The sequence below is a fragment of the Lathyrus oleraceus genome, chromosome 5 (assembly GCF_024323335.1).
Source record: "Lathyrus oleraceus cultivar Zhongwan6 chromosome 5, CAAS_Psat_ZW6_1.0, whole genome shotgun sequence".
Taxonomy (NCBI): domain Eukaryota; kingdom Viridiplantae; phylum Streptophyta; class Magnoliopsida; order Fabales; family Fabaceae; genus Lathyrus; species Lathyrus oleraceus.
The window spans coordinates 95,820,447-95,892,535 of NC_066583.1; the positions used below are offsets into that span (position 1 = coordinate 95,820,447).

General features: G+C 38.7%; 5 protein-coding genes across 7 annotated transcripts; 4 read left to right on the top strand and 1 right to left on the bottom strand.

The window, feature by feature from the left end:
• The first annotated feature begins 30,017 nt into the window (after positions 1 to 30,017).
• Positions 30,018 to 32,226, top strand: LOC127087866 (ylmG homolog protein 2, chloroplastic). The gene is made up of 3 exons (XM_051028786.1): positions 30,018 to 30,452; positions 30,546 to 30,748; positions 31,790 to 32,226. The coding sequence occupies exons 1-3, from the start codon at positions 30,210 to 30,212 to the stop codon at positions 32,052 to 32,054; spliced, it is 711 nt and encodes a 236-aa protein (XP_050884743.1). The 5' UTR covers positions 30,018 to 30,209; the 3' UTR covers positions 32,055 to 32,226.
• A 203-nt stretch (positions 32,227 to 32,429) lies between these two features.
• LOC127087868 (uncharacterized) lies at positions 32,430 to 34,004 on the top strand. Of its 2 annotated transcripts, none has more exons than XM_051028788.1 (2): positions 32,430 to 33,062; positions 33,312 to 34,004. In XM_051028788.1, the coding sequence occupies exons 1-2, from the start codon at positions 32,783 to 32,785 to the stop codon at positions 33,443 to 33,445; spliced, it is 414 nt and encodes a 137-aa protein (XP_050884745.1). In that variant the 5' UTR covers positions 32,430 to 32,782; the 3' UTR covers positions 33,446 to 34,004. The 2 variants fall into 2 exon arrangements, with proteins under 2 accessions (XP_050884745.1, XP_050884746.1); XM_051028789.1 differs by having other exon boundaries at positions 32,430 to 33,167; positions 33,312 to 33,432.
• On the bottom strand, positions 33,358 to 35,157 carry LOC127087867 (uncharacterized). The gene is made up of 2 exons (XM_051028787.1): positions 34,843 to 35,157; positions 33,358 to 34,192 (listed from the first exon to the last, which is right to left on the bottom strand). The coding sequence occupies exons 1-2, from the start codon at positions 34,928 to 34,930 to the stop codon at positions 33,588 to 33,590; spliced, it is 693 nt and encodes a 230-aa protein (XP_050884744.1). The 5' UTR covers positions 34,931 to 35,157; the 3' UTR covers positions 33,358 to 33,587.
• Positions 35,158 to 36,256: 1,099 nt separating this feature from the next.
• LOC127078950 (uncharacterized) lies at positions 36,257 to 37,313 on the top strand. Its single transcript, XM_051019360.1, has 2 exons — positions 36,257 to 36,491; positions 37,117 to 37,313. The coding sequence occupies exons 1-2, from the start codon at positions 36,257 to 36,259 to the stop codon at positions 37,311 to 37,313; spliced, it is 432 nt and encodes a 143-aa protein (XP_050875317.1).
• Positions 37,314 to 65,749: 28,436 nt separating this feature from the next.
• LOC127087870 (uncharacterized) lies at positions 65,750 to 67,758 on the top strand. Of its 2 annotated transcripts, none has more exons than XM_051028792.1 (7): positions 65,750 to 65,971; positions 66,055 to 66,097; positions 66,403 to 66,473; positions 66,829 to 66,923; positions 67,024 to 67,091; positions 67,240 to 67,350; positions 67,505 to 67,758. In XM_051028792.1, exons 1-7 carry the CDS (start codon positions 65,803 to 65,805, stop codon positions 67,521 to 67,523), a joined length of 576 nt encoding a protein of 191 aa, XP_050884749.1. In that variant the 5' UTR covers positions 65,750 to 65,802; the 3' UTR covers positions 67,524 to 67,758. The 2 variants fall into 2 exon arrangements, with proteins under 2 accessions (XP_050884749.1, XP_050884748.1); XM_051028791.1 differs by having other exon boundaries at positions 65,751 to 65,971; positions 67,541 to 67,758.
• The last annotated feature ends 4,331 nt before the right edge of the window (positions 67,759 to 72,089 follow it).

A 72,089-nucleotide genomic window follows, 5' to 3' on the forward strand; every position in this document is an offset into this window, starting at 1 on the left:
GAGATGACTAAGATCTTTTTGAAGACTTTAAGTTCTTTTTATTATGAGCGGATGATTGCTAGCGCTCCTTCTGACTTCACCGAGATGGTAAATATGGGGATGCGTCTAGAAGAAGGGGTCCGTGAAGGACGGTTAACCAGAGAAGAAGGCTCTTCTGCCAAACGTTATGGGGCGTTTGCTAAGAAGAAAGATGGAGAGGCACATGTTGTGATCTCCCATGAGAAACCAAGAAGACCCTCTGGGAGGAGGAAGACTGTACGTCCCGCCAGTAACCAGCACCAGGTGGCTCATATAGCACCTGTTTTCAGAGACAATCAACAGTATCAGCAACATAGTAACAATCAGCAACCACATCCGCAATATCAGCAACAACAACACCGACCGTAGCAGCAGGCCTACCAGCCTCGAAACAGTAATCAAACCAGCACGAGTTACGAGAGGAAAAAGGTCACCTTCGATCCTATTCCTATGACGTACGTAGAGTTATATCCCTCTTTGATAGAAAGGAAGTTGATTACTCCGAGAGACCCACCGGCTATACCTGCTAACCCCCAGTGGTGGTATAAGCCTGAGTTACATTGTGTTTACCATTCTGGTGCTCCCGGCCACGACGTGGAGAATTGTTACCCTTTGAAGACCAAGGTTCAAGACCTTGTGAGGTGTGGTATTTTATGTTTTGAGGACGTAGGCCCTAATGTGAAGAAGAACCCATTGCCCGAACATGGGAAAGCTGTCAACATGGTCCAGGGTTGCCCTGGAAAATACAAGGTCAAATATGTCAGTCATATTCAACAATCTCTGGTCCAGATGCATCGTTTGTTGTGTGACTACATTCATTATGAGCATGACCATGATAGATGCCGAGTCTGCTTTGTTAACCGATTGGATTGTTGCCAGGTGCGCAAGGATGTTCAGGAAATGTTGGACGAAGGAGTCATTGAGATCCTTCAAAACAAGAATGTTAATGAAAATGAGCCTGAGGTTAATGTGATCTCCCCAGTGTTCCGGATACCCGAGCCTGTTATCATCAAGTACAATGGTAGCAAGCAGAAGGCTTCTCCCGCTCTGATCATTAAGCCTGTTGATCCTGTGCCTTACTCCTTTAAAAAGGCAGTTCCCTATCGCTACAATGCCGTAGCAGTAGAGAATGGGAAAGAGGTGTCCTTGCCCTCTTCTTCTGTTGTGAATATTGTCGATGTTAGCGGTTTGACCCGTAGTGGCCGTGTATTTTCAGCACCGCCGAAGCCTCAAATTAATGCTGATTTTGTTGAACGCCCGATTGGGAACGTTGTGAATTCTCCGAATTTGGCACTTGCTGTTAAGCCCTCCTTCGTACTGAAAACTCCTACTTCTGTTGGCCCGAGTGGCAATGTGAAAGAAGACTGTGATGAGATGTTGAGACTCATCAAAAGGAGAGAGTACAATGTTGTAGACCAACTTCTACAAACGCCATCCAAAATATCTATGTTATCCTTACTCTTAAATTCAGAACCACACCGAGAGGCTCTGCAGAAGGTGTTGGATGTGGCATATATGGATCGCGATGTCACTTTGGAGCAATTTGATAGCATTGTTGCAAACATTACTGCTTGCAACAACCTGAGCTTTTGTGACTCTGATCTCCCTGAGGAGGGAAGAGACCACAACTAGGCTTTACACATATCTATGAATTGCAAAGACGACGCCATGTCCAATGTGCTGGTGGAAACCGGGTCATCATTGAACGTATTGCCAAAGTCCACTCTCTCAAAGGCCTCCCATGAGGCAGAGTGGAGTAGTTGTGAAGGCTTTCGATGGGTCTCGCAAAACTGTGATTGGGGAAGTTGATCTCCCAATCAAGATCGGACCAAGTAATTTCCAGATTACCTTCCAGGTTATGGACATTCACCCATCGTATGTTGTCTCTTGGGCAGACCATGGATTCACGAGGCAGGCGCCGTGACGTTTACCTTACATCAGAAATTGAAATTCGTGAAAAACAAGAAGCTGGTGGTGGTAGGGGGAGAAAGGGCTCTCCTGGTTAGCCATTTGTCTTCCTTCTCTTATATAGATGCTGAGGTTGAAATTGGAACTCCTTTCCAAGCTTTATCTATAGCTGAGCCTATTGAGAAGAGAACTTCTTCATTTGCATCCTACAATGATGCTAAGTTGGCCATTGAGCATGGCACAACTACCGGTTTAGGACAAATGATCAAGCTGGAAGACAATAAATCCCGGGCTGGCATAGGTTTTTCTTCTGGTACTTTCAACAAGCAAGGATTATTCAAGAGTGGAGGTTTCATCCACACTGGTCTAGATGAGGAGGCTGCTGCTGTCTTAGAAGATGATGCAGAGGATTCTGGCAATTTCATCATCCCTGGAGGGGTCTGCAACAATTGGGTCGCTGTGGATATTCCAACAATTGTCCATAAGTCAACGTAATGATCACTTTGTTTAAAAACCCTTCCCCCATGCCAAAAGGAGGAGTTATGACATTGTTGGCGCATAAATACAATGATATTTTCATTCAATAAATTCATGTTAAATGTTTGTTTTTCCAATTATTTTCCCTTTTCGTTTTTGCATGAAATTGGTGATCACATAAAACCCTAAAAATAGAATAAAATCAATCTTTTCATCTGCATAATGATTTGCCTTGTTTGATTTCTAAAAGCTTTTCATATCCAAAATCATTATGCAGGTTGATTTCTAAACCCATTGAACATAATGACCCAACACCATCTCCCAATTTTGAATTCCCTGTATTTGAGGCAGAGGAAGATGATGTTGAAGAGATTCCTGATGAGATCACCCGGCTACTTGAGCATGAAGAGAAGATCATTCAGCCGCATCTTGAGAATCTGGAAACAGTCAACTTGGGGTCTGAAGATTGTGTGCGAGAGGTAAAGATTGGGACACTTCTGGAAAAATCTGTTAAGAAGGGGTTGATTGAGTTGCTACGAGAATATATTAACGTCTTTGTCTGGTCATATGAAGACATGCATGGCCTAGATACTGATATTGTGCAACATTTCCTACCTCTAAAGCCTGAGTGCATGCCTGTAAAGCAGAAGCTCAGAAGAACTCATCCCGATATGGCAGTGAAGATCAAAGAGGAAGTTCAGAAGCAAATTGATGCGGGGTTCCTGGTGACTTCTACATATCCTCAATGGGTGGCCAATATTGTGCCCGTGCCTAAGAAAGATGGAAAAATCCGGATGTGTGTGGACTATAGAGACTTGAATAAAGCTAGTCCGAAAGATGATTTCCCTCTACCACATATTGATATGTTGGTAGACAATACAACTAAATTCAAGGTCTTCTCGTTTATGGATGGATTTTCCGGATATAATCAGATTAAAATGGCACCCGAGGATATGGAGAAGACAACATTCATCACACCTTGGGGAACATTCTGTTACCGAGTGATGCCCTTCGGTTTGAAGAACGCCGGAGCCACGTATCAACGAGCTATGACTACCTTATTTCATGATATAATGCATAAGGAGATTGAGGTGTACGTTGACGATATGATCGTTAAGTCAAGATCGGAGGCTGTACTCCCTGTAGAGGTGGAGATCCCATCAATGAGAGTCTTGATGGAAGCCAAGTTAACTGATGCTGAATGGGTTCAGAGTCGTTATGACCAGCTGAATTTGATTGAAGAGAAGAGATTGACTGCCATGTGCCACGGTCAGTTATATCAGCAAAGGATGAAGAAAGCTTTTAATAAGAAGGTCAAGCCTCGTGTGTTCCGAGAAGGTGACCTTGTGCTCAAGAAAGTTTTGTCTTTCGCGCCCGATTCCAGGGGCAAGTGGACTCCAAACTATGAGGGTCTGTATGTTGTTAAGAGAGCCTTTTCAGGCGGTGCTTTGATACTTACAACTATGGATGGGGAGGATTTCACTCGTCCTGTGAATTCAGATGCAGTCAAGAAATACTTCGCCTAAAAAAATAAAAACTGAATAGCTCGCTAAGTTAAAAACCCGAAAGGGCGGCTTAGGCAAAAAAGAGCGTATCGGTGGATTGAAAACCCGAAAGGGCGATCCAGGCAAAAGTTAGAGACACAAAAAATATATAATAATGATATATGTATCCCGCTAGATTGAGTACCTCATCCTGGGGCAATCTAGGCAAAAATTAGGGACTTGGCAAGTAACTGCATCCTGACAAGACTCTGTTCTACAACTGTCGTCCGTCAGAGATCCTTGCTCATTATTAGCCAAAACTTCAAATACATCGGATTCAGAGTTGGGGGAGAAATGGTCATTATGTTCAATGTAGCCCCTTTTCCAATATATATCACCAATTTCAAATTTGTAAAGATCTATGGAGTCTTGCCATTCGCAGACTACCATGTTATCAAATAAATTTGAGCCTTTTATCCAATTATTGGCACTCTTATCTATTTCTATTCAACAAATGTTTTGCATGTTTTGATTAAGAAAATATCATTGTTTTAAACGATCAAATTTTTATAATTTGTTTTTAAACAAAGTGAACATTCACAATGACGAAAGGATACTTAGGAGATCCTCAGTGCTCTCCCAAGGGTGGTACGATCCCCAACAGGGTAAGATTTTTGTCCATATTCCTAGCATGACTGTATCTCCTCCCTCTGGAACCCCTTGTGGTTTATCCTACCAAGTGGATTGCTTGTTGAGAGTCACCTCTCTTCAGCAGAGTAGCAATCTTTCTTCCTCAGCAGCTTGGATCTCTTTGGGCAAGAGCGGTATTTGGTGGTTGATCCCGATAAATCCTTTATCTCCTCGGATATATTCCCCAGTAAAGTTGTTGGTGTGGTGGACGTTGTCTGTGATAACTCTCGTCCCCAGCTGGAATGATTGATGATTCATCCCTTGCAGAGTTCTTTGCTTCCTGGTATCTCTGATCCCCAACAGATTGGATACTCCCCGGTGAACTTGGCTTTCTCTCTTGAGATGTAGTACCGGGTGGTTGATTCCTGGACCTGGTTGTGTTAAATATGTCTGTTTGTCAACATACATCATACATAAACCACGCGCATACATGCATAATTATAACATTCAGATATTCATGTTGCATTCTTTGTCATATATCGTTGTTTGTTGTCTCCTGCTATTTGGTGATATATTTCCCCAAGCAGATGTGTGTCTGATCTCTCCATATAGAGTCAGCTCCATAAGCAGAAAGCGTCTATCCTTTCTTCCATATTCCCCAACGGGTTATATCCTTGTAGATGTCGATTGTTTTTGTTCCTTCCCAACACATATATTGGGATGGTTTTCCCCATTGAGTTATATCCTCACTAGGACAAGTCTTGATTTGGTGTGCCTATCTAGTTTGATCCTAGATCGGTCTCTTGAGACTCTTTTCATGTTTCCCCGTGGTAAATGAATAATTGCTCAATAATTAGTAATTATTATCCCCGGCGGAGTCTTTTTTTCTCTACCCTCATACCGGTAGTTGTAAACCCTATTTCTTCCCTTTTTGCAGAGTAACTATTTTTGCTCATCTTTAATTGGTGATAGTTATCTTCATCCAATATTCGGTGATGATATCCCCTCATCTGCTTGGATAATTGCCCTGATTACGCAATTTATCCCCAGCGGGTCATCTCTCGTCTACCTTGTTGTTGTTGGTAACGATTGTTTCTCCCCTGAATTGGTCATCATTATATACCTAGTTTCGGTATCCCGATGCCTTTTCTTTTCGGTCGATTTATCCTTTATTAACCCAGTAACCGGTTGTGGATAATCGTCCATGCGAGTATATTATCTACGTTCTGACGGTAATAGATAGTATATCTCATGCACTCTCGGGTCTGAAGCCTTTTGTTCTTCCCTAGTTGAGTAAGATTCGTATCCCCTTTGTGGAGTCGAATATCCATCCTGTAATCGAGTTTGCTTTTTAGCCCTCTTGTGGATGATGAGTGTCTTGGGAATATTCCCCAATTCACGCTTTGGTTGGTCACCTATTATATGCCCAGTAACCGGTATCCCTGGTGTTCCTTCCTCTCTGCTCCCTATTATGACTTTTTGTCCCCTGTGGAGTCAGAATCCCTGAGTTGAAGTATACCTTTTAGGTTTTCCTCAGACGTTTTGAAGTTTTGATATCTCTCACCCTTATGCCGGTCTTGAATATTCATCTCTTCCTGAGCATGTTGTATCTCTCACCCTCATACCTGGCGTTCAGATCACATGTCTCCTTGAGCTTATTACCCAGTAATCGGTAATACCTCGTCCCGCTGCTTCCCCAGGAGTGTCCTTATGGACATCCCCAGCGAAGTCCCTTAGTGGATTGTTTTCATCCGGATTTTATCCGAAGTATCCGCTGTGGATAGTTTTTTGTTGTATTGGCATATTCCCCAATACATGCATCTTCGAGTCAGCTCGAGTCTTTCCATTGGATCTTTTCCCATTGGAATTCTGTTCCCCACGCTTTGAGTCGTGACCTGCTCGTGCATTTTTATCCCTTTTCTATCCCCAGGAGAGTCCCCAGGGTCTTGGTCCCATGGAGTGAATTGCTCATATGGATTATCAGTGGCTTCTGATTTCTTTGCTTTTGTGGACACATATCTCCACAGAGTGCTACTATTTTTCATACCTACATTTGCATCATGAGGTCTCTCAGGGACCAAAATTCGTCTCTTTGTTATTATTTAAGCCCATTCTACCCCGTCGAGACGAAGATTTTAACCTTCACTTCTCCGGCTAGAATGACCTTAAATAGGGGCATCTGTAAGACCCCAATTTTGACCCTAAGATCCTTCATGGCATCATAACATTGCATTTGCATTGCCTCAAGGATCTTTAGCATCTTGGTTCCCTTTGCCTTTGGGTGGGACTCCTTGTGATTGGTTTGAGATCACCAAGCATGCTTGAATTATACATCATTGTTTCTCTTACTTTTGTTTACTAACCAAAAGCACAAAAATGTGTCACTAACATCTTTTGTTTGAAGCTTGAGTATCATCCAAGACACTTTGTGGGTTCTATTTAGATGATCAGTCAACACAAGGGAATGACTTGAGATACTTCCAACAGGTTCAAATGGGGTCTATTCGTCAGTCAAAACGTTAATCTTGAAGGAGCAAAAGTTTGTTCATGAGTTGTCATGCTCGCTAGGCGAGCAGAATGGATCGCCTAGCAAGTCCCAAGAAAAGCCACCAGAATCACCTACGCTCAGAGAAATTTCTTGAACTGTCATGCTCGCTAGGAGAAGCCCACGTGTTTTAAAAAAAAAGAACGAAAAACGAAAAAAAAACGAAAAACAAAAAAAACCGAAAAACGAAATAAATAAATAAATAAATATAACAGAAAATTTTTGGACCTGAGCCTCTCTCATTTGAGCCCACAGGTCCACAAAAATCAGGTTATAAATTCAGAGTTTCAGTGAAACAAAAGAATTCTATTCCTATTACCCTGGCAGGGAAAAAGATAGTGAGAGAAGAGCTAACAGAGTTCAAAGCAACCTCTAGAGACTGAAGGGAACTCATCTGCAAAGAGCCAATTCAATCTCATATAAACCCTCAGATTGCTTTGCAAACCCAACCGGGCAATTCAATTTCATTCGATCTCTCCAATCAGGTTTGCCTTATTCCCATTACTTTATGCTTTTAATTTGAATGCTCTGAATGTATGAGGTATTATGGGTGAATTTGATACCCTTTTGATGCATGTGTTTGACAAGAGGTTTAGGCCTCCTACCCTTGGTTACTTTTTGTGAGCTTTTTGTGAATTTTAATGGCATGATTCATGTGGTTACATTTTGATTTGGGGGCAACTCTTGATTACCCTATCTTGTTTCTCTAACCTGTTTGTTGAGTTTTGTTTTGTGAGGGCTCACATACTCTTGCAGGGATAACTTGCTTGGTGTTCCACTTTATTTGTGGGGTGCCACCTGGAGGTCTATTCCGATTACCTGTACTTACCCACTTTCTTTGATGGTGTTTAGCTTGGGAATCTCTGGGTTTCTTATTTATCTAATTGCTGTTACTTCGGATCTTTATCCGTATGGTAGACCTCTCGATCCCTTTACTTTTCCCGCATGTTACCAATTTCTTAGGTTTCGTATAGCCTCTCGTGGCATGTCATTTAAGGTTGCGCGGTTCCTTCATCTAGGACTGTCTTTTTGCATAAGCATCCCTAAACACCCCAACTCATTGATTTTTCTTCTCCTAAGAACATGTTATCTCCTTCTACTACAGACGAGTAAGTCTCCAAAGGTCGAGCATCTGGTAGATTGCGTAGTAATGTCGTTCACCCCAAAACACAACCCTTACCCCATAGGTGGTCGAACTACATTTTGCTCTGATTTTCATCCCGGATGAGATACGTAGGCATAAGACGCGATGTCTTAGCGAGCACACTCCTCTTTAACCCATAGGTAGTCGAGCTACGAAGACTCTGATTCTCAGATTCAGGTGAGATACGTATGCAATGGATGCGACGTCTGTGCGAGTCATTTTCTTTTGACCCTTCTTTTAGTAAGTAGTACATTAGATAAACATACACGCTTTTCTCATCCCTTCAATCATGTTTGCACAAATAAATTTTCACAAAAAAAACTACAGCCTTTGTAACAAATGTGAAAAGGGATCCCTAGGAGTACCTAGGATGCTTTGGGTGCCTAATACCTTCCCATTGCATAACCAACCCCCTTACCCAGATCTCTGACATTTTTACTAGTTTTTGATTCGATAAAACTTTTAGGTTTTTGTTCGCTTTCTAACCATTCCTTTAGATAAATAGAAGTGCGGTGGCGACTCGACTTGTATGATTTACCTTGGATTTAGTCAATATCTCTAATGGTAACGAATACCCCGCTACACCTACTCTGATACCAATTGAAATTCTGGCGTAGTCAGAGTTCAGATGTTCTACTCCAAGTCATGACATCTGATCCAACATTGTTACTAATACAGCAAGACAGTTATACAAATTAAAACCCAGTACTAATCTGCACACATTCACCGATGTCACGACATTTGCTACTATATCACCATAGAATGGAAGAACACCCAGTTCTGTCCATCTGGTACAAAGACACAGCAGAGATCAAACATAGCACTTACTTCTGTTGAGCCTGCACAGTTCTCAGCATGATGTCTCAACATTGATTTGAACATCACATGTTACAGCATTACAGTTAGATGTACTGTAAAAGATCAACCAGGCTATACTTCAGTATCAGCTGACAGAGATAACTGTCATAACATCCAATTAGACATTTAGACAATGGGCCATATGTCAGGTCTGTTATCCTCCTGAAAAACAAACCAAAATAAATACTGAACTTTTACATTGCAGCACTTAGGCCTTGTACTTGTATTTCCTAAAATTAAGGTTAAGCAAGTTAACCTAATTTCCACATATTAGGGTGCTAACAAATAGGCTATTTGTTAGGTTCATTAATTGTAGCTCAGTTGTTAGTTTCCTGGATTTAAGCTTAGCTGTTGGATTCCTGAAGAATAGCCTGAGAAAAATGCTGAAACAGAAAAACTAACCATCCTACAATTTAGCATATGTTGTCACAACATTCAGTTTGACGTCCAGATCATAGACCATATGCTAAGTCTATTATTCTCCTGTAAACAGACTGTACTAAATGTTGTATTGTACAAGACCAACCAATCTATTATTCAGTATATGCTGTCAATGATGAATGTCATAACTTTCTGTTTGACATTCAGACAGTAGGCTATATATCATGTTTGTTATTCTCTTGATACATAAACTGAATTACATACTGAGTTATAACAGACAGGATTATAACGTGCAGAAGGTAAAAACACAAGTAATTGTTAACCCAGTTCGGTACAACATTACCTACTCTGGGGGCATACCAAGCCAGGAAGAAGATCCACTATCAGCAGTATTAATTCAGAGTTAAACTCTCCCGTTTACAACTCTTCACTTAATCCCTACCCAATGCAATCTATACCTAGGAACTCCTAGATAGAAACCACCAATTTCCATTCCTATCACTACAATTGCAATGTAATGCTAAACAACTTGAACTTGCTTCACAGCTTCGTTCAAGACCATAACAACTCTTACCTACAGGCTTTGAGTTACAAATAATCTCATGCTTTGAGCACTGAGAAACACATGGTAACCTTCCCACAGGTTAGGAGGTTTATCGCACATACACCCCTAATTTTACATGGTTTGAGGCTTATGAAACCTATGTTACAATCTGCTATTTATAACCTAAACACCCAACTGGATTTGGGCCTTCAGAAATCGCAGCAAACTTCTCCTTTGCTGTTACAAAGCCAGCAGAAAACTTCTGCTATAATCAAGGTCTTCAACCTTTTAGTTCCTAAAATATCTCCATATTTAGAAACTGTATATTCACCGAATATTCTGATTGAGTCTTCAAGACCTCCACAAATAACGCCACATAGGATTCTAACTAATCCCAGAATATTGAATCAGTTAACACATAACAGAATTAACTAATTCAGTTTTATACACAGGCGCGATGTCACAGTCACGATGTTATGACATCCTACATGACATGTTGGTCCAGATGTTGAACTTCTTCAACCCAACATATTAAAACAACAGAGGTGATTACATTATTTATTTTACAAAATTAATGCCAATCCTAAGGTACTAACAAATACGTTACCTCACACTTTGTTAGGGAAGAAGCTGTTTTCACCTCAGCGTATGTGATCAACAGGTGTCAACCAAGAAGCTGAAGGAAATTGTTCCTTTAGAGAAGTGGACTTAAGATAATTAAAGTGTGAGCCACCTAAAGGTCTTTGGTTATGATTGCTACAAACATGTTCCAGATGCTAAGAGAAGAAAGTTGGATGATAAAAGCAGAGTTATGTTGCTTGTAGGATACCACAGTACATGTTCTTATAATATTTATTGTCCTATCACTAGCAAGGTTGAATTAAACAGAGATGTCATTGTGAAGGAATTAGAAGCGTGGGATTGGAGTAAATCTCAATCCAACTCTAGTGTAGAGTTAACCTCTGAAGACACTTCAGAATCTGAAGGTTCTGAAGGTGAGTCAGAATCAGAAGTTGATTCTGAAAGTGACTCTGAAGGTGAGTCTGATTCTGAAAGTGACTCTGAAGGTGAGTCTGATTCTGAAGGTGAATCTAGTTTTGATCCAGATTCTGATGGTGATTCAGACTCTGGTGAAGATCCAGACTCTGGGAATATTCCAGATTCTGGAGGTTTCCATGCCTCTAAAGTTGGTACTTTTGGGGTCCTAACATCTGATACCGTTCCAATATTCGAAGGATATTTTGAACATGCTCATATGCCACAAAGAATTAGAAACAATAAGGTTTGTAGAGTTTGACATGTTGCAAGATACTGAAGTAGACTCTGAAGGAGAAGTCATGCAGTGTGCCATGTTAGTAGACTCTCAACCATTTAGTGTTGAAGAAGCGCTCAAGAAGAAAGTGTGATTGAAAGCCATGAAATAGAAACTTGAGGCTATAAAAAGAAACAATACTTGGGAGTTGAGTGAGCTTCTAAAGGACAAGAAAGCCATCAACATCATATGGGTTTTTAAGGAGAAACTGAAGCCAGGTGGATCAATTGGAAAACACAAAGCAAGCATAAGATTTTCTACAGAAACCTGGGTTTGACTACTTCTAGGTGTTTACTCCTGTGGTAAGACAGGAGACGATTGGACTGTGATTGCGATAACTGCTAACAGGAATTAGCTCTGATGCATCTGGATGTGAAATCTACATTTCTTAAGGTCTATTGCAAGAAGAGGTATACGTGTCACAACCTCCTGAATTTTTTAAAAAGAATAAGGAAGGGATGGTTTACAAGTTATATAAATCGTTGTATGGACTGAAATAAGCTCATAGAGCTTGGAATTTGAGAATTTACTCATTTTTCAAGCTCCAAGGAAAAAGTGTGAGATGGAGTATGAAGTTTATGTTCATCATACTTCTAAAGGAAATATGATTCTGGTGTGTCTGTATGTTAATGACATATTGCTAACAGGGAGTTATGAACATGAGATAACTAAGTTCAAGAAGGTGTTGATGAATGAGTTTGAGATAACTGATCTAGGAAAGATGACATATTTCTTAGGGATGAAGTTTATGTACTCTGAGAAGGTATCATTTTGCATCAGCTGAAATATGAACTTGAGCTTTTGAAGAGATCCGAGTTGCTGAATTGTAAGGTCGCGATCACACCGTCAAAAATAAATCACAAATTGGATTCTAGTTTTGAAGGTGATGATGTAGATGCCACAACTTTCAAGTAGTTGATCAGATCTTTGAGGTATTTGGGTAATGTCATACCCCAAAATTTGCCCGTTGGCATTACCAAACATTTTCCAAGACCCTCTGACTTGTTCTGCAAGGCACTAATATCAAATGGACAAAAGCCCACTCACAACAGGCCCAATCCACAGGCGGCCCAAAATAGCTTGCTCGCTAGGCGAGCAGTCCCTTCGCCTAGCGAACATTTCATCATGTCACTCGCCCAGCGAAGCATCAGATCCAGAAAAAAGCCCAGAACTAGCTTGCTCGCTAGGCGAGCAATTCCTTCGCCTAGCGAAGCTTGCGAAAATCTGAAATTTTGGACCTCATTTTAAGCCCATTAGGTCACCACCACTACTACTATAAGTATCAGCTCTTCAGTAACGAAAACCACACAGGAAAACGGAGAAACAACACGAAAAAGCAGAGGAATACGGACGGAAACCCTAGCACGGGAACCTTGACGGCCACGTATCCGCACCGGAGTTACCGCCGCCCAAATCAATCCGACACCAACCGGGATCCGTCAATTCAGCATTATCACTAGGTTGCAAACAGGTTTGTGTATCATTACCGTTTTATGTTTCCATTTCATAATCTCTAAATGCATAATACATCATGATATATTGAATTTTTGGATATGGGATCATACTTTGCATGCGAGCTCGAATGTGCCTGAACATCATAAATATTGGGCCATGTTATTTCTGTAATTGAATGTGATAAGATATGTAACATGCTGGAGTCATACTGTTCTGAAATTCCAAACCCGTGGTCGCTCGCTAGCTCATCGCTAGGCGAGCCTGCAGCGAGCCTTCGCTGAGCCTTCGCTAGGCGAGGCAGAAGCGAACGGGACAGTGGCTGCTTTGTCCCTTTGCTGTTCCATTTTATGTGTATTTCATTATTGTTGCATCATTTGGCCTGAACTCGTAACTGTTATGTGCATTTTATGGCATTTTATGGTATTAATCAAATCATATTTTATCCTTATGCTCTAACCCGTGCGTTGAATGATGTAAAAGCTTCCATATCCCCAATGAAGTGGCCGGCTAGGTACCCTTACGTGTGAGAGACTTTCGTGGAGATGGATTCCAAATTACTTCACTTTAATGTGAAGATTCATATTGATTACTAATTAATTTTAATGTGTCGATTTTTAATGTATTGATTGATTTTAATGTGTTGGTTTTAATGTGGAAATTCACCATAATTACCTAATGAACTTAAAATAGGGACTTTAAATAAATGATATTGGACCTCTCTTCATTACCCCACAATTACAATATTATGGTCATGTCCCGCGAATGTGGGGATACACTTGGCAATGACCCTCCGGTTAAATCATCATAGTCCCTCGGATGTTGCCTTCTAAAATATGATTTTGTCCCTCGATGACCCTTCGGTGTAGCCTACGGTTAAATGATGACAGTCCCTTCGAATGCTAAGGTATCCTCATAACTGTTGCCTTCAATGACCTATCGATGACCCTACGATGACCCTTCTACATCCCCAGGATAAAACTACTTACTTCTCAATAGTAAGGACAGTTTTACCCTCATAAGGATGGGAAATGCCCAGAAAGACCTCGGACAGGTATAACCTTAATTGCTCATTCATACTAGAAAAATGCTTTTCACACCCCACACCTTTCAAACATCTTTTGGAAAATCACCACTTAGCATACATCCGCACTAGGATCATTGCCGAGTTATATTTTCCTAAACTACTTTCGAAAAACCAAACGAGATAACCACTTTGTATACATTCATGCAAGAATCATTACAAAGTTAAATTCTCATTTTCAAAACATTTTTCACACATTTCTCAACCACTTTTTCAAACCTAGAAAACATAAATGATTGAGCAATTAAGAGCCCATGGATAACCATGGATACAAAGGGTGCTAATACCTTCCCTTTGTATAAAGTACCTCCCGAACCTAAGAATTTAAAATTAAGGTCTTTCCTGTTCTTTTCCACCTTTCCTTAAGGGATAAAAGAAAAGTCGGTGGCGACTCTTGCTAACCGCGACATTGCGATTACAAATCCAATAAGGTCCAGTTCACCGTATGACAGAACTGGCGACTCTGCTGGGGACTAAAAAGAGAGGTCCATCTTAAAAAAAAAAAATAATATCATTTATGTTTTCCTTCTTTTAAGGGGGGCTTTGTGTGAAAGATCCTACACCCGGATCTAGTGTACCTTAGGTAAGTAGCAATAGATCATCGCGACTATCCGGCGTATACTGGAATGGTTAAAATGATGGCTACGGTTAATGCGACACTTTGGTTGTCCTGATGTTCCTCATGTTACTTGAGGAAAAATTTGGCTTCCGCGTGGTGTCATCAAAGCATTAACCAGACCTTTAGAACCCTAATTGACTCATCCTAGCCATTAGAAAGTAGTGAGATAACTGACTTCGGTTCCGACTGAGGTTGGTTGATACTCGATACTACACTCTTTGAGATTGGACTTTAGGAAAGCTTCGGTCAACCACTTGGTGTTGCACTGAAGTGGACCTAAAGAAAGGTCGATGATTTGAGATCCTTCTAGAACCCGGTTACTATTCTAGGACAGGTTGAACCAACCAAACTTCAGTGGGGAGGGTACTTACCTATGGAACTCATGCAAGCCTTAAAACCTAGGGATGATTGTTGTGTGACTCGCTTGTGCTTGTTATTTATTTAACATCATAACATCATAACATCATAACATCATAACATCATCATACTAACCATTTCAAGGACTTAGGAATTTAGCTTTGCTCTGTTGAACAGGTTATGGCTTCCATGAAGACTATCCGGATCAATCTTGTAGCAATCTCTCCTCAACTCAAGGATTTGGTGTCAGAACTCCCCGATCATGCTCAGTTCAACAAGAAACATGGTCATCTCCTCAATTTGGTTACCACTGGTTTCAAAGAAGATATGATGAGAGTCCTATTCCAGTTCTTCGATCCTAAACATCATTGCTTCACTTTCCCAGATTATCAGTTGGTACCCACATTAGAAGAATTCTCCCAGCTGCTTGGGATACCTATCCTTGATCAAATACCTTTCAGTGGTTTAGAAAAGATGCCAAAGGCCGAAGAAGTTTCCGCAGCTTTACACATGACAAAGTCCGACATTGAAACTAATTGGGTAACAAGAAGTGGAATTAAAGGTTTACTTGCCAAATTTCTGATAAGTAAGGCCCGAGAATTCCTAAAAGTTATGAATGTCCATGCTTTTGAAGACGTTTTAGCATTGATAATCTATGGTTTGGTGCTATTCCCTAATCCGGACCAATTCATAGATGTGAATGCTATTAAGATATTCCTCACTCATAACCCTGTGCCTACCTTGCTTGGAGATGTCTTGCATTCCCTTCACACTCGTACTATGAAGAGGCAAGGGACTCTCATGTGCTGCGTACCTTTATTGTCTAGGTGGTTTATTTCGCACCTTCCTCAATCAGTTTTAAAGAATGATCAAAGTCTGAAGTGGTCTCAAAGGATAATGGCACTCTCCCATTCAGACATCCGTTGGTGTTCTAACCTCAGAGAAAATGTTATCATCATCGACCGTTGTGGAGAATTCCCTAATGTACCCCTCATGGGGATAAGAGGAGGTATTACTTATAATCCTGCCTTAGCCCTACGTCAGTTTGGGTATGCTCGAAGGGATGGTCCGCATGAAATGATTGTTCAAGGTATAGTGTTTGACTATGACGATGACTCTCAAGGTCTCCGCCAAAGGTTTGTACGAGCTTGGGGCATGGTGAAAAGAAGCAATTTAAGCAAGAAAAATTCTATTCCTATGGAGCCTTATCTCAGATGGGTACGCACCAGAGCTCGCGAACTTGTCATGCCATATCTGCCAGTCGGACCATTGATTGTTGAATCAGAGGTCGAAGGAGGTACTTCCTTGATCATTCCTTACCCAGATATGCCTACCGATGTTGAGGAATTGAAAAGATCCTGGACCCAGTTGAGAGAAGAGAGAGATACTTTCGAAACTCAGTTCAATGCAGAAAGGAAGAAAGTATTAGAGCTCACCAGTCAGCTTAATGAGGAACGAAGACTCAATGCATATCTTCGCCCGAAAAGAAGTCGTCCCTGGGAGACTTGAGCTTTCATTGTATTTTTACTATTATTCCTTTTGTAATGAACATTGATCAAAAAAAAAAAGTAGCAATAAACATTTCTCTCTTGTTGGGGATTTATGCAAAGTTAAATCCCAAAAGTCCTTGAAAACATTTCATGCATTGCATCGCATAACATAACATTGCATAACAGGTATTCCAAAGGACCATATTCTCACGGTCTGCCTCTTAAACAGAAAAATGGATCTCGAACAAACTGTCAAAGATCTCCAGACTCAGAATGCTCAGTTCAAGGAGATGATGCTAAGCTTATCCAAGGGGCAGGAGGAACTGAAGGCTCTTTTGGTTGAAAAGAAGAAAGACAAGAAAGCTGTGAGTTTCATTAACCCGGGAAGAAGGCGTAAAGGACAGGCTACGGGAATCAAATTTGGAATCCCGAATGGCCCAGAAGAGGGGGCGGAAAATGATTCAGAGGAGGAGAATGCTGATTTCTCTAACCCTGAGGATGAGGATGAAGAGTATGAAAATGAACAGTACTCTCCAAGAGATGATAAGTACAAACTGCTGGAAGAACGCATGCTAGCCATGGAGGGTCAGAAGACACCTGGTCTGGATTTCGAAAGTCTGGGTCTGGTCTCCGATGTGACCATTCCCCGCAAATTCAAAATCCCCACTTTCACTAAGTACGATGGTGCATCCTGTCCTCAGATGCATTTAAGGGCTTATGTGAGAAAGATTCAGCCGCATACCACTGATAAGAAGCTGTGGATCCATTTCTTCCAAGAAAGTCTGTCTGGCACCCAGTTGGAATGGTATTATCAGCTCGAGAGCTCTGACATCCGCACCTGGACTGATTTAGCAACAGCTTTCTATAAGCAGTACCAGTACAATTCTGAATTAGCGCCTACTCGGCTACAGTTGCAGAATATGGCTATGGGATCTAAAGAAAGCTTCAAAGAGTATGCTCAGAAATGGAGAGATTTGGCTGGCAGAGTCAAACCCCCTATGACTGACCGAGAATTAGTAGACCTGTTCATGGGTACCCTGACTGGCCCATTCTACAGCCACCTACTGGGGAGTTCTTCATCAGGTTTCACTGAACTTATACTGACAGGTGAACGGGTAGAGAGCGGCATTCGAAGTGGAAAGTTACAGGCAGCTACGTCTACAAGCAGCAAAAAGTCCTACCATGGGAAGAATGAATCGAATGTTGTGTATGGTCAGAAGAATCATAATAAGAAAAATGGTGACCACGCCGTTGGAGCAGTGACAATCGCAGCCCCGCCAGCTCAAAACTTCCAGCAAAGACAAGACAGACCAAGAAGGCAGTTTACCAAGCTCAATATGACTTTAGCACAAGCACTGCAAAGTATGCTAAAGGTAAACTTAATTTCCAGGTTGTACTGGAGATTGCAATTTCTGCATACTCCGGCCCGAAGACTGCTTGAAATTGAAGAATGGTATCCAACGACTGATGGACGATCGTACAATCCTCTTTGAAAGGGTTTCTAAGGCGGAAAATCCTATTGAAGAAGTATCTGTGATTGCGAGGTCCAAAGGTCCAGTAAAGATTACTGCTCCCAGAGTACCTGTGAAGATCATTGCTGAGCCCAGGGTAGCTCCCCTGATCATTACTACACCTGGCCCAGTACCATATTCCTCGAGCAAAGCCATTCCGTGGAATTACGGAGGTGATGTTTACATCCATGGTGTAAAGCAAGTTGGCAATTCTGCTAATCCTAATGACATTGTTGGGACTAGTAAAGTTACTCGAAGCGGAAGGATCTTCTCTCCAGAGATCTCACCTCCGGTTCCCGAAAACCGAGGAAAGGAACCAGTCAACCCTTCTCAGTCAGAGACACCGATCCAAGCTACTACTGAAGAGGTTGCCAAACGAGAAATGGAAGAAATGCTGAAAATCATCCGCAAGAGTGATTTCGATGTGGTAGAACAGTTGGGGCATACTCCTTCCAAAATCTCGATGTTGTCCTTGTTGTTATCCTCTGAATCTCATGCCCATGCCTTGATAAAATTCCTGAAGACTGCCCATGTACCTCAGGAGACCTCCGTCGATCAGTTCGAGAACTATGTTGCTAACCTAACTGTTGACGACGGCCTAGGCTTTTCCAATGCTGACCTGACACCAGTAGGAAAGAACCACAATAAGGCCCTGCATATTTCTATTGAGTGTAAGGGAATCACTTTGGCTCATGTGTTGATCGATAATGGCTCTTCCTTGAATGTGCTACCGAAAGTCGTGCTCGATAAACTTGACTGTAAAGGCATTGAATTGAAGCCTAGTGACATTGTGGTGCGCGCTTACGATGGTGCAAAGAGTGTTGTCCACGGTGAAGTTGTTCTCCCTATCAAGATAGGACCTCAAGTCTTCGACACTACCTTTCATGTAATGAACATTCGCCCCGCCTATTCCTGCTTGCTGGGACGCCCCTGGATTCATGGGGCAGGTGCTGTAGCTTCGTCTCTCCATCAAAAGCTGAGATATCCAGTAGAGGGAAAGATTGTCACTGTGTGTGGGGAAGAAGAATACATTGTCAGTAGTGTGCATACCTTCAGATATGTTGAGATGGATGGTGAATTCTTCGAGACTCCAACTCAGTCATTTGAAGTGGTTTCTCCGCCCGATCCTGTCCTTAAGCCAACTCCCTGTGGGCCCAAGGTTACTCGTGCTCCTCCTGCTATGATTTCTCTGAAAGATGCTCAAGCTGTGGTCGAAGATGGTGGCTGTACTGGCTGGGGTCAACTGATCAACGTACCGTACAAGTCTGACAAAGCTGGTCTGGGATTCAACTCTGAAAAGATGGTCAAAGATCAAATCAATGCTGTAGAAGATGCTGACAGTGATTGCGACCTGGATAGTTGGATCTACCCAACAATTGGCGACGGACTCGATAATTGGAAGGCTGAAGACACTATCCCGATCTCCTTTAGTCAGGAGTAACTGTTATTGTCTATTTAGCATTGCAAATTTTAATTGAACTCCTTAAAGCATTGTGTCTATACCCGGGGCACAGTAGCTAATTTGTTAAGGGTTTTGTCATTTCATAAGCATATTTTCATATTCAATAAATCTATGGACGTTTTTGCATTCAAATATTGCGCTCTTTATCTTTCCTGTCGTCTTTCAAACAAGCTATGCATTCTTACACACACTCACGTAACAAATTGCAGATCCGTACTCACTCTGGATCCTATTGATAATAATTCCGCTACTGTTCATTATGACTTTGAAAATCCAATCTACCAAGCCGAAGATGGAAGTGAGGAAGATTGTGAAGTCCCTGGAGAGCTTGCCAGATTGTTACTGCAAGAGGAAAGGACTATACAGCCGCATGAAGAGTCCCTCGAAGTTGTAAATCTGGGTACTGAGGTAGACAGAAAAGAAGTCAAAATAGGAGCAGATTTGGAAAACAGTGTAAAAGAAAGATTGATTCAGATGTTGCACGACTATGTAGAGGTTTTCGCCTGGTCTTATGAAGACATGCCCGGGTTGGATACTGATATAGTGGTGCATCGGCTGCCTACGAAGGAAGACTGCCGTCCTGTCAAGCAAAAGGTTCGCCGCATGCGTCCCGAAATGTCTGAGAAAATCAAAGCCGAGGTTATGAAATAATTCAATGCCGGTTTCCTAGCCGTTACTTCTTATCCTCAATGGGTTGCTAATGTGGTGCCTGTGCCAAAGAAGGATGGTAAGGTGCGAATGTGCGTAGATTACCGAGACCTGAATAAAGCAAGTCCCAAAGACGACTTTCCACTCCCGCACATTGATGTTCTGGTAGATAACACCGCTCAACACAAAGTATTCTCATTCATGGATGGATTCTCGGGTTATAACCAGATTAAGATGGCACCTGAGGACATGGAGAAAACTACGTTTGTGACGCAATGGGGCACTTTCTGTTACAAAGTAATGCCATTCGGTCTAAAGAACGCCGGGGCAACGTACCAGCGTGCTATGGTGGTTTAGTTCCATGATATGATTCATCATGAGATAGAAGTATATGTGGATGACATGATAGCTAGATCTCATACTGAAGAAGAACATCTCGATCATTTATACAAACTGTTCGAGAGGTTGAAGAAGTACAAGTTGAGATTGAATCCGAACAAATGCACCTTTGGAGTAAGATCCGGTAAACTTCTGGGCTTTATTGTCAGTGGTAAAGGAATTGAGGTTGACCCGGCTAAAGTGAGAGCTATTCAAGAAATGCCAGTTCCCCGTACGGAGAAAGAGGTCAGAGGTTTCTTGGGACGCTTGAACTACATTGCTCGATTTATCTCCCACCTGACCGCTACCTGCAAACCCATCTTCAAATTACTGAGGAAAAATCAAGAAATGATATGGAATGACGAATGCCAAGAAGCTTTTGACAAAATCAAGAACTACCTCCAGGAACCTCCGATTCTGATACCACCAGTTGAAGGAAGACCTCTAATCATGTATTTGACCGTGTTAGAAAATTCAATGGGGTGCGTATTGGGGCAACATGACGAGTCTGGTCGAAAAGAGCATGCCATATACTACCTGAGCAAAAAGTTTACCGACTGTGAAACAAGATACTCACTGCTCGAGAGAACTTGCTGTGCTTTGGCCTGGGCTGCTCGCCGACTAAGACAGTATATGTTGAATCATACCACTTTGTTGATTTCTAGGATGGATCCCATCAAATACATGTTCGAGAAGCCTGCCCTCTCCGGAAGAATAGCGAGATGGCAGATGATCTTAACAGAGTACGATATCCAGTACACTACCCAGAAAGCAATCAAAGGAAGTGTGCTGGCTGATCATTTGGCTCATCAAGCGGCGGATGATTACCAATCTATGAATTTTGAGTTCCCAGATGAGGATGTCATGCTTGTTACTGATAATGGAAAACCTAAACCAGATGAAGGACCCGAATGGGGATCCCGATGGACTATGGTCTTTGATGGATCTTCTAATGCATTGGGCCATGGTGTTGGGGTTGTACTCATTTCTCCCGAGGGTTACCATACGCCTTTCACGGCTAGACTATGTTTTCATTGTACCAATAATATGGCTGAGTATGAAGCATGTATTTTTGGACTCAAAGCTGCTATAGATTGGCGAATCAAGTTTTTGAGCGTATACGGAGATTCGGCCTTGGTAATCAGTCAAATCAAAGGAGAATGGGATACTAAACATCCAAATCTCATCCCTTATCGAGAACAGGTAATGACATTAATCCCATACTTTGAAGAGATTACATTTGAACATATTCCACGAGAAGAGAATCAGTTGGCAGACGCATTAGCTACCATGTCATCTATGTTCAGAGTCAGATGGGACAATGAAGCTCCCAGGATCACCATTGAGCGACTAGATGAACCAGCATACTGTTATGAACTTAACACTGAGGGAGTACAGGAAAAACCTTGGTTCCACGACGTAAGAAGATATTTAGAAGCTCAGGAATACCCTGAAGGGGCATCCATCAATGACAGAAAATTCCTGAGGAAGTTCTCCGCTAAATTCTTTCTGAGTAACGGAGTATTATACAAACGTAATCATGATTCGACTCTGCTTCGCTGTGTGGATAGAAAGGAAGCAGAAAGAATTATGGGAGACATGCATGACGGTATTTTTGGGACTCATTCTAATGGACATATGATGGCCAAGAAGATTCTGAGATCCGGGTATTATTGGTCTACCATGGAAGCTGATTGCCACCATCACTCCAGAACCTGCCACAAGTGTCAGATCTATGCGGATAAAGTACATGTGCCTCCTGCTCCATTGAACGTGTTGACGGCACCTTGGCCCTTTGCAATGTGGGGCATTGATATGATTGGAGAGATTAAACCTACTGCTTCTAATGGACATCGCTTCATCCTTGTCGCTATTGATTACTTTACAAAGTGGGTAGAGGCAGCTTCATTTGCTTCTGTCACCAAGAATGTGGTGGCACGGTTCATCAAGAATAGTCTTATTTGTCGATATGGCATCCCTGAAAGGATTATCACCGACAATGGCACTAATTTGAACAACAAGATGATTACTGAACTCTGCACGCAGTTCAACGTAAAGCACCACAACTCTTCTCCGTACCGACCAAAGATGAATGGCGCTGTAGAAGCTGCTAATAAGAATATTAAGAAGATCATACAAAAGATGACGGTAACGTACAAAGACTGGCATGAGATGTTACCGTTTTCCCTTCACGGTTATCGCACTTCAGTACGCACTTCGACAGGGGCAACTCCTTTCTCTTTAGTCTATGGAACGGAAGCCGTTTTACCAGTGGAAGTCCAGATTCCCTCTCTAAGAATCATGAAAGAGGCGGGCTTAGATGAAGATGAATGGATTCAGACACGACTCGATCAGATAAATTTGATTGATGAAAAGAGACTTGCGGCTGTTTGTCATGGGCAGATATATCAGAAGCGCATGACCCAGGCATTTAACAAAAAGGTCAAGAGACAGGTGTATCAAATTGGTGACTTGGTGATCAAGCGTATCATTCTACCCCAAGGTGATCCCAGAGGCAAATGGACTCCCACATACGAAGGGCCATTTGTAGTTAAGAAGGTATTCTCTGGTAGAGCCATGATACTTGCTACAATGGATGGCGAAGACTTCCCGCATCCCGTGAACGCAGACATAGTTAAAAAATACTACGCATAAAAGAGACCCGCTAGGTCGACGTACCTAGGCAAAAGCAAGGGCATCCCGGCGAACCAAAAGGGTTCGGGCAAAAATTAGGGATAAACATATAAAAATGTACACCCGGCAGGTCGAAAACCTGAAAAGGCGGCTTGGGCAAAAAAGGGTATCCCGGTGGACTGAAAACCTGAAAAGGCGGTCCAGGCAAAAGTTAGGGATTAAAGCGTATGACTATGTCCCGTTCTCGCTCCGCTTCATCCAAGTTCAAGGGACTGAACAAGCCAATCACTTCTATCCGACAGCAGGAGATGAGATGCTTGAAGACATAATGACAGTAGTGGAATTAAAATCAATAGGACTTCTTCTGCATAGCTTTCTCTTTTTCTTGACAATTTCCTCTTACTAGGATTTCCGTCTCCTTGTACTCAAATTGCCTATTTAGAGGCCCTCTTTCAACATCAATACAATTTCAGTTCCAAAAAGATGCTTTTGTTTTTACCTTTTCTGTTTTGTTTGCGTAAACGTCCATTGATTTAATTTGAATTAATATGTGCATTTGAATATGACCAATGCATGCCTAAAATAGCAACAGCAATTACTACACGACTTCAGGATCGAGGAGAAGGTCTAACCACGCTTTCCAAGGAGGCTGTTACTAATTCGATTCCCCGGCAACACCAATTATTCCTCAGAAGAGGTCGGCACCGCCCTACCGAAAGGTCACCCCTTCTATCCCCAGCCAGGCCCCGTTGGACAGAACCCAAATCCCCAGCTAAGGAAGGGCCATCAATACCAATGTCTCCGACCAGCAGACTGAGATCTATCTCCCCAGTAGTGTCCCCTGGAAGAATGTTTCAGACACCTAATGCATTCATTCATTACATCATTTCATACTACATACCTGCATACAACGCTCACATTTGCTTCATTCCGCATCATACACTTTACACCATTTCATGCATACCAGGTTCGCAGGCACAAAACATCTCATGCATCATGACATTGCATGAAACTAACGTTATTTTTCAGGTTAATTATCCTCTTGATACAATCAACACAAAGGTCCATTCGGACAGACATCTGTATCAATTACATTCAGGATTCAACTACATCTTTCAGATATACTCCATGTCAACATTCATTCTGACGTTCTCCCAATGGTGGCATCTCTAAGCCCACCTCAGATATTCGCTGCAAATACAACAAACAGTATCAGATACAGCCTAACGTACGGTTCATTCTGATTCAGCCCAACATATGACTCTTTCAACTCAAATACGATCTAACGTACGATCCAGTCTGATCTTCAACAACTCAAGTATGGTTTAATGTACGACCAAGTTAAACCTCCATCTTCTCAGGTGCTACCTTCGGACAGGTACATTCCTGAATGGTAGTCGAGTATACGGCTACTCCATCTTCTCAGGTGCTACCTTCGGACAGGTACATTCCTAAATGGTAGTCGAGTATACGGCTACTCCATCTTCTCAGGTGCTACCTTCGGACAGGTACATTCCTGAATGGTAGTCGAGTATACGGCTACTCCCTTTCTCAGGTGCTACCTTCGGACAGGTACATTCCTGAATGGTAGTCGAGTATACGGCTACTCCCTTTCTCAGGTGCTACCTTCGGACAGGTACATTCCTGAATGGTAGTCTAGTATACGGCTACTCCCTTTCTCAGGTGCTACCTTCGGACAGGTACATTCCTGAATGGTAGTCTAGTATACGGCTACTCCCTTTCTCAGGTGCTACCTTCGGACAAGTACATTCCTGAATGGTAGTCGAGTATACGGCTACTCCCTTTCTCAGGTGCTACCTTCGGACAGGTACATTCCTGAATGGTAGTCGAGTATACGGCTACTCCCTTTCTCAGGTGCTACCTTCGGACAGGTACATTCCTGAATGGTGGTCTGGTATACGACTACTCCCTTTTCAGCAGATTCAGCCTAACGAACGGCTCATTCTGCAACTCAGATACGATCTAGCGTACGATCCATTCTGATCTTTCATCCCCAGCAAAGTCATCCGCCTAATGAACAGCTCACTCTGGTATTCAGACACGGTCTAACGTATGATCCATTCTGATCCCTTATCCCCAGCAGTATAGCATACTTTGACTCCCCAACGAAGTCAACAGCATAATGGAGGGTTCACTATACGGTCTGATGTATGACCCGATGTGACACCCATGTCTCTAGATGTCGTCTAACGTACGACACAATCTGGAAATCTCCTCAGCAAGTTTCTTGGATGGCATCTTTAAGCCCATCTCCGTCAAGACTGATGGACAAGCGCAAATTTTCGGGGCATTCTAGTGTTCAATAATCTTTCACCTCCAGACCACGAACGACACATGCCATTCTACTCTCTCGGTTCGAGAATATTGAACAGGGGCAGCTGTCATACCCCAAAATTTGCCCGTTGGCATTACCAAACATTTTCCAAGACCCTCTGACTTGTTCTGCAAGGCACTAATATCAAATGGACAAAAGCCCACTCACAACAGGCCCAATCCACAGGCGGCCCAAAATAGCTTGCTCGCTAGGCGAGCAGTCCCTTCGCCTAGCGAACATTTCATCATGTCACTCGCCCAGCGAAGCATCAGATCCAGAAAAAAGCCCAGAACTAGCTTGCTCGCTAGGCGAGCAATTCCTTCGCCTAGCGAAGCTTGCGAAAATCTGAAATTTTGGACCTCATTTTAAGCCCATTAGGTCACCACCACTACTACTATAAGTATCAGCTCTTCAGTAACGAAAACCACACAGGAAAACGGAGAAACAACACGAAAAAGCAGAGGAATACGGACGGAAACCCTAGCACGGGAACCTTGACGGCCACGTATCCGCACCGGAGTTACCGCCGCCCAAATCAATCCGACACCAACCGGGATCCGTCAATTCAGCATTATCACTAGGTTGCAAACAGGTTTGTGTATCATTACCGTTTTATGTTTCCATTTCATAATCTCTAAATGCATAATACATCATGATATATTGAATTTTTGGATATGGGATCATACTTTGCATGCGAGCTCGAATGTGCCTGAACATCATAAATATTGGGCCATGTTATTTCTGTAATTGAATGTGATAAGATATGTAACATGCTGGAGTCATACTGTTCTGAAATTCCAAACCCGTGGTCGCTCGCTAGCTCATCGCTAGGCGAGCCTGCAGCGAGCCTTCGCTGAGCCTTCGCTAGGCGAGGCAGAAGCGAACGGGACAGTGGCTGCTTTGTCCCTTTGCTGTTCCATTTTATGTGTATTTCATTATTGTTGCATCATTTGGCCTGAACTCGTAACTGTTATGTGCATTTTATGGCATTTTATGGTATTAATCAAATCATATTTTATCCTTATGCTCTAACCCGTGCGTTGAATGATGTAAAAGCTTCCATATCCCCAATGAAGTGGCCGGCTAGGTACCCTTACGTGTGAGAGACTTTCGTGGAGATGGATTCCAAATTACTTCACTTTAATGTGAAGATTCATATTGATTACTAATTAATTTTAATGTGTCGATTTTTAATGTATTGATTGATTTTAATGTGTTGGTTTTAATGTGGAAATTCACCATAATTACCTAATGAACTTAAAATAGGGACTTTAAATAAATGATATTGGACCTCTCTTCATTACCCCACAATTACAATATTATGGTCATGTCCCGCGAATGTGGGGATACACTTGGCAATGACCCTCCGGTTAAATCATCATAGTCCCTCGGATGTTGCCTTCTAAAATATGATTTTGTCCCTCGATGACCCTTCGGTGTAGCCTACGGTTAAATGATGACAGTCCCTTCGAATGCTAAGGTATCCTCATAATTGTTGCCTTCAATGACCTATCGATGACCCTACGATGACCCTTCTACATCCCCAGGATAAAACTACTTACTTCTCAATAGTAAGGACAGTTTTACCCTCATAAGGATGGGAAATGCCCAGAAAGACCTCGGACAGGTATAACCTTAATTGCTCATTCATACTAGAAAAATGCTTTTCACACCCCACACCTTTCAAACATCTTTTGGAAAATCACCACTTAGCATACATCCGCACTAGGATCATTGCCGAGTTATATTTTCCTAAACTACTTTCGAAAAACCAAACGAGATAACCACTTTGTATACATTCATGCAAGAATCATTACAAAGTTAAATTCTCATTTTCAAAACATTTTTCACACATTTCTCAACCACTTTTTCAAACCTAGAAAACATAAATGATTGAGCAATTAAGAGCCCATGGATAACCATGGATACAAAGGGTGCTAATACCTTCCCTTTGTATAAAGTACCTCCCGAACCTAAGAATTTAAAATTAAGGTCTTTCCTGTTCTTTTCCACCTTTCCTTAAGGGATAAAAGAAAAGTCGGTGGCGACTCTTGCTAACCGCGACATTGCGATTACAAATCCAATAAGGTCCAGTTCACCGTATGACAGGTAATACTAGACCTGGCATTTGTTATGCAGTTGGAATGGTTAGTAGGTTTATAAGTAAACTAAAGTGATCTCATTACCAAGCTGCTGTCATGATTTTGAGGTATATAAAAGGGACTTTGAAGTATGGAGTTTTGTTCCCTTCTGGAGATAAGGCTAATTCAAAACTGATATGTTACTCAGATTTTGATTGGTGTGGAGACAGAGTTGACATAAGAAGTACTTCTAGATGTTTGTTTAAACATGTGGTAAGTCATATTTCTTGGTGTTCCAAGAAGCAACTAGTTATTGCTTTGTAAACTTGTGAAGCAAAATATATTGCAGGTGATGTGGCTGCATGACAAACTGTTTGGCTTATGATTTTACTGCAGGATCTGAAGATCAAGATAAACAAGCCTCTGAAGTTGATAATTGATATCAAGTCTGCAATCAATCTTGTCAAGAACCCAATGTTGCATTGGAAAAGCAAGCATATTGAGACTAAGTTTCATTTTCTGAGAAGTCAGGTTCATAATGGAGTGCTAGAAGTTATGCACTATAGCACTCAAAAGCAGCTGGTAGATGTTCTAAAGAAAGCGATCAAGAATGATCAGTTTCTCCACTTGATGGATGAAATTGGTGTTATTAATTTTGATTAGTTAAATCATGAATTAAGGGATGATGTTGAAAGGTAACTTAGTATTTTAGTATTTTCACATACGTGACATTATTATTTGTGTATATATAGTACTGTAGTTGTCAACAGTTATATCCACTGAGTAGTAGTAGCAATAAATGCAGATTGTGTAGCAGTATGTGTGTGCAACCATTTGTTGTAACCATTTTGCAAGAGCAATAGAAGTTTGTTATTCCCTTTCTTCTCTCTCTTCTTCCATCTTCATATTCTTCATCTTGTGCACCAACAATTTGAACCTGTTCAACAATAATGTATGAAAGCCTCTTCATACAAATGATAAATAAATAAATAAACATATGATCTCATTGCTTTCTCCCTCTTGAGGGAATAAAAATAACAGTGAAATGCTAATGAGTGTCTCAGAGACACTCTTTAAGAGTTTAAAAAAGTTATTTTTTTTGAAATTCCGTGTACGTAATACATCAAAAATTGAAATATTTGACTTTTCTAAAGAATATTTTCTTTATTTAAAGCACTCGTTACCATGATCCAAAAAATATATTTTTACCCTCCCTTCAAATAACTTTATAGATAGAGATGAAATATACTCCTCCCTCCGTCTCATAAAAAATTTCATATTTGAACAATGTACGGTTTTTCAAAAAATGATTAGATATGTTGGTTTTGATGATAAAACTAATATCATTTACTAGAATACACTTATTAATCGTAGTTAAAAGAGTAGTTGAATAAAATGAAAATTAATAAACAAAGATATCATAATAGAATAATATTTTTTTTACATTAATATCGTAAAGAGATAATTATTTTGAGAAATAGAAAAAAAATACATATTATTTTTTAATGAGATGGGGGTAGGGATGACAATTTGACTCATCCCCAATGGGCACCCACAAATTTACCCATAATGGTTATGATAAAAACCCACAAAAATGGATACAGACATGAGCTCGGATAATTATCTATAAAAATAAGCGGGTACGGGTGCAGGCATGAGCACCTTGGTACCCATCCCGCCCCATACCCGCACACTATATATTTATGTATTTATATTTATATTTATATATTTTAGTTTATATTATTATATAAAAATATATATATATCAATTATAAAACGTATATCAATGTTACCATTACGTATTTAATATAAGTGTTCATTTATTTCAATAATAAATTGTTTGAAAACTTTTTAATGTTTTTAAAAATTTAAAATTATATGATATTTTATAATTGATCTATTTATTTTTAATAGGAATGCGGGTCACGAGTACGGGTATGGGTACTTACATATCCATAGAGCACGAATATGAGTGTTAACTTTGGCATCCAAGCGAGTTTGGGTTTGGACACATGAATTTTTTCAAATCGCGGATATGAGGATTGATACTATAGTACTTGTTCAAATCCTGTCAATTGCCATCCCTATACGGAAGAAATAATAAATTATGTTTTTTGAGAAAATTTTCAATGAAATACTTTAAATTAAGTCGATCATACACTTTCCCGAATTAGTCTAATATAACATATTCTTACATTTAATTGTATACATAAAATGAAGCATTTCTTGAGTCACAATAATACTATTGTGGATGTTATGCTCCAAAATAAAACTAGATTGAAGTTGAGAAGTGATATCCTTAAAATAAAGACTCAAACCTATTAAAAATAGTTTTTGAGAAATTGTATGAGTAATGCTAACACACTAGTATCTCAGTTAAAAATTTACAAATAAAAAATTCATCTTGAAAAACTAAAATTACAAAAATTAATTTTATATATATTTAATAAATTCAATATACAATTTCCAATAAAAAATTATTTATTTAAGGCCTTAGAAATCCTTATAACATATGTTAATATTACCCTAACTGTATAATCAATAGCTTTAAAGACTTAAACCTTGCATTTTAAAATTTTGATATTTAGGAATTAAATTTTCTAAAAATGAAAATGAAAAAGAAAAGAAAAGAGAGAGAGAGAGTTTTGATTGTATATAAATATAGGAGGGTCTAAAAATGAAATTGTTTTAATCAAAAGAATCGAGGTTAATTCTGTTTAATAAAAAAACAACTCGTAGTTTGTGGGTGGGCGTTGGGCGAATATACTATACTCCTATCTGCATTATCTTGTTTAGATAGTTATCTTATCGCAGGACCCATAGCCTGGCCTGGGGTTATCCTGTTTCAGCTCCATACAATGGCTCTGAATGCTACCGACTCAGAAACCAACAACAGCATCATCACCTTTCATTCAACAAATCCCCAATCACCATTTCTAATCGCACTCCCACTCTTCAAACTCCCCACTCCCCAACTCCCCACATCCATTTCCACCACATTTCATCAATGTTCCAAGTTTCTCCACTCTCTCGCTTCTCAAAACCCTATCTTAAACAAACTAATCTCTCTTTCCTCTCAATTCCATGACACATGCTTCCAGGTAATAAATATCCTATTACTAGTACTAATTTTTGTAATTTGGTTATGTATACGGTAGTGGGAGTTCTAATTTTTTTTTTTTGTGGTTTATCAGATTAGGTGCAGTAACTACAGGAATAGGAGGTTGGTGAATAGTCATCACAATTTCGCGGCTGTTTTACCTGGAGATTCAGTGGCTGGGTTAGTGGTGGCTAATGGACTTCAAAATTTCTTGAACCTTTACAATACTGTCATTGTTTGTAGGCTTGTTCTTACCTGGTTTCCCAATGCTCCTCCTGCTATCGTTGCTCCTCTCAGGTGAATTACCCATTCTTTTATTCATTCGTTAGTCATAATGTGCCAATTATGAAATGGATCTATATATTGATTGGTTAAATATGCTTTAGAGCTTTGAGTTATATTTTGTATAAAAAATTGTAGCACCAGTAGTAGAAAGAGGGTGGAAAATAGGCTTAGGTTGTTTGGGTATGGGGAGAGAAGTCCTATAGGTTCTATGTTAATGAGAGTAAATCAGATGAAGAGGAGTCAAACACTTAGAAGTAGAGGAAGACCTAAAAAAACTATAAGAGAAGTTGATCGAACATTATGGCGAAAGTTGAATAGAAACATGATCGAACATTATGGCGAAAGTTGAATAGAAACATGATCGAACATTACGGCGAAAGTTGATCCATGTAACTGACCCCACTTAATGAGATAAAGTTTGGTTGAAAGTTTGGTTGTTTGGTTGGAGGGAGTTTCTTATGGGAACACAAAGAATCAATATAAACTCTAAAGCTTATGTTCCAAAGGGATAAGAGTGCATTTAAATGATACTTTGTTGATGAAATGTAAGGATTTGAGTTTATTAGGGGAATCTATTCTCAGATAGAAAAATAGTGCTTATTATTTATGAGGTGTTTAATTTAGGTTGAGAAGGGTCAAAATGAGCGTGAATGATCTACTCCAGAACCCCAATGGAAGGTTTTGGATTGTGGACCAGATGCTATTAGAGAGGGACCGGATTTTCTGCAGTCAGAGAACCCTATTGTCAATGATTTGGAAGCTGTTTGATTGAAAATAGATGATTTAGATTTTAAGCTCAGTAAATAAATTGAGAACATTGTAAAGCAATGACCGGAATCGGATGCTGAAATATTGTTGTAGTCGCTTTTTGACTGAGGGAATCCGTTTCCGTTTCCATTAGAGAGTACTTGAGTAGCGGCGTGCTAGTAGAAGAGTATAATAAGTTACCTTAAATTACCAAAACATTTGATTCTGTTATTTCATCTCTTATGCATATGATGATATGATCTAATTTCTGAGTGTTGAATAAAATGATTTTTTTGTTTAATTCAGCACCGTATGTGACCCGTATCTGAACGTATTCCGTGGGCTTATTCCGCCTATTGGAGGATTGGATCTCTCTCCCATTCTAGCATTCCTTGTCCTGAATGCCTTCACCAGCACTGCTGCAGCACTCCCTGCTGAGCTTCCAATCACAGAACAATCTAAACAAGGTCCTGAAACAAGATTACAGTCTACCGATGTTACTTCTTCACAGAACAAATGGGTGAGGCGGCTTCAAGGGATCGGGTCAAAGACCTCCGCTACTGCAAATTAGAATATCATAATGTTTTCGTTTGTACCTCTGCCTGTTTATTTATTTAAATAGGTTTCTGTTGTAACTTCAGCTATCATAGTTCTAGGCAACACAATTTTCGAACCTGCATTCCTATGATTTTTTTTGTCAAAAGCTCTGAATTTATTATAATCATATCAATACCTTTTCTTTTCGCCTTGGATCCTCCTACTGTTCAACTGCTGATACACAATTTTTTTCACCCTCTTATATAAGCTAGATTTTGCAATTACACATGATTTGTTATGCACGGAGATATGATATCAAGCATTGGTATTATTTACTTTACTCTTTAAAGTGAATTGCTCATTGTAAAAGAACCCTGTCCGAAGACACTGTATTTCTTTACATGAATTAATTTCGCATGCACGTCCATAGCAGAAACAGACAGCATCAGATTCCAGATGATATTTGAGCAGGAGCAGAATATTATGATTTGTGAGTAGGGAATCTGATTCATAATCATATCCGTGCATTGTAACAACTAACAAGTATAAAAAAGTAACTGAAGTAGCCTTTCAGAAACATGCATGTGATTTCTAGTCCTTACTACTTTGCTTTGAAAAAGTAGGATTCCAATCACCCTATTAACATTATGGTGGTGGTTTTTTCCCAACAGTTCCACCATATTCATTTCTGCCAAAAACAAATAAGCATTAGCTATCCCACAGGGAGAGAACCAAGGTCACTCATAAATCATAGCATAGTGAATGGAACTTGAAGCTTGCAAAAGAGGAGGCAGATTTTCAATATATGAGAGACTAGCCACCATAGGTTTGGTGGTTCTAGCTGTGGCTTCTCCTCTTTATATGGAGCGCAAGCCAGAGAGTGACAATGATTTGGAAGATGATGAACAACCAATAAACGTTTCTGTCTGGTTGCCTTTGCTGCTCTTTTTATTGATTATGTGCATAGCTTTATCAGCTTACTTAGACCAGAGCTTTGCTGTGTTTGATCGATACTGGATTCATAGAGTATGCGGTTCTTCAGGTAGTATTTTTTTGACTATTACTGTTCTTATTCTTATTTTGAAGTGGAAATCATCTTTGTAAGGTCATGTGATGCTCAAACTGCTCTGTGAGGTATTTTATATGGGTAAGAATCTCTTTTTGTACCATATTTTGTGAAGAAATGGATAGTTATCTTGTTATCTCAATGTAGGGAGAAGTAAATATCTTATCAAATTTTGATAGAATTTGGCTAAAGTACTAAAATGTGATTGTTAAATAAATTTTGCAGAATGTCCAAATGGATTCATGCATCTTGAATTCTTGAATTCGAATAGTAAAACACTGAAAGCAAAACTTGAATTCCTAGACAAGAAATTTACAAGAGACAATATCACACATTTCATAGGTAAACTTCAAAGATAGAAATACAATTGGCATGAGCATCTCAATAAATAACAAAATCAAAACCAATGGAAAGAAGAACAAAAAGAATAGCTGAGACAAAGCCTCTTTTGTGATGACAATGAAGGCACATAAATCAAATGAAAATCCGTACAATTCATGATCATAATGGAAAAGCAAAACCCATTGCAATTGAAACTGAGGCAGCAAATATCCACATCACATTGACTGGTGACCAATCATGAGCACCACTGCATTCATCATTAGCTCCACTATAGCAACCTGGTTTTGTTGCTTTAGCCACACCACCCTCAAAAGCAAAGGTGCTATTAGGTTTTCCATTACCAAACAACACACACCAGAAATAAGGAGACCCTCCATCAGTACCTGTAACAGCAGCACCCACCTGAGTGTGGTTCTTACTGTATAAGAGGTCCAAGCTTTTCTGGTTTCTTATCAAGATTTCTGAGAACGCCTCTGGCGCATGGACATACTTAGTCTGGCACCCCAAGAAACGACCGGTTATAGGGGCAAGAGTTGTCGCCTTAACACCACAGGTTGGAGCAAAGACTTCAACAAATTGAGACTCTGGAGGCTTTTTGGCATCAGGTCCACCAACAGCACCGCAATCACCCTGGTATGCTTTAATGTATTGTAGAGCGAGACATGCAAGCCCCGGATTGTCAAATAGCGATGAATCCTTATGAGCAGTTCTGTTATCATTAATCACAGCTACTAACTTGTCTGCAGGGTTATTTGTAACTTTGGCTGCATAGTTGTTTTCATAATGCCACACAAATGTTAACTTAGAAAACACACAAGTGAGTATATATATATATATATATATATATATATATACTAGTTAATGCCATAAAAGAAATTTAACCATATACTATGTAAATAAATACAACTACAAAAATTCCGCAAATCATATCTCATATCTCAACAGAGAAAAATCGATATTGTTAAGTTGAAAAACGTGATCCTGATTGGAACCCAGAACCTTATGGTGGGTTTTTAGTGATTTATTACTCTTCCTACAGCTAACTAATTACCATAAGTTAATAACTAACTTACAACTAAATTGTAACAAACTTCTATAACAACCAAGATTCAAGAATATTGAAAATTGAAACTATTTTCATCCAGCAATTAAGATCTAGTCACAGATGGCAGATTTACGGTGAAATGCTGGCATTGTAAGAACTCATTTCATTTCAAATTAAAATGTCAAAGACGCAATCAACGACATAAGGAGCAAACAATGAAACAGATCACAAAGATTAACAGTAAAGGTATTAAAATCACATTTTTAGAAAGCGATTCTATAACAGATGAAATTCAGTAACAGCAAGATTCCAAATCTGGAATCGAAACCAGTAGATAAAAATAAAAAAAAGAACTTGTTCAAGACTTACTTTGAGTAGCAGCAGTAGAGCCCGTAGAAGCGGCAAGAAAGAAGGAAAAGATGAAGAAAAGAAACCAGACAGTTAAAGTTTTAGGCATTGTTACTGTTTCAGAGGAAACAGAACAATGAAGATAGATCTGTGTTGTTATTATGTCTGTTTCTGTGTTGAAAATCCACCAAACGAGTGGGTCTATGGCAGCTCAAGGTAGATGCTTCTTAAAGTTTCTGGAAGTTTTATTATGAGATTATTATAAGGAAGAAAGTACGTTTCAATTAGGAAACTATACTCATCTCATGTTAGTAATTTTATATTAAATTACTTCATTTTCTGTCGGTGTGGTTATATTACTACCATTATTTAAAAAGCGGAAAATAAATTAATGTTACTAGGGGTTTTACTTACAAATAAGTTCCAATTTGTTACAATTTATTACAATTTTAGGGGTTTTACAACATAAGTAAAGAATTATAATCCCTTACAAAAGAAAATGGATCCAAAAATAACTGTTGATTTTTCAATGGATAGGGTATCAATTTTTTTTTTGGGTAGGAGATGAAAGAATTGTAAAGTCTATAAATGAAAAGAAAAAAACTTAGAGCTTGAATTATAATCCCTTATAAAAGAAAACGGATCCAAAAACAAGTCGTTGATTTTTCAATGGATATTCCGATCGTGTTAAAGGGTATTAACTTTTTTTTTGTTATGTAGGAGATGAAAGAATTGTAAAATTTATAAATGAAAAATAAACTTAGAGCTTGAATTATAATCACTTACAAAAGAAAACGGATCCAAAAACAAGCCGTTGATTTTTGAATGGATATCTCGATCGTGTTAAAGGGTATCAACTTTTTTTTTGTTTGGTAGTAGATGAAAGAATTGTAAAGTTTATAAATGAAAAAAAAACTTAGAGTTTGATAGAGTAAATCTCATTGTTCAATCAAATGAAATTAACAGTTAGTTTATCTCTATCCGTTGTTTCAATGAAAATAAATATTCAAGTTTAAAGTAATGATGTTAAAATTGTTGTAATATAATCCAAGTTGTAGCACAAGTCTAAATTGGTTAGGGTTGACGTTTGTTAGTTACTTAGTTGACAAGTTAGTCAGCTAGTTTGTTACTTAGAGTACAAGTAATTTTATATATAAATACATGCATATTGTAATTCAGTTTTTGAAATATTTAATAATAAAAATTCTTATTCTTCATTCTATCTCTCTCTCTTTTCTCATTAAAAGTGTCTCACATACTAACAAATTGGTATTTAGAACTCCGATTAGTTTCTTGATCGTACTTTCAAGAATGATCGTGTTTCCGAGATCGTGGGTTGTTAATCGCATTTGTTGCAAAGATGGATGGTAACAATGACATTCTGAATTCTCTTCAAATTCTTGAAGGCAAGAATTGGATCCGATGAAAAAAACAGATGCAATATTTGTTTGGCTTTCATGAAATCTTAGAAGTGGTTACTAATGGCGTCTCTGAGCTTGCTGAGAACACAACTGATGCTCAAAGAGTTGCGAACAAGGAGGCCAAGAAGAAAGACAATAAAATTGCATTTTATATTCAATCAGTGGTAGACACTACGGACTTTGATCAAATTTCTTATGCTGAATCGGCAAAGGAGGTATGGGATATTCTTATCAAATATCACGAAGGAGGTGAGAAGGTTAAAGTCATCAAATTGCAGACGTTGCGAAGGCAATATGAATTACTGTAGATGGGAGAAGAAGAAAAGATTGCAGACAATGTCTCGAAGGTGCGAAAGTTTGTACATCTCATGAAAGGTTGTGGTGAAACCCTAACTGATAAGATGATAGTTGGGAAGATAATCTATATATTGACCTCTTACTTTGATCACATGAGACATTGAAATTGGAACATTGAAACATTGAAATTGGAATATTTGGTTGGTTTGTTGGAGACATATGAGATGAGGATTGTCGAAAGAAAAGGTGTTTAAGATTCGATACAATCTTTACACTCAGACATGCAAGAAACATGTTGGTTCTACCAAGTTCAAGGGCAAAAGAGACATGACTCAGAGCAAGAAGTCTTGGTCAGACCCTCAAAAGCATAAGATCGATAATAGGGCTTATGAATCCTCGAAAAGAGGAGAAGGAAACTCCTATTAGAAAGACAAAGAAGAGAAAAAAAGTTGTGCATAACTGTGAAAATGGGGTCACTTGGCCAAGAATTGTTAGTAAAAGAAAGGAAAGAATGAAGGAGCAAACCTTGCACGTCAAGATTCATATGATTTTAAAGACATTTTGGTTATGGCTGCAGTTGCAGATGAGCATGTCGGCACCAAAATCTGGTTCCTCGATACAGACTGCTCGAATCACATGACTGGTAGGAAAGTGTGGTTGGTAGATTTTGATGAGTCAAAGCAGAGCAAGGTCAAACTTGTTGATAATAGCTCATTGCAAGCAGAAGGTACTAGCGACATAGTTATTCAAAGGAGAAATGGAATAAAGCTATGATCAAAGATGTACTATATGTACTTGGAATGAAATGCAACCTGCTAATGTTGGACAACTGGTTGAAAACGGTTTCTCAGTGGTTATGAAAGATGGATCCTTGGAACTATTCAACACTCAGAATAATTTAGTCTTAAAATATCCTCTGTCGAATAGTAGGACATTTAAGACCATGAATAATTCGACTGAGGTACAATGCCTAAAAATAGTTGTTGAGAAGAATAGTTGGCTGTGGCATTTGAGGTTTGGACATATGAATTTTAGATTACTCAAATAATTGATTACTCAAGATATGGTAATTGTTATACCAAGTCTCGAGATGCCCGACAAACTCTATGAAGGTTGCTTAATAGGGAAGCAATCTAGAAAGTCTTTTATTTCGACTATGCCAATGAGGTCCTCTTGCATACTAGAAATAGTACATTCATATGTATGTGGCCCGTTCGAGGATCATACAATTGGTGGAAACAAGTATTTTGTCTAATTTTTTGATGAGTATAGTCGAAAGTTTTGGATCTATGTGATCAAGCGAAAGGACAAAGTATTTGAAATTTTAAGAGATTTAAGATGCTTGTCAAAAATCAGAGTGAAAATAAGATCAAGGTTCTGCGAACATATGGAGGTGGAAAATACACGTCCAATTTGTTTGAAGAGTTATGTGCATAACATGGTATCGATCATCAGGTAATTTCTCCTTACACGCCTCAACATAATGGAGTAGTATAAAGAAGAAATATTACCATATTGGATATGGCGAGATGCATGCTGAAGTGGAAGAATTTTCCAAAGTCCTTATGGGGTGAAGCTGTCACCAATGCTGTTTATATTCTGAATTGGTGTCCTACCAAGAAGCTGAAAAACAAGGTTCCTGAAGAAGTTTGGAGTGGCAAACGACCATCAGTGAGTCATCTGAAGGTGTTTGTCTCTATTTGCTATAAGCATATTTTTAATACAAGAAGAAGGAATCGTGATAATAAAAGTGAACCTATGATTCTGGTAGGATATCATATGATTGAAGCATATATGTTATTCAATCCAATGGAAATTAAGATCGTGATAAGTCAAGACGTTGTCATTGATGAGAACTCTACCTGGGATTGGAATTCAGGTGATGCAACTAACAAGCCAATGATGAGTTATGGCGTTGATGAAGAAAGTAGTGAGCATGTAGATATTCTAGTTAATAACACTCCAGAAATAGTCAAAGATGATAATAGAGTCGAAGTCAAAGTAGATAATCGAGAGGGAGTGGTTAGCACAAGCTAAAGACCTAAAAGAACCAGAGTTCTTCCAGCAAGGCTTCAAGACTATGAAGTTGGAGAATTAGTTCATTTTTCTTTACTTGTAGGTGCTAAACCAATAAAATATAAATAGGCTTTAAAGAATAAACAATGGAATTTAGATATGGTCTAAGAGTTACAAGCGATCGAAAGAAACAACACATTAGAGTTAGTCGAATTGCCAACATGTACAGAAGCTATATAAGTGAAGTGGATGTTCAAGTTGAAGCATAATATTGATGGGTCGATAGCAAGACATAAGGAAATATTAATAGCTCGAGTATTCTTCAGAGAGTAGGACTCGACTACTCTGAAGTATATGCACCAGTAACAATATTATAGATTATCCGATTGGTGATATCCTTGACATGCAAGAAAGGATGTTTGATATTTCACTTATATGTGAAATCAAAAAATTTGAATGGTCCCCTAGATGAAGTTGTATATGTCACACAAACTCTTGAGTTTGTGATATAAGGGGAAGCAAGGAAAGCATACAGGTTGCACAAAGCGCCATATGGGCTCAAACAGGCACTTAGGGCATGGAACAAGAAGACTGACTCATACTTGGTAGAATTGGGATTCATCAAATGCAAATCTGATTATGGTGTATTTGTTCAGGTTGTGGCATAAGATATAATAATCATTTGCTTATATGTCGATGACTTGTTAGTAACTGGAAATATCTTTGAGAACTTGTCAAAGTTCAAAGAGCTGATGAAGAAGGCATTTGAAATGTCGGATTTGGGAAAGTTGTCGCACTTACTAGGCATGGAATTTTAAATGTCGAAGCAAGGCATGATGTTACATTAAAGAAATCATGTCAAAGAGATACTCAAGAGATTCATGATGGAAGACTAGAATCCTGCATCCTCACATGTCGAATCAAATTTGAAATTGGAGAAGCATGGAAAGGAAGATAAAGTCGATGTCACTTTGTTCAAAAAAATTGTTGGATCTCTAAGATGTGTGTGCAACAGTCGATCTTATATAGGTTTATCAATCAGATTAGTGAGCAAATACATGAGTGAACCAATGGTGTCACACATGAAGACTGCAAGAAGAATCCTGAGATACTTAAAAGGACCGACAAACTATAGAATTCTATTTCCACGAGATTCTGAAAGCAAAGAAGTTGTGATTAATTGATATTCAAATGATGATTGGTGTGGAGACAAGGAAGATCGAAGAAGCACAACTAGTTACTTTTTTTAAGTATTTTGTGCGTCAATCTCATGATGCTCGAGAAAGCAACCTATGGTGGGATTATCATCATGTGAGTCTGAATATATAGCAGGATCCTATGTTTCTTGTCAAGCAATCCAGGTCAGATATGTACTAGAAGAGATGGACGTTGAAGTGAATAAACCTCTGATGTTGCAGATCGACAACAAGTTAGTCATTAATCTTGCAAATAGTCTAGTTCTGCATGGGACAAGTGTAAATACAAAGTGTCATACAACATACGATATCAAGTTTCGATGATGACAAAAGACCATCATGCACGTCTACGAACAAATGCAACACATTACCCACCATATCCTTTTTCACGTTATCCTAAAGCTACTATAATCATTAAAAACATATAGACAAAGTGTGATCATGACCAAATACATGAAAATCACTAATCACAGCCTTTTTGCAGATTTGAAGGCTTTGAGTCGACCATAGGGGTCAGCTCAAAGCTCACGGGTCGGCGCAAAGGCTCTGCCCAAACTGGAGGGAGTCAGCGCAAAAACCCCTTGCGTCGACGCATAGGGTCGACGCTTAACTCACGGGTCGGCGCAAAAATCCCTTGCGTCGACGCATGCAGTCGGCGCGTGCCCCACGGGTCAGCGCACGCCGACCCTATGGTTGACCATTCGCGCGCAAACTCAGTTTTCTGAGTTAATTCAAAGTTTAAATTTCTGTTATGTTTGTTTGGTTTTGTCTGTTACTATATATAGAAGTAAAAACACTTCTATTGACTAACATTTGCTATTTTTGAGTACAAGTGTTCAAGGAAACAAGAAAGAGTGAAATAGTTGTCAAAGATTCATCATCTTCATCTTCAACAGTCCACAATACATCAACTGCACACAATAACTTTTGATGCGATTTGTGATAGTTTGAAGGTGATAAGGTTCGAGGTAGCGATTGAAGAATCGGGTTCGAGTTGAAGTCTTGGCAGGTTCTTTCTTGAATAAAACCATTAGGGTTTTATCCTCCAATACCGGTTTGCGTTTGGGGGTTTTTGGACGGGTTGCTTCATTATCTTTCAGCTGAGCGAAGGTAACTGATAAGAGAAAGTCTTCATCAGTTTAGTAGCGGAGTCGGTGTTTGAGTAGTGAAGAATCCGGGTTTGATTCGTTCGTGTTCGTGATCAGCCGGGCCAAGGGGTTGAAGAACGGAAGGTTCATCAACGAGTGGCAGGAAACGGAGGTCAAGCATCAACAATCAAAGGTCTTGATTCATCTTGAATCAAGGGGCAAGGAAAAGAAGTATCATTCAACATATTGCAAATTCTGTTGTTTACATACTTTGCACTCCTTGTAAAAACGATTAAATCTCACAGGTGATATCTAATTAATCATCTCAATTCTATTTTTAGAATTGAGGGCAGACGTACCCCGAAGCGAGGACGGCGGGGGAACTGCCTCATCAAATCTCTGTCTCCTTTAATTTTCTGCATAATCTGTTTTTCTGCTTAAAATTTAAGTGATTTTAGTTTAAGCAATTTTAGCCAAACATTGATATAAGTTGAGTAAGTGTTTAAAATTGTTGTTGGAATACCAAGTACAATAACATACTGTACTAGGATCAATTGACTCTCTTACTCAACTCAAATATCACTTGGAGTGTTTGTGCACACCAAGTGTTTGTAAAATTGCCTAAGCCAAAGTTGCCTTAAGTTTGCACTGAGTTTTAATTTGGTATTTTGGTTCATTGGAACTAGGCTTGCTAATAAGTGAACTCTATCATTGATTGTGATACTAGTGTAGCGAATTGTATCTCGTTTTATCTCTTATCCATTAGCTTAACGCATATCCGGTTTTCCAATAACGGTTCGTTTTTAGACTAATTTTCCTCGGCCGCTTCCGCACCTAAAAACATTTTTAAAACCAATTTTTCTTTTAAATTGGTAGCGCCGACTAAAGTTTTAATTGGGATCTATTCAACCCCCCCTTCTAGATCCGTGCCATAGTCTAACAAGTGGTATCAGGAGCTCCGGTTCACTCCGTGCTTCTAAATACAACGTTGATAGAAAATGGCTAACGAACCTAAAGGGGCCTACAATAGAGCTCCCGTTTTCAATGGTGAAAATTATAGTTATTGGAAAGACTGTATGCGGGTGCACATAAATTCCATAGATAGAAAAATATGGAATGTTATTCTCAATGGTCCAATTGAAATAACCATGACCAATGAGAATAATGAAATAGTGCCTAAGCCTGAAGCACAATGGACCGATGATGATGAAAAGAAATACAACTATGATTGGAAAGCCAAAAACATCCTAATCTCCTCATTAGGGGTAGACGAATACTATCGTGTATCCCATTGTCCTACTGCTAAGGCCATGTGGGATTCACTTCAAATTGCCCATGAGGGGACGAACGATGTTAAACTGGCTAGAATCAATACACTAACGCAAGAGTTTGATCTCTTTTTCATGGAGCAAGGGGAAACCATTGCCGACATGCAAAAGAGATTCACTCATCTAATCAATCGATTACATTCACTAGGTAAACCTATTTCCAATGATGTTGCCACTAATAAAATCTTAAGATGTCTTAACAGGGAATGGCAGCCGAAAGTGACCGCCATCAAAGAGGCAAACGATCTTACCATATTGGACTTAACAACATTGTTCGGCAAACTACAAGAGCATGAACAAGTTCTATTAAGCTTGGAACAACATGAAAAGAAAGATAAGAAAGACAAAGCCAAGGTGAGCGAAAAGAAATCAATAGCTCTAAAGACTTCCTCCTCAAAGTCTCAAGCAAAAGAGCAAAGTGATTATTCATCAAGTGACGAAGAAGAAGAGGACAAGAGTGAAGATATGGGGCTGTTCGTCAAACGCTACAACCGTTACGTGAGAAAGAACGGCATCCAACATTCCGAGAAGAACTTAGTTAACTTCCGGAAGCAATCTAGGTTCTCCAAAAATGATGACTCCAAAGGAAAAACAACTAGAGGGTCGTGCTACAAGTGTGGAAAGCCGGGTCACTACAAACCGGACTGTCCGATGAACAAAAAGACAAAAGAAAAAGATTCATACAAATCACATAAGAAACCATCAAAGCCAAGGAGGGCATACATTGCTTGGGAAAGCGATAGCGACTCCTCCGATGATGAAAGCTCCAGTGATGAAGATGAAAATGCAAATCTATGTCTCTCTGCTCATCAAAAGAATAAGAAGAAACAGGTACGACATGCTAAATATGAAAATTCCTCTAGTATGTCTCATCATGAATTGCAAACTGTTTTTGAAACTTTACACTGTGAAGCAAAAGAGGCCTTTAAAAGGCTTGCCTCAAATAAGAAATTTTTTCTCATTTAGAACAAAAAATTCAAGAATCCGAAAGGAAACTTGAGGCACTTAAGGCTTCTATAGTGGAAAGCACAAAAACTAGTTATGAGGACCTTAAAAGTAGAATGATGAACTTTGGGTGTGATACTTGTTACATTTGGCAAAGTGAAGTAAGGAACCTAAAATCCAAACTTAACAAGGCTCTCGAGCCCAAGATTACTTTTGCTATTGATAAGTCTAACTTTCGAAAAAGTATGGTTAATCCATATCAAAAATACAAATATGTTATAAAGGACGAAGATAGCAAAAGTAATCAAAATGAAAAGTTCTCTTGTCTCTATTGTTGCAAGAAAGGTCATTCCATTGCTAAGTGTAGATTTAGGAGATTTTTAGTTCCTAAAGGCATTTATCAATGGATGCCCAAATGCAACCAATTTGCTTCTCACCACTCAAGACCCAATAAGCCATTGGGTACCTCCTTTTGTTAATTATCTTATCACAGGTACAATGCCTCGAGACTACCGAGAGAAGATGGGTTCTCGATAGTGGATGCTCAAGGCATATGTCAGGAGACATATCTCTCTTCATTGACTTCGTGGCTAAGAAGAAGGGATATGTAACTTATGGTGACAATAACCGAGGAGCAATACTTGGTAAAGGTAGTGTAGGTAATCCCTCTTCCACTACTATTTCTGACGTATTGCTTGTCGAAGGTCTTAAACATAACCTACTTAGCATCAGTCAGTTATGCGACAAAGGATACAATGTATCGTTTTCAAAAGATTGTTGCAAAATTGTGCATACTGATGATAAGAAGAGCATGTTTAATGGTCTTCGTGTGAACAATGTCTATATGCTTGACTTAAATGAAGTATCGTTAACAAGTGACAAATGTCTTGTAACAATGAATGAAGATTCATGGTTATGGCATAGACGTTTAGCACATGTTAATTTCGACTTACTTAACAAAATAGTCTCAAAAGATCTAGTCCTAGGTCTCCCCAAAATTAAGTTCACCAAGGATCACCTTTGTGATGCTTGTCAAAAGGGGAAGCAAACGAGGATCTCTTTTAAATCCAAAAACATCGTTTCAACAACGAGACCTCTCGAGCTTCTTCATATGGATTTATTTGGGCCATCTAGGATTAAGAGTCTAGGAGGAAACTATTACGGTTTCGTAATAGTGGACGACTTTTCTCGATTTTGTTGGACTATTTTCTTAGTAAGTAAGAGTGACACATTCGCCACCTTTGAACGATTTGCTAAGCTTTCCCAAAATAAACTAAATACAAACATTGTTGCAATTAGAAGTGATCATGGAGGTGAGTTTGAAAATCACTTATTTGAAGAATATTGCGGTAACCATGGTATTGATCATAACTTCTCCGCTCCACGTACTCCTCAACAAAACGCGGTTGTGGAGCGTAAAAACCGAATTTTAGAAGAATTGGGAAGAACAATGATCAACGAAAGTGGATTACCGAAATATTTTTGGGCCGATGCCATTAGTACGGCTTGTTATGTTTTGAATAGGGTGCTCATTCGCCCTATTCTAAATAAAACACCGTATGAGCTTTTAAAAGGGCGAAAGCCAAATGTTTCTCACCTACATGTCTTTGGTTGCAAATGTTTTGTGTTGAACAATGGAAAGGAAAACTTAGGAAAATTCGATTCCAAGGCCGACGAAGGTATCTTCCTCGGATACTCTCAATCTAGCAAAGCATATAGAATTTACAACAAGCGATTACTTACAGTAGAAGAGTCTGTGCATGTTACCTTTGATGAATCCAATCCGAGAAACGTCGGAAAGGATAGTGTTTTTCATGGTGCAGGTACATCTACCAAAGACATACTCAATGATGGCGAGCCGGGGATTGATCAACCCGACACAATCAAAATTGAGGAGGACAAAGATGTACTCCATGATGAAACAGAAGTAGATCATCCGCCTTCAAACGATGATCTTCCTCAAGCTTGGAAGTCTTCCAAAGACCATCCAATCGACAACATTATCGGAGATATCTCAAAGGGTGTAACAACTCGGTCTAAGATAAGTAATTTCTGTTATCACTTCGCTTTCGTTTCGCAGATGGAACCTAAAAACCCTAAAGAAGCCCTACTCGATGAACACTGGTTTTTATCAATGCAGGAGGAACTTAATCAGTTCACCAGAAATGAGGTTTGGGACCTTGTCCCTCCTCCGCGAGATCATCGAGTAATCGGCACCCGATGGGTGTTTAGGAACAAGCTGGATGAAAACGGGGTAATAACCCGTAATAAGGCGCGTTTAGTCGCGCAAGGGTATAACCAAGAGGAAGGCATCGACTATGAGGAAACTTATGCGTCGGTTGCCCGACTCGAGGCTATACGCCTTCTCCTTGCCTTCGCTTGTGCAAAGGATTTTAAGCTATTCCAAATGGATGTTAAGAGCGCTTTCCTTAACGGTCACATTAATGAAGAAGTTTATGTCGCACAACCTCCGGGTTTCGAATCCCATGAGCATCCTGATCATGTTTACAAACTGAAAAGGGCCTTGTATGGTCTCAAACAAGCTCCTAGAGCTTGGTATGAGAGACTAAGCAAGTTCCTACTAGATCAAGGTTACTCAAGAGGAAAGGTTGACACAACCCTCTTCATTAAACGTCAAGGAAAGCACTTGATATTAGTGCAAATTTATGTAGATGATATCATTTTTGGATCTACTAACATGAAGCTTGTGAGAGAGTTTTCTGACCTTATGCAGGGTGAGTTCGAGATGAGTATGATGGGGGAGCTCACATACTTCCTCGGTCTACAAATCAAACAACTCAAAGAAGGAACTTTCGTGAGCCAGACAAAGTATTGTTTGGACCTTATCAAGAGATTTGACATGGAAAAAGCTAAGGCCATAGACACCCCCATGCCTACGTGTATCAACTTGAACAAAGATGAAGACGGTAAGGAAGTAGATGTAAAACGGTATAGAGGTATGATTGGTTCACTCCTTTATCTTACTGCTTCCCGTCCCGATATTATGTTTAGCGTATGCATGTGTGCAAGATACCAATCATGTCCCAAGGAATCCCATTTAAAAGCCGTTAAACGGATACTTCGATATTTATCCGGTACTCCGAAGTACGGACTATGGTATTCCAAAGGTAATGATTGTTCTTTGGTAGGTTTTTCCGATTCCGACTTTGCCGGTTGCAAATCGGATAGGAAAAGCACAAGTGGCACTTGTCATCTATTTTCAAACTCTTTGGTTAGTTGGCATAGCAAGAAACAAGTTTCTGTTGCTTTGTCAACCGCCGAAGCGGAATACGTTGCAGCCGGTAGTTGCTGTGCCCAAATCTTATGGATTAAGCAACAACTATTGGATTTTAACCTAAAACTGGAATGTATTCCCATATTTTGTGACAACACGAGTGCTATTAACCTAACCAAAAATCCTGTGCTACATTCTCGCACTAAACACATCGAAATTCGACACCACTTTCTTCGGGATCATGTAGAGAAAGGTGACATCGTGTTTGAACACGTAAACACTGAAAATCAACTAGCGGACATTTTCACAAAGCCGCTAGCCATATTCGCCGAGAACTTGGCATCCTCGATATTTCGGAAAGGGCACTCTAATCTGCTGTTTACTTTCTTCCATCTTAAGCCTCAATACTGTACTTCTGACAAATTTATGTTGTTGCAAGCACATGTCTAATGTTCACTAAGTCACTTCAGCATTAAGGTGATACTGTTCCTCTTTCTATCTCTCTGCTAAATCTCATGACTTCAAAATGTTATCTCAAAATGATGTGGTTTATATATATATATATACTCTTATTATATCTCTTTGGTTGTGTATTGCTGTATGTGGTGTTAATTATGCATCAAACTGGTCATTGCATGTGCTGAGTAGTGAAAATGAAAATTTTAAACTGTATGAGTCGACCGCACCTGGGTTATGGTCGACGCATGATTAAATAACTTTTGCATTTTCTCAAAAATCAAACAGTATGCGTCGACGCATACAGGGGTATGGTCGACGCATCGCTCACAGATTTCGTTTTTCTGCAAAAATTTTAAATCATCTCTCATGCATTCACATCATTAAATGTGCAATTACATTCCATCACCTTTCAAACTACCCACTACTTTGTAACTTGCATCTACCTAGTGGCTATTGGTCTTTGATCTTCCATCTTCCCAAAACCCTAACCTTTCCACTATAAATTGGGAAAAACCCCTCTCTAGAAGAATCACTCTCAAAACCCTCATTAAACCTTCTCTCTGTTTCCAAACACTCAATCTTAAACCCACTCAAATGGCTTCCTCATCACGCAGACCCTCCGGCAAAAGACCCCGAGAATCATCCGGTGCATCTCTTCCCGTATCTGCTGTATCACTCGTTCCACCTGCTCGTGTCGAAATGTTCAACAAAGACATCGGTAAACGAGGAGTTGTGCAACAACACGCGTTCTATAGACTTGAAGCTGAACGCATGCACTTACCGGAAGTCCTGTCTCTGCTGCAGCATCAAGGTCTCATCAACTTCTTGGAGTGCAACACTCAATACAGTGAAGACCTTGTCTGAGTCTTCTACTCCGGTCTTCATGAGAACTTTCGCGGACACAAGCTTTCCTCCAAAGTTGGCTCTACAAAGGTATCAGTTAAATCAAATTTCTGGAACAAATATTTTGATTTGTCTGTGGATGATACTGGAAATCCCCTGCCTGAGGTGACTGATTCTCACCACATAGATGGCTATGAGTTTAAGAGTGCATTAAATGACATGTTGGAATGGCCATATTCTGATGATTTTGTGCAGAGTGACTTGTTCCCACAAACCGTCACTGCGGGCAAACTGAGCGCCGGGGAAAGGATTCTCCAATGGATTGTCTCACGCATCCTGCGGCCCAAGAAGGGCGGTCTCTCCAGAGTCGAACAGTCCGAGGTGCATTTGATCTACATTCTGAAAAACAAGATAAAAATCAACTGGCCATACTACATTGCTAGTAGAATGTATAATCTTCGGGATTCCGGACGAGGAACTGCTCTCGCCTACGGATCCTTCATCCAAGAAGCCCTTACAACAGCCAATGTTAGTCATCCGTCTTTCCCGTTAACATCAGTCACACCTGACAAAGAATTTAGCACAAAAACCATGTCTATGATGGGATATATATGGTGCAAGGAGCGGAAGAAATATAAGTTTGTTAGAAGAGGATACGTTCCTCCAAGGGCTGACAGTGATGAAAGCGAAGAACAGGACGATGAAATGGAAAATGAAGAAGAAGAAGAAGATGAAGAAGAAGAAGCAAGGCACGATAATGCTCACAATGGTGGAGACGACAGTCCTTCACCCATTGGCACATACGACTACTCCGGCTCTGCTTGGGTACAGCAGCCGGATACATATGAAGAAGCTGTTCCACGATGGGGTGGCTGGGGTGAATGGCAACATACGGGTTGGACAACTCGACGTGAATCTTACCAACCGTATCACCATCCTGATGAAGAATTTCTTCCATCCCCTCCACATCCTGTTGACTCTTCAGAGCTGTTGGAGATGATGCAAAGCATGCAACTTGCCCAACAAACCTTCATGGAATCCCAGGATGACCGACTTGCTCAAATTACCAGTCAACTTCAAACCCAAAATGAGCGGATCGAAAACCTCTCCACAAGCCTAACTGAACGATATGCAGATTTGGATAGGCAGGTCACAGGGAGTCTTAGGCATCTGGAAGGTGTATGTGATTACCTAGAAACTCTGGCTGACCCCAGCAGAAACCCAGGCGTATGCTACCATCCTGGACACCGTCACTTAAGACAATAGCCATTCATATGCACTTTACATGTTGCTTGTTGTTTTTGCATGTATTTTGTTGTTACTTTGCCTGTTTATGCACCACAACTTCATTATGTATTTTCTCCTTCTTAATTAATGACTATTGTTAAGAAATGATATTTGTGTGATATTATTTCGTTGGTATCTATATTTCTACTACTGCCTGTGAATTTGTCGTTGCAATCTTGAATAATTACTCTGTCTCTCTTTTTGATGTTGTCAAAGGGGGAGAAAAATGCTGACATGGCATTATCTGACAAACTGCAAATGGCCTTAGATTACAAAAGAAAGGGGGAGTTGTACAAAATGTGTCAATACTGCATGATGTTCGTCACGCTGAGTTATACGGGTTGTCATCATCAAAAAGGGGGAGTATGTAAAGACAAAGTGTCATACAACATACGATATCAAGTTTCGATGATGACAAAAGACCATCATGCACGTCTACGAACAAATGCAACACATTACCCACCATATCCTTTTTCACGTTATCCTAAAGCTACTATAATCATTAAAAACATATAGACAAAGTGTGATCATGACCAAATACATGAAAATCACTAATCACAGCCTTTTTGCAGATTTGAAGGCTTTGAGTCGACCATAGGGGTCAGCTCAAAGCTCACGGGTCGGCGCAAAGGCTCTGCCCAAACTGGAGGGAGTCAGCGCAAAAACCCCTTGCGTCGACGCATAGGGTCGACGCTTAACTCACGGGTCGGCGCAAAAATCCCTTGCGTCGACGCATGCAGTCGGCGCGTGCCCCACGGGTCAGCGCACGCCGACCCTATGGTCGACCATTCGCGCGCAAACTCAGTTTTCTGAGTTAATTCAAAGTTTAAATTTCTGTTATGTTTGTTTGGTTTTGTCTGTTACTATATATAGAAGTAAAAACACTTCTATTGACTAACATTTGCTATTTTTGAGTACAAGTGTTCAAGGAAACAAGAAAGAGTGAAATAGTTGTCAAAGATTCATCATCTTCATCTTCAACAGTCCACAATACATCAACTGCACACAATAACTTTTGATGCGATTTGTGATAGTTTGAAGGTGATAAGGTTCGAGGTAGCGATTGAAGAATCGGGTTCGAGTTGAAGTCTTGGCAGGTTCTTTCTTGAATAAAACCATTAGGGTTTTATCCTCCAATACCGGTTTGCGTTTGGGGGTTTTTGGACGGGTTGCTTCATTATCTTTCAGCTGAGCGAAGGTAACTGATAAGAGAAAGTCTTCATCAGTTTAGTAGCGGAGTCGGTGTTTGAGTAGTGAAGAATCCGGGTTTGATTCGTTCGTGTTCGTGATCAGCCGGGCCAAGGGGTTGAAGAACGGAAGGTTCATCAACGAGTGGCAGGAAACGGAGGTCAAGCATCAACAATCAAAGGTCTTGATTCATCTTGAATCAAGGGGCAAGGAAAAGAAGTATCATTCAACATATTGCAAATTCTGTTGTTTACATACTTTGCACTCCTTGTAAAAACGATTAAATCTCACAGGTGATATCTAATTAATCATCTCAATTCTATTTTTAGAATTGAGGGCAGACGTACCCCGAAGCGAGGACGGCGGGGGAACTGCCTCATCAAATCTCTGTCTCCTTTAATTTTCTGCATAATCTGTTTTTCTGCTTAAAATTTAAGTGATTTTAGTTTAAGCAATTTTAGCCAAACATTGATATAAGTTGAGTAAGTGTTTAAAATTGCTGTTGGAATACCAAGTACAATAACATACTGTACTAGGATCAATTGACTCTCTTACTCAACTCAAATATCACTTGGAGTGTTTGTGCACACCAAGTGTTTGTAAAATTGCCTAAGCCAAAGTTGCCTTAAGTTTGCACTGAGTTTTAATTTGGTATTTTGGTTCATTGGAACTAGGCTTGCTAATAAGTGAACTCTATCATTGATTGTGATACTAGTGTAGCGAATTGTATCTCGTTTTATCTCTTATCCATTAGCTTAACGCATATCCGGTTTTCCAATAACGGTTCGTTTTTAGACTAATTTTCCTCGGCCGCTTCCGCACCTAAAAACATTTTTAAAACCAATTTTTCTTTTAAATTGGTAGCGCCGACTAAAGTTTTAATTGGGATCTATTCAACCCCCCCTTCTAGATCCGTGCCATAGTCTAACAAGTGGTATCAGGAGCTCCGGTTCACTCCGTGCTTCTAAATACAACGTTGATAGAAAATGGCTAACGAACCTAAAGGGGCCTACAATAGAGCTCCCGTTTTCAATGGTGAAAATTATAGTTATTGGAAAGACTGTATGCGGGTGCACATAAATTCCATAGATAGAAAAATATGGAATGTTATTCTCAATGGTCCAATTGAAATAACCATGACCAATGAGAATAATGAAATAGTGCCTAAGCCTGAAGCACAATGGACCGATGATGATGAAAAGAAATACAACTATGATTGGAAAGCCAAAAACATCCTAATCTCCTCATTAGGGGTAGACGAATACTATCGTGTATCCCATTGTCCTACTGCTAAGGCCATGTGGGATTCACTTCAAATTGCCCATGAGGGGACGAACGATGTTAAACTGGCTAGAATCAATACACTAACGCAAGAGTTTGATCTCTTTTTCATGGAGCAAGGGGAAACCATTGCCGACATGCAAAAGAGATTCACTCATCTAATCAATCGATTACATTCACTAGGTAAACCTATTTCCAATGATGTTGCCACTAATAAAATCTTAAGATGTCTTAACAGGGAATGGCAGCCGAAAGTGACCGCCATCAAAGAGGCAAACGATCTTACCATATTGGACTTAACAACATTGTTCGGCAAACTACAAGAGCATGAACAAGTTCTATTAAGCTTGGAACAACATGAAAAGAAAGATAAGAAAGACAAAGCCAAGGTGAGCGAAAAGAAATCAATAGCTCTAAAGACTTCCTCCTCAAAGTCTCAAGCAAAAGAGCAAAGTGATTATTCATCAAGTGACGAAGAAGAAGAGGACAAGAGTGAAGATATGGGGCTGTTCGTCAAACGCTACAACCGTTACGTGAGAAAGAACGGCATCCAACATTCCGAGAAGAACTTAGTTAACTTCCGGAAGCAATCTAGGTTCTCCAAAAATGATGACTCCAAAGGAAAAACAACTAGAGGGTCGTGCTACAAGTGTGGAAAGCCGGGTCACTACAAACCGGACTGTCCGATGAACAAAAAGACAAAAGAAAAAGATTCATACAAATCACATAAGAAACCATCAAAGCCAAGGAGGGCATACATTGCTTGGGAAAGCGATAGCGACTCCTCCGATGATGAAAGCTCCAGTGATGAAGATGAAAATGCAAATCTATGTCTCTCTGCTCATCAAAAGAATAAGAAGAAACAGGTACGACATGCTAAATATGAAAATTCCTCTAGTATGTCTCATCATGAATTGCAAACTGTTTTTGAAACTTTACACTGTGAAGCAAAAGAGGCCTTTAAAAGGCTTGCCTCAAATAAGAAATTTTTTCTCATTTAGAACAAAAATTCAAGAATCCGAAAGGAAACTTGAGGCACTTAAGGCTTCTATAGTGGAAAGCACAAAAACTAGTTATGAGGACCTTAAAAGTAGAATGATGAACTTTGGGTGTGATACTTGTTACATTTGGCAAAGTGAAGTAAGGAACCTAAAATCCAAACTTAACAAGGCTCTCGAGCCCAAGATTACTTTTGCTATTGATAAGTCTAACTTTCGAAAAAGTATGGTTAATCCATATCAAAAATACAAATATGTTATAAAGGACGAAGATAGCAAAAGTAATCAAAATGAAAAGTTCTCTTGTCTCTATTGTTGCAAGAAAGGTCATTCCATTGCTAAGTGTAGATTTAGGAGATTTTTAGTTCCTAAAGGCATTTATCAATGGATGCCCAAATGCAACCAATTTGCTTCTCACCACTCAGGACCCAATAAGCCATTGGGTACCTCCTTTTGTTAATTATCTTATCACAGGTACAATGCCTCGAGACTACCGAGAGAAGATGGGTTCTCGATAGTGGATGCTCAAGGCATATGTCAGGAGACATATCTCTCTTCATTGACTTCGTGGCTAAGAAGAAGGGATATGTAACTTATGGTGACAATAACCGAGGAGCAATACTTGGTAAAGGTAGTGTAGGTAATCCCTCTTCCACTACTATTTCTGACGTATTGCTTGTCGAAGGTCTTAAACATAACCTACTTAGCATCAGTCAGTTATGCGACAAAGGATACAATGTATCGTTTTCAAAAGATTGTTGCAAAATTGTGCATACTGATGATAAGAAGAGCATGTTTAATGGTCTTCGTGTGAACAATGTCTATATGCTTGACTTAAATGAAGTATCGTTAACAAGTGACAAATGTCTTGTAACAATGAATGAAGATTCATGGTTATGGCATAGACGTTTAGCACATGTTAATTTCGACTTACTTAACAAAATAGTCTCAAAAGATCTAGTCCTAGGTCTCCCCAAAATTAAGTTCACCAAGGATCACCTTTGTGATGCTTGTCAAAAGGGGAAGCAAACGAGGATCTCTTTTAAATCCAAAAACATCGTTTCAACAACGAGACCTCTCGAGCTTCTTCATATGGATTTATTTGGGCCATCTAGGATTAAGAGTCTAGGAGGAAACTATTACGGTTTCGTAATAGTGGACGACTTTTCTCGATTTTGTTGGACTATTTTCTTAGTAAGTAAGAGTGACACATTCGCCACCTTTGAACGATTTGCTAAGCTTTCCCAAAATAAACTAAATACAAACATTGTTGCAATTAGAAGTGATCATGGAGGTGAGTTTGAAAATCACTTATTTGAAGAATATTGCGGTAACCATGGTATTGATCATAACTTCTCCGCTCCACGTACTCCTCAACAAAACGCGGTTGTGGAGCGTAAAAACCGAATTTTAGAAGAATTGGGAAGAACAATGATCAACGAAAGTGGATTACCGAAATATTTTTGGGCCGATGCCATTAGTACGGCTTGTTATGTTTTGAATAGGGTGCTCATTCGCCCTATTCTAAATAAAACACCGTATGAGCTTTTAAAAGGGCGAAAGCCAAATGTTTCTCACCTACATGTCTTTGGTTGCAAATGTTTTGTGTTGAACAATGGAAAGGAAAACTTAGGAAAATTCGATTCCAAGGCCGACGAAGGTATCTTCCTCGGATACTCTCAATCTAGCAAAGCATATAGAATTTACAACAAGCGATTACTTACAGTAGAAGAGTCTGTGCATGTTACCTTTGATGAATCCAATCCGAGAAACGTCGGAAAGGATAGTGTTTTTCATGGTGCAGGTACATCTACCAAAGACATACTCAATGATGGCGAGCCGGGGATTGATCAACCCGACACAATCAAAATTGAGGAGGACAAAGATGTACTCCATGATGAAACAGAAGTAGATCATCCGCCTTCAAACGATGATCTTCCTCAAGCTTGGAAGTCTTCCAAAGACCATCCAATCGACAACATTATCGGAGATATCTCAAAGGGTGTAACAACTCGGTCTAAGATAAGTAATTTCTGTTATCACTTCGCTTTCGTTTCGCAGATGGAACCTAAAAACCCTAAAGAAGCCCTACTCGATGAACACTGGTTTTTATCAATGCAGGAGGAACTTAATCAGTTCACCAGAAATGAGGTTTGGGACCTTGTCCCTCCTCCGCGAGATCATCGAGTAATCGGCACCCGATGGGTGTTTAGGAACAAGCTGGATGAAAACGGGGTAATAACCCGTAATAAGGCGCGTTTAGTCGCGCAAGGGTATAACCAAGAGGAAGGCATCGACTATGAGGAAACTTATGCGCCGGTTGCCCGACTCGAGGCTATACGCCTTCTCCTTGCCTTCGCTTGTGCAAAGGATTTTAAGCTATTCCAAATGGATGTTAAGAGCGCTTTCCTTAACGGTCACATTAATGAAGAAGTTTATGTCGCACAACCTCCGGGTTTCGAATCCCATGAGCATCCTGATCATGTTTACAAACTGAAAAGGGCCTTGTATGGTCTCAAACAAGCTCCTAGAGCTTGGTATGAGAGACTAAGCAAGTTCCTACTAGATCAAGGTTACTCAAGAGGAAAGGTTGACACAACCCTCTTCATTAAACGTCAAGGAAAGCACTTGATATTAGTGCAAATTTATGTAGATGATATCATTTTTGGATCTACTAACATGAAGCTTGTGAGAGAGTTTTCTGACCTTATGCAGGGTGAGTTCGAGATGAGTATGATGGGGGAGCTCACATACTTCCTCGGTCTACAAATCAAACAACTCAAAGAAGGAACTTTCGTGAGCCAGACAAAGTATTGTTTGGACCTTATCAAGAGATTTGACATGGCAAAAGCTAAGGCCATAGACACCCCCATGCCTACGTGTACCAACTTGAACAAAGATGAAGACGGTAAGGAAGTAGATGTAAAACGGTATAGAGGTATGATTGGTTCACTCCTTTATCTTACTGCTTCCCGTCCCGATATTATGTTTAGCGTATGCATGTGTGCAAGATACCAATCATGTCCCAAGGAATCCCATTTAAAAGCCGTTAAACGGATACTTCGATATTTATCCGGTACTCCGAAGTACGGACTATGGTATTCCAAAGGTAATGATTGTTCTTTGGTAGGTTTTTCCGATTCCGACTTTGCCGGTTGCAAATCGGATAGGAAAAGCACAAGTGGCACTTGTCATCTATTTTCAAACTCTTTGGTTAGTTGGCATAGCAAGAAACAAGTTTCTGTTGCTTTGTCAACCGCCGAAGCGGAATACGTTGCAGCCGGTAGTTGCTGTGCCCAAATCTTATGGATTAAGCAACAACTATTGGATTTTAACCTAAAACTGGAACGTATTCCCATATTTTGTGACAACACGAGTGCTATTAACCTAACCAAAAATCCTGTGCTACATTCTCGCACTAAACACATCGAAATTCGACACCACTTTCTTCGGGATCATGTAGAGAAAGGTGACATCGTGTTTGAACACGTAAACACTGAAAATCAACTAGCGGACATTTTCACAAAGCCGCTAGCCATATTCGCCGAGAACTTGGCATCCTCGATATTTCGGAAAGGGCACTCTAATCTGCTGTTTACTTTCTTCCATCTTAAGCCTCAATACTGTACTTCTGACAAATTTATGTTGTTGCAAGCACATGTCTAATGTTCACTAAGTCACTTCAGCATTAAGGTGATACTGTTCCTCTTTCTATCTCTCTGCTAAATCTCATGACTTCAAAATGTTATCTCAAAATGATGTGGTTTATATATATATATATATACTCTTATTATATCTCTTTGGTTGTGTATTGCTGTATGTGGTGTTAATTATGCATCAAACTGGTCATTGCATGTGCTGAGTAGTGAAAATTGAAAATTTTAAACTGTATGAGTCGACCGCACCTGGGTTATGGTCGACGCATGATTAAATAACTTTTGCATTTTCTCAAAAATCAAACAGTATGCGTCGACGCATACAGGGGTATGGTCGACGCATCGCTCACAGATTTCGTTTTTCTGCAAAATTTTTAAATCATCTCTCATGCATTCACATCATTAAATGTGCAATTACATTCCATCACCTTTCAAACTACCCACTACTTTGTAACTTGCATCTACCTAGTGGCTATTGGTCTTTGATCTTCCATCTTCCCAAAACCCTAACCTTTCCACTATAAATTGGGAAAAACCCCTCTCTAGAAGAATCACTCTCAAAACCCTCATTAAACCTTCTCTCTGTTTCCAAACACTCAATCTTAAACCCACTCAAATGGCTTCCTCATCACGCAGACCCTCCGGCAAAAGACCCCGAGAATCATCCGGTGCATCTCTTCCCGTATCTGCTGTATCACTCGTTCCACCTGCTCGTGTCGAAATGTTCAACAAAGACATCGGTAAACGAGGAGTTGTGCAACAACACGCGTTCTATAGACTTGAAGCTGAACGCATGCACTTACCGGAAGTCCTGTCTCTGCTGCAGCATCAAGGTCTCATCAACTTCTTGGAGTGCAACACTCAATACAGTGAAGACCTTGTCTGAGTCTTCTACTCCGGTCTTCATGAGAACTTTCGCGGACACAAGCTTTCCTCCAAAGTTGGCTCTACAAAGGTATCAGTTAAATCAAATTTCTGGAACAAATATTTTGATTTGTCTGTGGATGATACTGGAAATCCCCTGCCTGAGGTGACTGATTCTCACCACATAGATGGCTATGAGTTTAAGAGTGCATTAAATGACATGTTGGAACGGCCATATTCTGATGATTTTGTGCAGAGTGACTTGTTCCCACAAACCGTCACTGCGGGCAAACTGAGCGCCGGGGAAAGGATTCTCCAATGGATTGTCTCACGCATCCTGCGGCCCAAGAAGGGCGGTCTCTCCAGAGTCGAACAGTCCGAGGTGCATTTGATCTACATTCTGAAAAACAAGATAAAAATCAACTGGCCATACTACATTGCTAGTAGAATGTATAATCTTCGGGATTCCGGACGAGGAACTGCTCTCGCCTACGGATCCTTCATCCAAGAAGCCCTTACAACAGCCAATGTTAGTCATCCGTCTTTCCCGTTAACATCAGTCACACCTGACAAAGAATTTAGCACAAAAACCATGTCTATGATGGGATATATATGGTGCAAGGAGCGGAAGAAATATAAGTTTGTTAGAAGAGGATACGTTCCTCCAAGGGCTGACAGTGATGAAAGCGAAGAACAGGACGATGAAATGGAAAATGAAGAAGAAGAAGAAGATGAAGAAGAAGCAAGGCACGATAATGCTCACAATGGTGGAGACGACAGTCCTTCACCCATTGGCACATACGACTACTCCGGCTCTGCTTGGGTACAGCAGCCGGATACATATGAAGAAGCTGTTCCACGATGGGGTGGCTGGGGTGAATGGCAACATACGGGTTGGACAACTCGACGTGAATCTTACCAACCGTATCACCATCCTGATGAAGAATTTCTTCCATCCCCTCCACATCCTGTTGACTCTTCAGAGCTGTTGGAGATGATGCAAAGCATGCAACTTGCCCAACAAACCTTCATGGAATCCCAGGATGACCGACTTGCTCAAATTACCAGTCAACTTCAAACCCAAAATGAGCGGATCGAAAACCTCTCCACAAGCCTAACTGAACGATATGCAGATTTGGATAGGCAGGTCACAGGGAGTCTTAGGCATCTGGAAGGTGTATGTGATTACCTAGAAACTCTGGCTGACCCCAGCAGAAACCCAGGCGTATGCTACCATCCTGGACACCGTCACTTAAGACAATAGCCATTCATATGCACTTTACATGTTGCTTGTTGTTTTTGCATGTATTTTGTTGTTACTTTGCCTGTTTATGCACCACAACTTCATTATGTATTTTCTCCTTCTTAATTAATGACTATTGTTAAGAAATGATATTTGTGTGATATTATTTCGTTGGTATCTATATTTCTACTACTGCCTGTGAATTTGTCGTTGCAATCTTGAATAATTACTCTGTCTCTCTTTTTGATGTTGTCAAAGGGGGAGAAAAATGCTGACATGGCATTATCTGACAAACTGCTGACAAACTGCAAATGGCCTTAGATTACAAAAGAAAGGGGGAGTTGTACAAAATGTGTCAATACTGCATGATGTTCGTCACGCTGAGTTATACGGGTTGTCATCATCAAAAAGGGGGAGTATGTAAAGACAAAGTGTCATACAACATACGATATCAAGTTTCGATGATGACAAAAGACCATCATGCACGTCTACGAACAAATGCAACACATTACCCACCATATCCTTTTTCACGTTATCCTAAAGCTACTATAATCATTAAAAACATATAGACAAAGTGTGATCATGACCAAATACATGAAAATCACTAATCACAGCCTTTTTGCAGATTTGAAGGCTTTGAGTCGACCATAGGGGTCAGCTCAAAGCTCACGGGTCGGCGCAAAGGCTCTGCCCAAACTGGAGGGAGTCAGCGCAAAAACCCCTTGCGTCGACGCATAGGGTCGACGCTTAACTCACGGGTCGGCGCAAAAATCCCTTGCGTCGACGCATGCAGTCGGCGCGTGCCCCACGGGTCAGCGCACGCCGACCCTATGGTCGACCATTCGCGCGCAAACTCAGTTTTCTGAGTTAATTCAAAGTTTAAATTTCTGTTATGTTTGTTTGGTTTTGTCTGTTACTATATATAGAAGTAAAAACACTTCTATTGACTAACATTTGCTATTTTTGAGTACAAGTGTTCAAGGAAACAAGAAAGAGTGAAATAGTTGTCAAAGATTCATCATCTTCATCTTCAACAGTCCACAATACATCAACTGCACACAATAACTTTTGATGCGATTTGTGATAGTTTGAAGGTGATAAGGTTCGAGGTAGCGATTGAAGAATCGGGTTCGAGTTGAAGTCTTGGCAGGTTCTTTCTTGAATAAAACCATTAGGGTTTTATCCTCCAATACCGGTTTGCGTTTGGGGGTTTTTGGACGGGTTGCTTCATTATCTTTCAGCTGAGCGAAGGTAACTGATAAGAGAAAGTCTTCATCAGTTTAGTAGCGGAGTCGGTGTTTGAGTAGTGAAGAATCCGGGTTTGATTCGTTCGTGTTCGTGATCAGCCGGGCCAAGGGGTTGAAGAACGGAAGGTTCATCAACGAGTGGCAGGAAACGGAGGTCAAGCATCAACAATCAAAGGTCTTGATTCATCTTGAATCAAGGGGCAAGGAAAAGAAGTATCATTCAACATATTGCAAATTCTGTTGTTTACATACTTTGCACTCCTTGTAAAAACGATTAAATCTCACAGGTGATATCTAATTAATCATCTCAATTCTATTTTTAGAATTGAGGGCAGACGTACCCCGAAGCGAGGACGGCGGGGGAACTGCCTCATCAAATCTCTGTCTCCTTTAATTTTCTGCATAATCTGTTTTTCTGCTTAAAATTTAAGTGATTTTAGTTTAAGCAATTTTAGCCAAACATTGATATAAGTTGAGTAAGTGTTTAAAATTGTTGTTGGAATACCAAGTACAATAACATACTGTACTAGGATCAATTGACTCTCTTACTCAACTCAAATATCACTTGGAGTGTTTGTGCACACCAAGTGTTTGTAAAATTGCCTAAGCCAAAGTTGCCTTAAGTTTGCACTGAGTTTTAATTTGGTATTTTGGTTCATTGGAACTAGGCTTGCTAATAAGTGAACTCTATCATTGATTGTGATACTAGTGTAGCGAATTGTATCTCGTTTTATCTCTTATCCATTAGCTTAACGCATATCCGGTTTTCCAATAACGGTTCGTTTTTAGACTAATTTTCCTCGGCCGCTTCCGCACCTAAAAACATTTTTAAAACCAATTTTTCTTTTAAATTGGTAGCGCCGACTAAAGTTTTAATTGGGATCTATTCAACCCCCCCTTCTAGATCCGTGCCATAGTCTAACAACAAGTAAGCACATTGAGGATATGTTTCCTTTCCTAAGGGAGAAGGTAAACCAGGGTGAACTTGAAGTGAAGAATTGCTCGAGTAAAGCATAATTGATCGGTATTTTGTTTGACAACTTGGATTATAAGGGGGGTATGTTGTTATATAATCCAAGTTGTAGCCCAAACTCAAGTTAGTTAGAGTTAAGGTTTGTTAGTTACTTAGTTACCAAGTTAGTCAGTTAGTTTGTTACTTATAGTATAAGTAACATTGTATATAGATACATGTATATTGTAATTCAGTTTTTAAAACATTCATTATTCTTCATTCTCCTCTCTCTCTCTCTCTCTCTCTCTCTCTCTCTCTCTCTCTCTCTCTCTATATATATATATATATATATATATATATATATATATATATATATATTATATATATATATATATATATATATATATATATATATATATATATATATATATATATATATACCACTAAAAGTGCCCAACGCATTAATATGAGTTAGTTCTTCGATTATATATAAAATATCATAACTTATTGAGTCAACTGAAGTTTTTCCTTTGAGAATATCTACTAGATAGAGGAAACCTATTATCATGGATGAATTTGTGGTTTATTTCAGTGAAGTTGAATTTGATAGAGAAGACATTATTGATCCAAATGGATATTAGGAAGTAGTGAGTTGTCCTCAATCTAAGAATTGGAGGCATGCTATGAATGCAAAATGCAATCCGTACCGGTAAGTGATGTTTGAGAGCTTATTGAGTTACCTAACAATTGTAGGGAAATTGGTTGTAAGTGAGTTTTCAAGATAAATAAAGATGTTGATGGCAACATTAGAATTTTTAAGGCTAGACTAATGACAAAAGGTTTCACATAAAAGGAAGGTATTGACTTTAATAAAATGTTATCATCAGTATCTACAAATGATTATTTTAGGATCATCATGGCGCTCATAACTTATTATGATTTCGAATTGCATCAAATGGATTTGAGTGAGGAAAGATATGCAACAATCTGAAGGTTCTCACAATGGCAATAATGAGAACTTGGTTTGTAAGGTGAAAAGACTAGTTATACTCTGAAACAAGCTTCTAGACAATGGTATTTGAAATTTGACAAATTGGTCACATCTTTAACATTTAAAGAGAATAAAGTTGATTCGTGCATATACCTCAAGGTGATTGGGAACAAGTATATCTTCCTCGTGTTATATGTCGATGACATATTGTTGGCTTCTAATGACCTTAGTATGTTGTGTGAGACAAAACGAACACTAACAATAGTTTTTGGCATGACGGATCTTGGTGAGGCTTCATTTGTATTAGGAATCGAGATTCACATAGATAGGTCTCGTAACACACTAGGGTTGTCTCAAAAGGATTACATTAATAGAGTCTTAGAGAGGTTTAATATGCAAAATTGTAATCCATGTACATTTCCCGTTGTTAAAGATGACACTATAATGGTGGAACACATAGATACAAATTTTATATTGGTTGATGATCCCTTAACCAAGGGACTCATACCCAATATTTTCAAGAGTCACATTGACAATATGGGCATTGTGAGTTATTTGGATGTGTTTGATTAGTCAGAGTTTGAAAAAAATATGTTGTCTTTTCTATGATGTTGAATTTACATTTTAGTTATTACATTTGATATATTAATGTGAACTTTTGTTTTGACCTTATTGTCATTGGTGAAATGAATTTTATGAAATTTATATATAAATGTGTATATTTTAAATGTGAAATTAGAGACCAGTGTCGTTGATATCACTTTTCCAGTGATCAACACTATTTGGAGCTGAGGCGTTATGATAAGCAAATGTGAATTTATAGCTCAGTGTTGCTAAAATTACTAAGCTTATGGTCAACACTATTTTGGAGTTGATGCTTTATGGTATCTTACCAGGTGATTTTATGGCTTTGATGCATTTGAGATAAATTAAGAAATGAGAAAGAAAATGATAGTATGGTTGTTGGATCACGATGACATTTCATTTTGCTACACTTTACACATATGACTAGTCGACAAAGTTAGTGGTATTTATAACCATGGAATGTGTTGTATTAATAAGGATATAACTACAACCATAATTCAATATCATTTAATTATTGTTGGATGAAATTTTAATTAAGTGTTGCATCTCGAGGTCATCTGTTTAATGGTCGACCAAATTTAGGAAATGCGTGGTCAACCAGAGAGTCGTATTCAAAAATGTTGTCTTTAAAATTATTATCACAAAACTGATTTTGTTAGAAATATTTTTTGGCGGGCTTTAATCAATTGTACCTTATGGTGTTAAGGACTAATGCTCCAGGACTACAAGATAGAGAGACATCACATCTCAACCCAAAACTTTAAGATGTTAGATAAATGTAACCTCTCTCTCTTATAAATCCAACATTCCATCCATTCATAGGCGATGTGGGACTTTAACCACTCACACTTGCACCTAACATGTTAGTGATTTTGGAATGGTAAAAATAAGAAATAAGAGAGTTTGTGAAATTGTTGGTATGAGAGATGTTTGGGTTGGATGAAAGCTTAAATTGAAGAATGTGAGACATGTTCCTAATATTTGTTTAAACTTGATTTCTGCAAAAGCATTGGATATTGAAGGTTGTCACACTTACTTTGGTAGTGGCGGTATGTGTAAGATCACCAAAGGATAACTAGTGGTAGCAAAGGAGTAAAGTCCCATAATACTTTATAGGGTGCCAATAAAGTTATGTGAAGAGGAAGTGAATGTAGTTGAAAACGGATCTAGTGTCGAATACACGCCTTGGTCACTTGAGTGAGAAACGTCTTAATATTCTTACAAAGAAAATTTTTCTTCAGGTGAAATATACTCCTCTAAAAACATGCCTTCATTGTTTTTCTAGTAAGCAATATATAGTTTCCTTTAATAGTAACGGTCCTCATATGAGGCTAAATATTCTAGATTTAGTTCACACATATGTTTGCATGATGGATGGTAAATCTTTAGGCGGTGCATTGTATTTTGTTACTTTTATTGACGACCGCTCTTCAAAAAATTTGAGATTTTGTTTTGAAATCTAAAGACCAGATACCCGATGTTTTCAAGCACTTTCATGCAAGTGTTGAAAGGGAAAAAGGAAGAAAGTTGAGATGTGTTAGAGCTGATAATGGTGGTAAATATATAGGTCCATTTTAAGAGTATTGTAAAGAGCATGAAATCAAGTTTGAGAAGATTTTTCCCAAAACGCCTCAACATAATGAAGTTGTGGAGAGAATGAATCGTACGATCAATGATAGAATCAGGTGTATGCTCTCTCATGCAAAGTTATCAAAAGGCTTTTGGGTTGAAGCATTGATAACTTTAGTGGATTTGATAAATATTTGTCTTTCTGTTCCATTTGATGGTGATGTTCCAAACAAAGTATGGACAAGGAAAAATGTCTCTTATGGTTACTTGAGAGTGTTTGGCTGCATGAATTTTGTTCACATTCCAAGAGATGAAAGATTCAAGTTTTATAAAAGATCTAAACAATGTGTGTTTGTAGGTTATGGTCATGAAGAGTTTGGTTATAAATTGTGGGATCCATGTGACAAGAAAATTATCAGAAGTTGTGATGTGATATTTCTTGAATACCAAACTATTTAAGATTTTGATAAAACAGAGAAGCCAAAATCTGATGGTAGAAGTTACACCGATACCGTGTCTAAATCTCCTAGTAGGAATTTTGCTGATGGGGGGAGATATAGGGGAAAATGATGATAATGTAACCAATGACCAAAAATCTTATCATGATGAGCGAGTTGAAGAGGTTCCACCTGAGCCACCAGTTGAACTTGAGTTGAGAAGATCTACTAGAATGCGTCAAGTTTCTCAAAGATATCCTCCACATGAGTATGTGATGGTCATTAAAAATGGAGAATATCTAATGAACATATATTATCTCGGCTGATTATGTGGTCATGGTAAGAAATGGTTACGAAATATACTTTTTGTAATAGTGAAAGAAAAAAAATATTTCCTCACTTTCATGTTTAGAAAATCTTTTGAAACATAAATAAACAATACATTTATTTTCTTTCCTTCAAGAATTTTTTATTTCATGAATATTTATTATTTATTATTTGTATAAATCAGGTTAGTAGTCATGTGGTCTGACCAATGACCCATCAGTCTGATTAGTGACAGTGTCTTGACTGAGTCGATAACCAATGGATATTTTAAAGCATTATACAAAAGTGTCTCATGCTTAATTGAAAAAAATATCATTTTTAAATAGTTGAACTTAAAGGATCCTAAACGATCGAGTTGCGCTGACAAAAATATGTAGTTCGTTGGTTTAGGACGAGATAATTCATTGATGAAAATAGGCATTATCAATTTTTTTTCTTTCTGCAAAACAAATTTCTCGTCATTAACATAAACTAAAAACCTATGTGAGCAAGTCTAGGATAAAATTTATGATACTAAATCCTTATTTTTATAAATTGTTTAAGACTTAAGGCATCATTTGATCCTTTAACTTAATTGAAAATTTTACTTTGGACCCTTATTCAATACACGCTACCTTTTAGTCATTCAAAAACTATTCCGTTAGCCAACTTAATCAATTCTTTTTAACTTTTAGCTTTAAATGTCTTAAGTGAGATACTATTGTGGAGTGACCACCATAAACTTTATTTTTTATTTTTTAAATTTTAACTATTTGATTTTTTGATGAATTTTACACCTTTAGATCTTGACAATCTATTAATTATAACAAAACACCATCAACACCTAAGAAATTATGATATTAATCAAACCATTTAAAATCAATCCAAAAATCCTTCCAAAATAAAAAATAACCACCGACTTAGTTAAACACAGTAGTAAAAGAATTTAATAATCTATATATTCATTTCTAAAACAACCACTTTTTATTACTTAGATAAAACCATATTATTGCGGCATGTCATATGTACTTATCGGTGTATATTATTATATTTTTGGTGCAATGAGAGTAAATTTTGTGTGAATTATGTGTTATAGAGACATTCAATTTGGAAAGAGAAAAAAATGTATTCCCTCCGTCTCATAAAAAATATCATATTCAAACCACACGCGGTTCTTAAGAAAATGATTAGATCTATTAATTTTAATTAAAAAATAATATTATTTACTAAAATACCTTTATTAAATATAATTAATAGAGTAGTTGAATAAAATAAAAATTAATATATAGTGATATAATAGTGGAAAAATTAATAATAAAAAGGGAGGAGAAATTTTCTAAAATCGTGCAAAAATAAGATTGACTAAAAATTTTTCATCACCAAAAAATAAATCAATATAGGGTATATTTGCAATAATAGTAAATCAATAAAGGGTATATTTGCAATAATAGTAAATGAACAAAGGGTATATTTGCAATAATAGAGGAGTTGTTTTGTGAAGGAGAACAAACGCTAAAGAGATAATTGATTAGTATTATGTTGTGTTGATATGGCGTCACTCGTCACCTCAGCGCATGTTAGCAACATCAAACCCTTACGGTGTTCCACTCGGAAGGTTAACCGTGTGAACTGTGAACTTTCACCGCCATCATGTAGGGAAGGTCGCCGCATGGTCTCCATCTCTCTGGTTCTCTCCCCCTTCCTCCTCATTCCGAACCGTACGCCTTCTCTCTCTGTTTCACTTTTGCTGTTTCACCTTCTTCTTCTGCACATTGAATTGTTTCTGTTTTCTATGTTGCAGGTGCTGATGCTGAAGGAAATCTCTTGGACAGATATGCTAAGAGGTAATGCTCATTCATAGCTTTCCGTCTTTTAATCAACTAACTTCAAATTACTATTACCTTCGCTTAAATTTGATTTCAACTTACACTTTTCATTCTCATTTGTTTTGGAATTGAGGCTGAGTTACTTTTCATAAGGTTTTATTTGTCTTTACATGATTAAGCATTCATAAATTCATTAAATTAAAATAACTATTTCCTAGTTTTGTAATTTGTCCTGGGTCTTATTATTGACATTAGACTTGAAATCAAATTTTTGTTCCTACAAAATGATGATTCTGATTCTAATTTTTTCTTGAATGCTCTAGAAAAAAGCTAGAACCTCTGGAGACTTATGTACCCGCTGTAATACTCACACAGTTCCAGATCGAGGATTTGGGTAAATCTCTGTGATTTTGGTGTTATTTATTTCGTACTTGGTATAATTGTACAATTTGTCAGGCTTCCCATTTCTCTTTTTTGGATATGCTAAGATAACTATGAAAAAACAAACTCTAAACATGAATTTAACGAGACGTGTTTTTCTTCTCTTATCGGTAAATTTGGCCTCATTGTTATAATCGTATGCATTTATTCTCTTTATTCATGTTTCTGAATCTTCGTATCATTACTTTCCATGTTCTCTCTTCACAACAAGGTTGGCTGCAGGTATTCATTTCACATGGTTTGCAATTATCATAAACTGAATTTGATATAGATTCTAGTTATTTATGCCTTTCTTTCTACTACTACAGATAAAACTTTAGAGGGTGATGAACCTCAATTCGCCCTCTGCAGGTCTCTACTTCGTTCCGGGCCTGCAGCATCTCTTCGTATAAATATTCGAGCAGTAAGTAAAGGCTTCCTTCAACTTCTGAGTACTTCACGCTCCCTACTTTATGATATTTGTATCTGTGAAAGTTAATTAGAGCTTCACAATCTTTTTATAGGTTGCGCAATATGCTTCAGACAGTGGCAATGGTAAAACTGCATTCAACAATGTTGATGAATGCTTGAGGTAACATAAACAGTTTCCCTCAAAAATTATTATGAAAATTATATGCTTGAAAATTGAAATAACTATCACCATTAGCAACTGAGCTATATTAATAAAATCATTATTATGTAAAAACTTAAACCCCAATTGAAGAATTCCATTTCTGAAGGTCGATTGAGGAACTTGACTCCTTGCTTCTGCGCGCATCAAGAAATGATCCTGGCGCCTCAGTCAAATCAATGAAGACAAACGTCAAATCTGCCCTTATCGCTCTAGACAGGTGATTTTCATGTACTTTGTCTTCCCTTTTCTGGTGCAGTAAGCTGCAAACCGTTAGATTACGAGAGAGAAACATCTCTTACTCTAACGACCCTACAACCGCCTAATTAACATTTTTTCTTGTGTCATACTACCAATTTACACACATGTGGCAGAGAAAGATGCTATTCTTAATAAGCTTTCTGTTTCAGCCTCTTACAAACAGTACCATCGGATGTGCTAAGTAAGGGAAAGGTTATAGCTGATTCATACTTGGATCGGGAAGACGTCGAAACAGAGAGCTTGGACCCTGGTTTAAAGCAATTAGAATCAATACTATGAATTCCTAACAGGCATACAAATAAAAAATGGAGAGCTTGTACCCTGATTTCATAATATCTTATTGAAAATATCCTTGTTTATATCTCTATACCAACTTGTTTTACTTTCACACCTCTATGTTCCCAATCATTGTTATCCTTGCATGTTCAACTCAGTTGAAGAAACTGAATTTGGTGCTCTATTGCATCTGCATCCGCATAAATTAAACCATGGACAAATAATTGAAGGATTCAAGGTTCTTCCAATCTACCACTTATACTACACCAACCACGTCGAAGGACTCAAGGTTCTTCTGATCTACCACTTATACTATTACCGCAACCACGTTGATTTATTATCAAGTTTTTAATAACTATGTACTGACAATCTAAAAAGTTATTTGAAACTTAGTCATTGAAAATAGGGGCCTTAAACTAAAAATATAAAGAAACTTTAAATCTTCAAAATTCTTTTATATATATATATATATATATATATATATATATATATATATATATATATATATATATATATATATATATATATATATATATATATATATATATATTCCACTCTATTAATTACTTCTTCATATATTCCAATAAATACTTCTCTATCCATCTATAATGTCATCATTGTAGCGGTAAATTCATGATCATTAAGATATGGATGAACTTAACGTCAATAAAACTGGAGTCGCCACCACGCTTTTATTGTTTCCAAGGGAAAAAGGAAAAGTAGGAATAAAATTCAAAGATAAGAAGTTTTCAACCCAAAGTGTCATAGGTACACATAGGGAGCTCTTTTTGTGTGTACATGTGTTTTGGTATAAAAATGATGTTTGCATAAATAGAATGTGAAGATGAGAAAAAAATTCATTAATTATATTTTTGTGTTTGACAAGACCTTCAGACTTGTGCCTACGTACCAACATAAAATGAGGGATCAAAACCTCGTAGTTCGTGGTATCAATTTCAAAGTGAGTTGATTGCTTTTAACAAATTTTTTTATGTTTGAAAGAGGCACAAAAGGCTTAAAAGAGTTTGAATGAGTTGTTAGTTCTTTTTGTCTTTTGAAATTTTAAGTCAATATAATTAGATTCATTTACAAGTTTGACTAAGAAAAAGGGGTTTGAAATTGCAATGACATAAGACCAAAGTTTCTAATTTGCAATAATGTCTAAGTTTAGAAACACAAACAAAGAAGATTTTAAAAGGAGGGAGAGATTTAAAATTTAAGAAGTGAGAGGAGATGAAGAGATTAATCCTAAGCAAAAATTAAAAATCTAACCAATGTGATGCAATCCAATAGACAAGAATGTCATAGAGAAATCCACTTTTCCCTTGAACTTTAGAATTAAGCAATATCAATACACAAATAGCAAGATGAAGAGCAATGCATCAAATAAAGATAGCCACATACAAGCTTAGCAACTTCATGATCTTCTTCAAAATCTCCCATGTATCAGATGAACAACTCCTTGATTGGCTAAAAATAAGTCATAGACATAGGTTCAAAATAACAATTGCATCAAGATCATGTTGCAGATGAACTCAAATGGATCTTCAATACTTGCATCAGATGAAAGTTCACTTCACAAGCACTTGGTTTCAGAAATGTTGGCATTGGCCAAATCCTTTTGCATAGGGAGTGTTGCTTAATTCTAAATCCAATGTCTCAAATCAAATTCAACAGTCCACACAAATCTTTTTTTAGAGTTTTTCTTGTTATTATGTACATTAAGGTCAAAAGACCATAAACACAAAGTACACAAACAAGTATATACAATCACAATATATGACTCAAGTGAGCAAAGTGAAAATGACATTAAAGTAAACAAGTTAAATGGTATGAATAATGGCAAATGATAAAAGACTTGAATTTAAAGTGCATAAAAGTAAATGACTTGAAATTAAAAGTTAGTCAAATGTTAGTTGATTAGAAGTTAGTATTGTTTTTACTTTTCAATATTTTAAGTCATTCTTTGGAGAACACTCAACCCTCTATTCACAAGCATGGATCCTTGAACCAAGACATCTTCCAAAGGAAGGAAAAAAGGCCAAGTTTCCACACAATACCATGAAAGGGGGAGACTTACAATCTCACTTACTAGAATACTATGCCTTTTGTGTCAAAATTTAGCGCTATGTTAAGCAATCGTAATTAGACTTATGTAGAAGTCATAATTATTTGAGGCCGGACAATAAATTTTTTGGTGTTAATGCATGTTAGAGATATGGTATAATGAACCATACTCCTAAAATATACCACCCACAAAAAAGAAAATGACAAAAGGGTGGACCTAATCTCATCAACACTTGTATTGATTTTGCAATCAACTAGCTTTAGGATATAAAGATATCATAGGTCAATGAAATGGATGGGAGAGAATGAGATTGAAGATGAAGAGGGAGGAGAAATGAAATAAACACAAATTGGTCATGTGAGGAATTTTATCAAATTAAAATCATTCATTCATTTTGGGAGATGAAATGTACATTTCATCAACCCCTAAATCCAATGATTTTAATCCAACATAAGTCAAATCAACCTTGACCAAGGCCCAAACAACATAGTCAAACTCAACAAGTCAATGGAAATAGCTCAACACAATTTATTTACAATTAAACAATTAAAAATCAATTAAAAAATCAATTAAAAAATGTATTAAATTAAAATATGGTTGATTAAAAACCTAAAACCTCTTCAAAGCATCAAATAAATGGCCAAGACATTTATCATAGGTCAAACAAGGTCAAAGGACATTGGAGAAATTTTTTCATAATTTTTGGAAACTTAAAAGTATTTTTAAACAATTAAAAATATGCACAAAAACAATTAAATCATGAAAAATATTAATATTGATCCAAAAAATAATTTTAATTCAGAAAGTGAAAGACAAAATTATTTGAATTTTCTTGGTGAAAGTCTCATATTTTTTGGATCAATATTATAATTAATATGAAGTAATGAAAATAAGACAATTAAAATGAAAATAAAAAATTACAAAAAAACGTGGACCATTTGATCCCCCTCATTAGTTGAGGTGGCAAATTAAGTGGATCAAAGCGTTCTATCCACAATACACCAAGTCAAATGTTCCACACGCGTGGTAATCACTTGGGACGCTCAAGATTAAAACAAAATAGAAGGATCAGGTGGTTTAGAAGCGTGCTAACACACCACCGGAGCCAGAGCTCCGGTCTTCTTCTCCGATGGACCTCACTAGACTGGTCCACCTTCAATCATCACCAAAATAAAAAAGGAGGACATGAATTTAAAGTAAAAATGCTCAGGAGCTCGAATTTGGCCTCAATTTTGTCTAACTCCAAGTATATAGAAAGATACATGGAGTTGAATTTTGAGGATCATGATCTGAGTTGCTTCGATTTGACCTCAAAGCAACTCAATCTTCTTACCTACATTGATAGGACTTCAGACAATCAAAAATCAAAAAGAATAGTGGAGAATTGAGTGAGAATCGAAGAGATGAAAAATTCAGAAAACCACCTTCACTGCAGCTTCAGATGGACATGATCTTGCTTTCAATTGTGCTTGACCTTACTTCAGATGCTTGATGGAGTGGAAATGGTTCAAGGAAAGTGATGGACTCTTGGAGTTCAAATCTCAAAAACAGTGGTAGATTCAAACTCGATTTTCAATGAAAATCAACAAGCTTATCCTTTGAATGTTAGGGTTTAGGGTTGCTGATTCAAAGCTTGCGCGCCAGGGTCCATAATTCTGAGCATGAAGGGTCTCATTTATAGGCAATGCAATTGGTTTCACACCCTTCTTTCAAAATTTCAAAAATAGAAATTCACCTTTGCATGGATGCATGGGTGTGTGATAGGCCCATGTAATGATGCATTTAGGTCCAAAAATGAGTGTAAACAATGCTGAAGTCATGTAGAAAGGCCATGCATTATTGTATGGAAAATGGAACTTCAAATCTTCCAAATAGTCCTTCAACTTTATGCCATGCGCAAGTCATTCATACTTTGTCCAAATGAGATGAATTTGGACTTTTTAGAAAGGTTAGATCAAGAGGAACAACTTTCATGTTGAACACCTTTTTATTTGAAGCTTGGATCATGATGAATTTTGAGGTGGAAGTTTGAAAAATCAAACATATCAAAGAATTTTCTAAGTACCTGATCTCACCTGATCAGGAGGGCCTTCCAAGGTCTTGGTGAATGGGCCGGAGAATGAAGTGAAAAGGGGGGTGTACCTGCAAAGTGCTCCAATGCTTAAGTCAGAAAAGGTACAGAATGAGGTTATCTGAGTGTGAGTTAGAATACCTGCCCCTTTGCCATGAAAGAGGTATTTATAGTGAGCCCCCAGCGCTGGGCCAAGGCTCCTAATGGGCTGGATTAGCTAGGCCCAAGGAGGAGCTGCCAGGGGACGCGTAAGAAGCGTTAAGACCTAGACCAAAGTCTGCCC

Coding starts and splice junctions, on each gene's coding strand:
- LOC127087867 (XM_051028787.1), bottom strand. CDS start 34,930: ATGCCTAAAACTTTAACTGTCTGGTTTCTTTTCTTCATCTTTTCCTTC. Junction 34,193..34,842: donor CTCTACTGCTGCTACTCAAA/GTAAGTCTTGAA, acceptor ACAACTATGCAG/CCAAAGTTACAAATAACCCT.
- LOC127087868 (XM_051028788.1), top strand. CDS start 32,783: ATGGAACTTGAAGCTTGCAAAAGAGGAGGCAGATTTTCAATATATGAG. Junction 33,063..33,311: donor TAGAGTATGCGGTTCTTCAG/GTAGTATTTTTT, acceptor TAAATTTTGCAG/AATGTCCAAATGGATTCATG.
- LOC127087866 (XM_051028786.1), top strand. CDS start 30,210: ATGGCTCTGAATGCTACCGACTCAGAAACCAACAACAGCATCATCACC. Junction 30,453..30,545: donor TCCATGACACATGCTTCCAG/GTAATAAATATC, acceptor GTGGTTTATCAG/ATTAGGTGCAGTAACTACAG. Junction 30,749..31,789: donor GCTATCGTTGCTCCTCTCAG/GTGAATTACCCA, acceptor TGTTTAATTCAG/CACCGTATGTGACCCGTATC.
- LOC127087870 (XM_051028791.1), top strand. CDS start 65,803: ATGGCGTCACTCGTCACCTCAGCGCATGTTAGCAACATCAAACCCTTA. Junction 65,972..66,054: donor CTTCCTCCTCATTCCGAACC/GTACGCCTTCTC, acceptor TCTATGTTGCAG/GTGCTGATGCTGAAGGAAAT. Junction 66,098..66,402: donor TTGGACAGATATGCTAAGAG/GTAATGCTCATT, acceptor TGAATGCTCTAG/AAAAAAGCTAGAACCTCTGG.
- LOC127078950 (XM_051019360.1), top strand. CDS start 36,257: ATGCAATATTTGTTTGGCTTTCATGAAATCTTAGAAGTGGTTACTAAT. Junction 36,492..37,116: donor TATCAAATATCACGAAGGAG/GTGAGAAGGTTA, acceptor TTATGGCTGCAG/TTGCAGATGAGCATGTCGGC.